Source organism: Panicum virgatum, chromosome 5N (genome assembly GCF_016808335.1).
Source record: "Panicum virgatum strain AP13 chromosome 5N, P.virgatum_v5, whole genome shotgun sequence".
Classification (NCBI taxonomy): Eukaryota; Viridiplantae; Streptophyta; class Magnoliopsida; order Poales; family Poaceae; genus Panicum; species Panicum virgatum.
In genome coordinates this window covers 14,429,338-14,494,045 of record NC_053149.1, presented here as the reverse complement: position 1 = coordinate 14,494,045, position 64,708 = coordinate 14,429,338, and the positions used below count along the sequence as shown (strand labels likewise).

Sequence of the window (64,708 nt, the reverse complement as noted above, 5' to 3'; positions counted from 1 at the left end):
TTGGTATCTAGAGTTGCCTTCTTCTGGTTGAGGGCCTTGCACTTTTGAGCAATGTCAGCTTTCAGAGAAGCTTGAGAGCGACATGCTTCTATTCTTTGTTGTGCTTTATTCACTTCTACCGGAAGAATGGAAGATTGCTAGCTGGCCAAAGCTTGATTTGCAGTGGCTTCGAGAGTTGGGATTCTATTTGCTCGAAGATGGTCTTTATTTCACTGGAATCGCCAACTAGAGCAGTGAGTGGAGCAGATAGCAGATCCTTGATGAGATGAACCTGATGTGCCAAATTAGCTGATTGCTGCAAAGATGGTGTTTTTGCTCCAGGGGCAGTCAGACCCATTGATACCGGGTCGAAGGAAAGCAAGCTTGAAATGTCAAAGCCCTATGGATATATCTGGAGTTAGAGCAAGATGCATTTATGAAGCTATCGGCTGGTTCAGGATTGGTTCTTGTAATGTTACCTGTTCTGAAGAAGAAGCGTTGGGCGGTTCAAGAGCGATCGTCATAATAGAGCTTGTGTCGTCAAGAACATTGACTGCGTCAGTTTGCCATTCGTTTGCCTCTATTAGTATATTGGGATTTGCAGTCATCTCATGTTGTACTGGGCTTTCTGCATTGGAGATGTCTTCAGCCATGTCCTGAAAATAGAATTACAGTCAACCAGAGTATGTGTGTATGCAATAAAGAAGAAGTTTAAGAAAAGATGAATTACCTGGTTGGTGTTGGATTCTGATGGACTTGGGGAAGCTGGTGCTGGTTTCTTGATAACGCGCCTCGTGATCCTCTTCCTTTTCTTGGTTAAGACTCGGGGGGCAACACTTGCAGAAGTTTGTCTTCGTTTGGAAGCCGACTGAAGTGAGTCTGGCTGAATAGTCATTATCACTTTCTTCATTGATGGTGATCCTTTGCAGAAGAGTACATCAGGAGCAGCTGGAAGAAAGTGGAATGGCTCCCCGTTGTTGGTCATAAGCTCTGGACCATCTTGTTGCTGCAAACAGGGTGAGTAAGATTGGATAAGTGGAAGGATGGATGATCTAGAAAGAGTAAGGTGCATAAATTCAATACCTCTTCCTCAGGGATTACATATTCAATATCAATTTGCTGCAGTCGAGGACCCAGAGCTTTCCTGAATACATGTGTTTTCCACATTCCCCACCATGTGCTGAAGTCGATTGATGAGGAGGTGAAGGACAGATCGGCTGGTATTGGGATGTGGAGGTCATCAAACATGCTGTAGCATCTTGAACTGGTGAGACCGTCAGGTAGATCGGCTCTGCTCTCCACCAAGTGGTGAATATGGAAGTGGGGAGGGACCTGTCCTAAGCCAAATTGTCGAGCTGCTATGGCTGGTTGGTAAGATTCATAACCTGGCTTGATAATTCTATTAGAGGTGCTGATGCCAACAGGGAGGAAGCCGGGTCGAATCATTAAAGAGTATAAATGCCGAGTGCTGTCATCATTGGCAAAGTTATCTAATCTGAAGGCAGTTGGATTCTCAAAGGATTCAGATTCAGTAAATGGGAAATAGAGTGGATTATCTAGTCCTTTGTAGAAGATTCTGAACCAATTTGTTGCATCTGCTGAATTCAGCTTACTGCCGGGAAGACTAAATAAAGCTTGGCCATAGCTGGTACATTTGATTGGTTTGCCACTTTCGTCAGGAAAAGAGTTCTTGGTCAGGCCTTGGAAGTTTGGGATATGGTGCTGAAAGTACAGTTGTGCCCACAACTGAATAAACCACCAAGGGCCTCCAGTTCTCAGTTTCTTTTGGTTAAGCAAGTTAGATGTCATTAAATGGAGATATCTGTAGGTTTCTCCAAGGAAAAGTTTACCGAGGCTGGTGCGATTGCCATGGGCCAGGTGATAGGCCAAGGGAAGATAATTCTTAGTTGGAGCTAAAGAAGGACCACAGAAGATGAAGTGTTCTAGCCAAAGATTTAAGAAGGCTGTGTGTTCCTTTTCAGTCACTGGACCTTTTGTTTTCATGTGTTGACTCATGTAAGTGCCCCAGTTTGTGCAGTTAACCTTGGATGAAAGTTTGAAGGGAACTTCTGCCATTTTGTGGGCAGTAGAATTAGGAGATCCAATGTCTAGGCCAGTTATCATGGTAACATCTAGCAGAGTAATGGACATGGGTCCATGGCCGAAGAGAAAACAGTTCAGGGCATCAGACCAAAAATAGCCGATGGTTTTCAGAAGGTTTTCATCTTTATCAAGAGGTGATAATGATAAGCTAAGTGCATCAGCTATGTTCAAATCTTGCCATAAGGGCATATAAGTTTTTGCTACTCTGCTGTACCATGTAATCCAACTTTCAGGGGGGTTAGGCCAGGCTCTTAAGCAGTCGGCCCAGAGGTTCAGATCGATGTTTTGACTCACAAAAGGAATCCTATTTGCTTCACAAGAGATTAAATCTATGGGATTTTCATAGGTTCGTGGGCCAAGACAGAAAGATTTTGGCTTGGAAGGATGCGGCAGGAGGATGTCTGACACCTGAAGTTCAGAAATTTAGAAGTATGCATACGACGTTAGGTTTCAGGATTTAAAGTTTCAGGGGCTTAGTAAGCTGAAGAAAACTAAAGGATTAGGCCGAATATTACCTTCAGGCCGCAGATTGCCGCATCATCGATTGCAGAGCTTGTCGACTGAGCTGCAGAATCTGCCATGGTCCAAATCCGTTGACTTAGGGTTTGTTTGCTGTGGGTTCTGATTCGAATTCCGGATGCTTGGAGAGTTCTTGCTCGAATTTGTAGAGCTTGGTTTTCGAATTCTGCTCGGATTCAGGAGTTCGGTTCAAGGTGGAAGTGTTACTCTACTCTTGTGCGGGTTGCTTCTAGTTTGAATTCTGTCGGCTCTTGGATATTTATGGAAGCCTGATGCGTTGCCATCGGCTTTTTGGACAGTAGGTGAATATACACGAAATTGAAGGAAATTCGATTTCATTAAAAGGAAAGATCATTACAAGGAAAGCCGATTTTACGAAGGAATTAGTCCTTCGGCTTTGTGATCCTACTCCTACGATGCTACCTACATCTACCAGTCGTAGGTATCTGAATGCCTACGGCGCTTCGGGCTTCGTGACGGTACGTCTCCGCCGTCGTCGTCGTACTCGCCGTCGTCGCTGCTGCTGTTGCCGTCATCCTCGGCACTGCTGCTGCTTCGCCCGCCGCTGCCGCTGCTTCCTTCTTCGCTTCCCTCCGTGGGGGCATTGAGGAATTGGTGGGGGTTTCCTCCTGCCGCCGTATCGTCGTTGGAAGAGGAGTCGATCTCTTCGAGGGAGTCGGCTCCCTCCCAAGAGAAGACGTCGTCTTCACTGCTCTCCAGTTTCTCTTGGAACAGGAACAGGAGGTCTTCCTCTCCTTCGGTCTCGAGCTCGTCTTCCTCAGAGACGGCCCCGAAATCGAACTCCTCTGCATCCCAATGCAGAGGAGCCAGTGCTTCGTACACTGCTATCAGGTCCCATTCGGGGGTCGGCTCTCGGCTCTCTGGGATAGAGTCGATGGAGGAAGCGGAGAGGAAAGAAGAAGGAGGAGTTGAGGAGGAGGAAGAAGAGGAATCTCCAAAAGAGTTGCAGCCAGAGGAAGAAGAGATGGCCATGGCTGGTGAAGGATTGGGGTTTTCTGCGCTACTGGCTTTGGGAGGAAGAAGGAGTTCGCTGTGAAGAAGAGCCGATTCGGGGTAAGATTAAATAGTGAGAAGATGGAAGACAGATCGGCAGTTTCACGTTCTACGAGGAGCCAGTTGCAGAGACGTTGCATCTTCCTTGGTGGTTGCATTATGTTTAATGAGCATTAACGGGAAGATGAAGCGACAGATTGGTTTTGGAACTATCATTGCCAAAACCAGGGGGCATGTGTTATCGCTGTAAATTAACAGGATTAATTTATGGGCCGAAAGCAAGATGGGTTTAAAGCAGAAGATTGAAGAAGGCTTGTAAATCGGCTCCTGCGTGAGCATCTGGGCCACATGGGCCATGTACCTTAGATTTAGATTAGAGATAGAGTCCGATCAGGACAAGATTAGTTTAGATTGTTTCCCAAGTCTCCGGACTATAAATATGTACCCTATGTTATTCATGAAAAGAAGAACGTCATCACGTCTCGCAAACAACAATCTCGACGCATCGCCACCCCTAATCCTAGCGTTTCATCCAAGTAAGCGCCATGCTGCCCTGATCGCTTCTCGCGATCAGGGCAGCGTTGTTCTTGCTTTTACCTTGGTATTACTCGTACTGAAGCATTTTTTATGGCAAGTAATGCTAGTTATCTTGATGTTCGTAGTATGGCTTTTAGTAGATCTATCGTGCATTGTTGTTTATCATCTACGAATATCATGTTGTCTCTGTGCAGTCACGTTTCAATCTTATGCTAGTTCTTGTCATATAGGATTAGTTGCACAGAGACGACACCCTGCTTCTTTTATGTTTAGTAGATCTGATCTGTCACGGTTTGCTCTTATTCTCAAGAGTTGGCGTAATATCTGCTAGGTTAGGCCTTGCAAACGGGTTGGATGATCCAGTGGTGTTTTAGATGCTTTATCTTAGCTTTAACAGGGAATTGATCCGGGAATCGGCTCTTGCTAGTTCTTAGGCCTCTGTTTTTTTGTTATGGTTTAGTTATCTGTTACGTTCATTAGGCCCAGTTACGTGTAGGATGTTCCGATCTAGCAGTGAAGCTTTTACCGTTGTAGATTAGATAAATTAGATTTAATTGAAGCAGTTTTATAGTTATTTGCTTTATCTGTCAACATCCGGATGCAACAGATCCCATCTGACACCGGGACTCGATCGGCTCTTTAAAGCCGATGCAAGAGTCGTCCCGGGGTGCCGACTACGGCTCGGACTTACGTTTCCACGTGTTTGTGTATGCAGGTCAATCATCGCAAGCATGTCCGCACCTTCCTGATCGGGTATAGGTCAGGTGGCACGCCCTGCGTCTTCACAAGCCGCGGCGCGTTGCTGGAATTGCGGGCCGTCGACGAGGGAGCAGTGCCTGCCAGCGCCCCGGCGACCTCCCGGCTCTTCGTGTTGCCTGTCGCTGCTCGTCGGTGGGTTTCGACCGACAACACATAGTAACAAGATGAAACTCATAGTAAGATTTGCAAAATCTTGGTCGAACCGTAGAATGAAGGACCTCCCTGCCTGTACAACCGTAACAAAAGGATCAAGGGGCGATGATACAACCGCCCCTTCCTTTCCCTTCACAAGGAACGACAACAGTGGTTAACGAGGTGGAAAAATAAGTACAATAAGCATGGATGAACCTAAAATCTCCTCACCATCCCGAGTTTAGCTGAACCAACCGTCCAAACATGACCCCCTCCAACAGGACACGGAGCATCACCCATTCCAGAGCTAGAAGAAGATCCAACTATCTTGGAGGCGTGCAACTCGCATTCCAAAGTAAGACCTGATCCAACCCTTGAAGAACTCCCAATCTAACAAGATAACATAAGACAACGGTAACCGAGTCCACATTACACTAATTTCATAAACAAAGTGTACTACTCAGCAGACAACTCAGAAAATGGTCAAACACAACAAAGAAAATGGCCCGGGCTCGGATCCATTACCTCCGACGATGCCACACCCTTTATCCCTGACGACACCAAGGCTTTTGACTTGGGAAATGAACACGGAGATGATGACGCATCTTGGTCGCCAGCAACAACATACTGCTTCTTGAAGATGTCCCCTTCACCACCACAAGTACGAGGCCCCATGGCGCTCAAGACTGCATCCTGACCGCCATGCCAAGGCGACCCCAAAGACAAAGCTCCACCCTGGGTAGCGCTCTTCCGCTTACCCAGAGGGGAACCATGAACTCGGTCCGCCGGCGGAACTCCAAGATCCTCAGGAAGAAGATACGGCCGGGTCGGATCCATAGAACAGAAGGCAAACAAAGAACCAGATCTACGAGACTTTTGCACCAAATTTTCAAAAAACATCAAGAGAAGAAGCAAAGAAGGAGAGAAGGAGGAAGAAACAGTACCTGGGGAAGAATAGTAGCCGCAAAAGGGAGATATTTCCCACCGACGCGGTGAACCTCCGCCCCCTACAAATAGCTCAGCCCCTACAGGCTTCAACATATAAAGCCGAACCGTGGGTCTAGAGGAGCTACGATTTACCGAACACTGCTGAACCCGCGGAACCTTCTAGCATGATCGCGTGGATGAAAATGAGTTGCACCAAAAGTTACAAGACAATTACTAAAGTACACATAGCACACAACCTAATTTACTACAACAACCGCATGGCAACATGTCCAACTACCACAGGCAATAAGGAGTTTTCCATCCACACAAAAGAACGCACATTCCAAACTAAAACCAGCACAATAAATACATGCATGACGAACGCGAGAACTTGAACTTGATGGCTTCGGTTAGAAGAGATGACGAATTTAAAATTGCTGCTCCAGCTACAGGGGCTCTCTGTCCGCCGAGCTTGACCTGCTTTTACAGTAATTCTCCGTGCACAGTAAGGCGGTGGAACATGTTACTATAAAAACAAGCAGGAGACACCTTGAAGACCGATATAATGAAAAAATAATCTCACTTTGACAACTCCACAACTGCAACCAGCTTGCATGATTAAGAACCGACTGCAGCATACATGAAGACCACGGCATCAAGATGCGCCTTACCCTCAGCAACTATTAAACAGGGCAAACAAATAGGCAAAAAGAGCCTAGAAACATAAGAACATCGCAAAACAGGCTCATCGTGACAATTAAACAAGTGCAAGATGCATATAGAACAAGGAAGCAGCATGACAGATTTGTCATCAACAATACTGAAGTTTACACAATACGTATGAAATTAACTATACATAAACAAAACAAGAATAAAGTATTAGTCATTTTTTACAAATACAATGCATGCACTTTTATCTCTGTGCAACCAATATTATGAAGAGTACAAAACTAACGTGTCGTCGAAACAGGTGAAAATATGTGGATTATTGATCACTACAGTCGAGAAGGAACGATAAACAGGTTTCAGCATGTACGATGGCACTGGAACATTAACATGCAGGATCTGGTACGCTCCCGCATTTTGAACCAATATAGACAGCACTTGAAACCTTACAAGACCATGAATAGAAGGTTGTCACAAAAGATAATACTCTACCATTTTGTTTCTACAGGCCCACTACGAAAGACAACAAAACAGAAATGTGGAAAGCAGAGTAAGAAGCCTTCATACCCTAAAATTGAAAGGCCATCTATATGGGTTGATTTGAAGCACATCTTGAATTAAACCCATCTTTTTAGCAGAAGAGCACAAAGTTAAAATTATGGACATCCAGAAATAGAATAATCCTCCATTACAATCATCAAAGCCACCTCAACAGGTAACTAACATGTTACACTACCTCTGCACAGACCCTATGTGTACTACAACGTATACGGAACCCTTTGCTCCACAGCAGATGGCATTAACCTATGTACTCCGCATAGCAGGTATGATCCTTGAACAAGTTAGTATGCAGAACCACAAATTATTGCGTATTTGAATTTATATTCATACATCCAAATAAATTAGATAAACAAAATAAATAACAAACTACATTCCGATGACCAGTAAGGTCATGAACCACAAGGAAATTACTTTGCACTACCTTATTGTCATCACGGAGCACCTGGAACAAAAAAAAGGTCTTGAAACAGAAAAAGAAGGTACACCAACGGTGAACTCACGATTGGAGGCACAAAACCAAGAAATAGTATCTATTCTATCACAGACCAAAAATAGGTAAGACATTATAACAATCCAACAACTCCCACGTACATACAGAACTACACACGTATTGCATAAGAGCACATTTATTGTGTCCAGCATGAAAACTAAAATAAACGTACTTTGTGGGACAGGACCAGTAAAGAAGGAGCTTCTTATAAACACATCCAACAGACCATACTTGTCGCCCCCACAACTCTAAGGTACTGTAACAGCCCTTACATCAGTAAAGATTGATCTAACCTTGTTCAACCATTAATACTGCAGGGAGGCACTGCAAGAGCTAATCAATGACTACACTATCTACAACACAACAGACTACCAGCACTACAAGCTAGCAGAGTAGTAATGAAGTTCGTGAAACAAAGAGCGTGCTCGGAGTATGAATAATGAACGATCAGAATATATGTCCTGGTACTACTAATAAATGTAGGAACAAAGTCATTGTAATACCATATTAGAAATGTAACAGTGCAAACATGACAGCACAAATAACACAGAAAACAATTGCTTACAAACACTAGAAAAATGCCGACCATAAAGGCACCAATAAATTTTGATCATACAAAAAAGAACACCGGCGCCCTGCCGCCCTGCACAACGACATGCGGATGCAGCGCCGCCTAAGGCACCGGCCAGCACGCTATGGAGCGGCTGTTGTGAATTTATAGAAATAAGCGACATGCTTCTACCAGAAATGATATTTGATAAATTTATTCCATAAATAACAAGCATGCTACTCAGATTGCAGCCATGTTTAAAAAACATATACATGAACAGGAGCATTTGTAAGGTCTGTAAACTAAGAATAAAAATACTGATGATCATGTACCCATTAAACATAGAAAGTAGATGAAACAGGCAGATTAAAAACAAAAACATGATTGTTTTTCTATATTTGCTCTCAAATTAGCGGGTTACTGCTCTAGGCAGCCTTCTAGCGCCCAAAAGTGATCATAGATCCTTAACAACGTGACAATCCTACTCAAAAGGGTTCAGTTCAATTCTTTCCTTTTCACCCAGGAACAAGCTATATTACCAACGACAAGGTGCTTGAACTTTGAATAGTAAAGATCAGAAGTAGCAGATGAAATATGCTCACATAAATAACACTAGAGTTGTAGGCAAAAGAATCAGCAAAGCTACAACATATGAATTAAAGAGTATTAAACCCTCAGACTGTCACGTTCTTATCTCACTACACCGCTTATCATCACATAGCAATTTAATCCGCCAAAAACGTGCAATCACACCCAAGCCAAAACTAGCAGATTGCAAAAAAAGTATAATGTAAATCGAAAAGAGGCAACGGGTAACTCACAGCACGTAGATTGCCTACATCTTCCACAAGCTCAGCGAACACAAGTTTCTGTCCCAGAAAACCAATTCCGCTGCTCACGTCCGAGCCTCAACCAGCGGGAGGTTGACGGAGATACTAGAGCCGATGTTGGTGCTGAGGGGAACGTCCACAACAACAACCCTGAGAAGCAGAGGAACACCGCGCAGCAAGGGGCCCAATAACCAGGCCATGGTCCACAGCAATTAGAACAGGGCTACACTGCACCACACAGGCGCAAGAACAGCAGCAGTGAGACACAGGAGCACCCTCCAATTGCACACGCACGTGTGTGCGTCGCAGAATCACCACCACTAGGTACCGGCGAACCACGCCGGTACCAGGCGGAACTTCTCCGGAGATGTGGACAACAGAGAGGAGGGGAGTAATCTATGTTGCTTGCCTGCAAGAGTGCTGGATTTTGATCCGATTTATAGTCCGAGAGAGGGAGCTGCGGCGCCGCGCGATGCGTGCGCCCAACGGTCGGACGTGCCGCCTAGGGTGAGCACGCAGTTGGCCCCGCCACTAGGAGCCCCGTCCGTTCCGCCTCCCTTCTCTTTCCGTCACCTCTAGTAGACCGAGCAAGGAGATGGATAAGGCATGTAGAGGCCACCCGTGGGCTGCTGGGTTGCCTACTCTATTTGGACCCCGTATTGGCCCATCAAGCTATCTCCCCTTATCTCTTTTCTTTTTTCCTTTTGTGTTTCCATTCTTTTATTTTTCCAATTAGGAAATAAAGGGAAAAATCCCCTAATGCACAACAGCGATGGCCGCTGCAGGCACCAAGCGACCGGCGTACGCGTCACCGTACGCCGCCGACGCCTCCCCCGCCTCGGAGGACACCGCCTACCGCCGCGTGTGAAAAGGGCGAAAAACAGTACCAAAATAATTAAACACCAAAAATAGTAGACACGACTTGACCAAGGCACCTGTTGGGCCTCTGTAAGGCCCATCTAAAATCATACACCCGAACGAAGGTAACACACCCACATAAAACCGAAAACAAACAAAACAAAAAAAACACCAACCAAGCTTGGAACATACTTGGACACTCTAGAAACACCCAGACAAAAATGCATACTCCACCGTTGACTCCAATGCACCACCGACTTACTTCCCTAGGACCGAGAAGTCCACAGTCGTACAATTGCAGTGAGGTTGCTCCCTTGGTGCAGCGATGGTCGTCCAGGAGGCACGATCCTGCAATACGAAAGGTGTTAGTTTGATTTTGTCTTGGAATTGTTAGTTGGTTTCAATGGAATTTCTGCAGCTAAGATAATGTAGGTTTGGAGTGGATACTCTTGCAGTGCTATTCGGTTCTTCACTTTCCTGATTTGGTGCCATGGTTGAATCATCATGTGCCCCCTTTTATCACCTCTGCTAGCGTCAGTGGACTTCTCGGTCCTAGGGAAGTAAGTCGGTGGTGCACTGGGGGTCAACGGTGGAGTATGTATTTTTGTCTGGGTGTTTCTAGAGTGTCCAGGTATGTTCCAAGCTTGGTTGGTGTTTTTTTTGTTTGTTTTCGGTTTTATGTGGGTGTGTTACCTTCGTTCGGGTGTATGATTTTAGATGGGCCTTACAGAGGCCCAACAGGTGCCTTGGTCAAGTCGCGTCTACTATTTTTGGTGTTTAATTATTTTGGTACTGTTTTTCGCTCTTTTCAGACGCGGCGGTAGGTGGTGTCCTCCGAGGCGGGGGAGGCGTCGGCGGCGTACGGTGACGCGTACTACGGTCGCTTGGTGCCTGCAGCGGCCGTCGCTGTTGTGCATTAGGGGATTTTCCCTTTATTTTCTAATTGGAAAAATAAAGGAATGGAAACACAAAAGGAAAAAGAAAAGAGATAAGGGGAGATAGCTTGATGGGCCAATACGGGGTCCAAATAGAGTAAGCAACCCAGCAGCCCACGGGTGGCCTCTACATGCCTTATCCATCTCCTTGCTCGGTCTACCAGAGGTGACGGAAAGAGAAGGGAGGCGGAGCGGACGGGGCTCCTAGTGGCGGGGGCCAACTACGTGCTCACCCTAGGCGGCACGTCCGGCCGTTGGGCGCACGCATCGCGCGGCGCCGCAGCTCCCTCTCTCGGACTATAAATCGGATCAAAATCCCGCACTCTTGCAGGCAAGCAACATAGATTACTCCCCTCCTCTCTGTTGTCCACATCTCCGGCGAAGTTCCGCCTGGTTTCGGCGTGGTTCGCCGGTACCTGGTGGTGGTGATTCTGCGACGCACACACGTGCGTGTGCAGTTGGAGGGTGCTCATGTGTCTCGCTGCTGCTGTTCTTGCGCCTGTGTGGTGCAGTGCAGCCCTGTTCTAATTGCTGTGGACCGTGGCCTGGTTATTGGGCCCCTTGCTGCGCGGTGTTCCTCTGCTTCTCAGGGTTGTTGTTGTGGACGTTCCCCTCAGCACCAACATCAGCTCCAGTATCTCCGTCAACCTCCCGCTGGTTGAGGCTCGGACGTGAGCAGCGAAATTGGTTTTCTGGGACAGAAACTTGTGTTCGCTGAGCTTGTGGAAGATGTAGGCAATCTACGTGCTGTGAGTTACCCGTTGCCTCTTTTCGATTTACATTATACTTTTTTTGCAATCTGCTAGTTTTGGCATGGGTGTGATTGCACGTTTTTGGCGGATTAAATTGCTCTGTGATGATAAGTGGTGTAGTGAGACAAGAACGTGACAGTCTGAGGGTTTAATACTCTTTAATTCATATGTTGCAGCTTTGCTGATTCTTTTGCCTACAACTCTAGTGTTATTTATGTGAGCATATTTCATCTGCTACTTCTGATCTTTACTATTCAAAGTTCAAGCACCTTGTCATTGGTAATATAGCTTGTTCCTGGGTGAAAAGGAAAGAATTGAACTGAACCCTTTTGAGTAGGATTGTCACGTTGTCAAGGATCTATGATCACTTTTGGGCGCTAGAAGGCTGCCTAGAGCAGTAACCCGCTAATTTGAGAGCAAATATAGAAAAACAATCATGTTTTTGTTTTTAATCTGCCTGTTTCATCTACTTTCTATGTTTAATGGGTACATGATCATCAGTATTTTTATTCTCAGTTTACAGACCTTACAAATGCTCCTATTCATGTATATCTTTTTTAAACATGGCTGCAATCTGAGTAGCATGCTTGTTATTTATGGAATAAATTTATCAAATATCATTTCTGGTAGAAGCATGTCGCTTATTTCTATAAATTCACAACAGCCGCTCCATAGCGTGCTGGCCGGTGCCTTAGGCGGCGCTGCATCCACATGTCGTTGTGCAGGGCGGCAGGGCGCCAGTGTTCTTTTTTGTATGATCAAAATTTATTGGTGCCTTTATGGTCGGCATTTTTCTAGTGTTTGTAAGCAATTGTTTTCTGTGTTATTTGTGCTGTCATGTCTGCACTGTTACATTTCTAATAGGGTATTACAATGACTTTGTTCCTACATTTATTAGTAGTACCAGGACATATATTCTGATCGTTCATTATTCATACTCCGAGCACGCTCTTTGTTTCACGAACTTCATTACTACTCTGCTAGCTTGTAGTGCTGGTAGTCTGTTGTGTTGTAGATAGTGTAGTCATTGATTAGCTCTTGCAGTGCCTCCCTGCAGTATTAATGGTTGAACAAGGTTAGATCAATCTTTACTGATGTAAGTGCGAGTTTGTAAATAAGTTGCAAATCGCTGTTACAGTACCTTAGAGTTGTAGGGGCGACATGTATGGTCTGTTGGATGTGTGTAAGGATCACCGGGGTGTCCGACCCTAGAGGGGGAGGGGGTGAATAGGGTCGCTAATCGCTTTTTGTCCTAGGGCTCAAACTACTTGCATAAGATAAACCTAACACGTCCTACACATGCTAGTTATGACTAAGGTTTATCTATGCTACTCTCTACTTACCCCTAAAAACTTAACCTATAGCCAATCCTAATCAAATTAACTATGAAAGTAAAGGCATGCAAGATAGAGTAAATGCGGAAACGTAATACGGTAAGTAAAGAGGTAAGTGCAAGAGGGATGCAAACTCCCGAGTAGACACTGTCATGTAACGTGGTTCGGCACAAACACCTACGTCCACGGGACACCGAGGCTCTTCCGATCACCGTCTTGCACTACGCCACCAAGGCGATGCCGGCAAGCAAAGGCAAGTGCCCACAAGACACTGAGTCTCGTGCACCGCCACCGTCTCTCTCGGTCACCCGGCCGAAATCCACTACGGAGCTTCTCCACCAAGGAGGGGGCCTCCTCTTCCCCCGCACAAAGTGTCGTTGCCACTCCACACCAAGCCGGAGGGTCACACGACGGATCACAAGGATTGCTTGCCGCAGCAAGGCTTCTCTCAAGGGAGCTCTCACAAGAACTAATCCCTATTACAAGCACTAAGCACTCGCACAAGTGTGCTTAAGCCTATATGATGTTCAATGAAGTTCTAAGGTGGTTGGAGATGATCTTTGGCTCTTGTATGCTTCCTTGGTCTCCAGCACATTCAAATGAGCCGTGGGGTGGCATATTTATAGCCCTCACACCCCAAACTATCCGTTGGAAAAAGGCTGACAAAAAGTGCTATCACCGGTTAAACCGATGCTCTTGTTTTTGTCATCACCGGTTTAACCGGCGAGTGCATTTTCCAACTAGTCGTTATACTTCAACGGCTACTTCAATCGACCGACGTAATCAACCGATGCAGCGTCGGTATAACTGGTGAGTGTAGTTGCTGAAAAACTAACTCTCTGGACAACTGCATCGACGTTCACCAATATCTAATCGTCGGTTTAACCGGTGTATAGAATTTCCTCTGTCTTCATCTGTCAATGCACCGACGTATGCAGTTTCTTTAGCGTCGGTTCAACCGGTGTAAAACCCTAGCCTGGTGTACTCCAAGTCAATGCACCGACGAGTGTAAAACACCCAACGTCGGTTAATCCGGTGCCAAGTTCATTGCACCGATGAGTACAAATTTGCTCATCATCGGTTTAACTGGTGATAGCAAATTTGCTTCGTCTTGATCTTTTCGACTTGGTTTTCTTCACGGTCTCTTCAATTCTTCGGGCCTAGCTACGCCCATCTTCTCTTTGTCATCACTTGAACCTAAAAGCTTGAGAATGGTCATCTTAACAATCACATTAGTCCAAGTGTTGTGTGTGTCATCAATCGCCAAAACATTATATTGAAATATGGCATGAGAGGCCATTTTCGCTACAATCTCCCCCCTTTTTGGTGATTGATGACAACACAACCAAAGCAAGCAAGATGAATTGCAAGGATATGAAATTGATACCAATTTGAAAAGTTAGAAACTACTTAGCTTGCTTGGATGACATTTCAATGCTCATTTTAAAAGCCCTTGATACCAATTGTAGAAAAAATTGTAGAACAATGGCTTGCGTGTGGTTTGAACCATATGAGCAATGATTTTTTTGTACCTTAGTCCATGGGATCATCAAATCGCACTTCTCCCCCACATTGACTAAGTACCTCCCCCTTTCACCATGCATCCTTTTGCATTGCATTTTTCATTCCTCCCCCTTGCTAATGGCATCATTTGCTTGCTTTTAGGGTACGTTGCTCCCCCTTTGTCATCAAACACCTAAAAGCTTCATAACCACTAGCAACAAAGAGTATTAGTAGCAAAAGAAATTTACTGGTGATAGAGTGTTTTACCTAGCCATGCCTCCCTATATCATTTATCTCTTTAACCTTTGGGAGTTATGGCTTGGTTTTTTTCCTTTGTCCAATCTTTCTTGATCCATTGATACCAAATGTAAGGTTAATTGCAATGTGCATTATCTTGATATCGAAGGATTGAGTGTATTACCCTATGGACAAAAGGAGTGTGACTACAACAAATATCACTTTGAAAGCATGTTAGTCACAAAAACACAAGCTATAGAGTTAGCTCCCCCTAAATGTGTGCAATAGTGTTTGAATCACTTAATCAAATGTATGCACTTGTAATTCACATAATGAGGATCAAACTCTATAACTTGAATAACATGACACCAAATGAATACCAAAAATAGGATTGATACCAATTGTAGACTTTGGTATTTTCTTTCGAAAATATGTGTCATGGTGAAGCAACGGTTTTCGCCCATGTAGGTTGCACTAGATAAGAAGTTAGTACTAAAACAACCTACCATATGATAGTCTAGGAAGGCATGTCAAAAGAAGGATACCAATAGTAAATACCAAAAGTAAAGATAAGATCATGCAATCCTAGAGAGGCATTGAGCTACAATGATGCATGAAGGATATCAAATGAAATTTAGATCATCCTTTTACCTTGCTCATTACCTCGTATGTAGGGGAGGGTAATTTGGGTCACTAATCTTTAATCCACAACTTGGCTTTAATTCAAAAACTTTGCATGATGCATCCCTACTCATGCATCCAAACCTTGTCAAGCCTCCAAATTCCCCGTGGCTTGAATGCTTACTACCATCCAATGATGGCTTGGCCTCCCCCTAAAACCATGATACCCTCTTTGATTCTCCCTCATGACTTGATTCACTTAGGTATTTCTCCCTCTTTGGGATATGCTTCCTCTCCTTGAGAAAATACCTTGCTTTGATCCACATTTCTCCCTCTTTGGAATCAAATCACTTAAAAGGTCTTGCTTCTAAAAAGGTCTTGCAAAACAATATAGCTCAAAAGAAGATTAGTATCCTAGAGAGTTAGTTCCATGACTCATGATCCAATTGTATGATATCAATGAAGATACCAATTGAGAATTTTACTATGGTGGATCACAAAATCACGAAACTAGCATGACATGAGCTAAGCTTTCCACAAGTATGTGCACAAAATGATAATGTGAAAAACAAGTGCACAACTAGATGTTATAACTAGAAAGCTTAGATCATATCATGCACGGAGGTAGCTCTAAAAAGGATAAGAAATTGACAATTATACCAATTGAATGAGTTTAGAACCTAGCATTCCTCCGGGGGGAAGAACTTAGTTTACCTTGTATGTACCAAATTGAAAGTGACCTGCAACCAATTGAAAGTCTTTGAAAGAAGAGTACTTGGTACACCAAGGTTAAGCAAATGTATGAGCACATAGCCTATGAACTTAGATATGAGCATTTAAGTTCAATAAAGCATGGCTCAATATGCATGAAAGCACAAATTATCTAATCACTCTTATAGAGTTGTTTGTTCACATTGATCGTGAATAACATTCTCTTAGAGTGTTAACTCCACGTGAGACTACAAAAGATAAACTAGCAAACACATTAGTCTCAAAATCACAAGCTATAAAGTGAACTCCCCCTAAATGTGTGCATTTAGTGTTTGAATCACCAAGCAAATGTATGCACATTGATTTTGACACAATTGGGAAGTTTACCCTATAGCTTGTGTTCATGGTACACATATGAAATACATACCTCATGAAGTCCATGTACCATGAAAGGTAACCTTGTGTAGCTTTCTACACACTTATCAAACCATGTAGGTTGCTCATGGGTTAGAGTCATGGCACAAGCAACCCACCATATATAACACTAAGAGATGCAAAACAAGCAAACATCCTAGCAAAAGCAAATGGAGCTACATGATGCTTGAATTGAAAACTAGCTACCATTATCTTATGGGGGACTTGGGCAACAAATGTCCAAGTTGTGAGCTTAGCTTGTTTTGGCTTGAACCTTCACTTTAACTTGTAAGCAAAGCATCCAAATCCCCCGTTGCACTTGTTTGGTGCCTAAGTCTTAGGAACCCAAACCTTTTGAGAGCCATCCATGGTATGAATAATATCCTTGGGCACCCAAATAGGTCGGTTCCATCCATATGTTCTCCACCCCATGACATGAGCCACCACCTTGCCATTCTTCTTCTTTTCAAGTATGTAGTGGTTACTCTTTTGTTTGTTCTTGTGGGTGGGCTTGGTGTACATGTATGACGTCTTCAAGTATGGAGATGAGTTTTTCTTGATCTCCTTAGCCTTCTTGTTCTTGTTCAAGTTCTTGGGCTTGCTATTATCTTTGCCCTTTGCTTTGCCCTCTTTCTCCTTGCATTGGTAGGACTTGTGGCCTTCTTTGTGACACTTGAAGCAAGTCACGGTTTCTCCCTTCTCAAGCTTCTTCACGCCCGTGGAGGTGTTATCTTGAGAAGGTTGGACTTGCTCTTGAGTGTACTTTCCTTTGAGCCACCTCAAGTCCGTCATTAGCCTTTCTACCTCTTGTTTAAGTTCATCATTTTCCTTAGCAATGAGATCATCACATGTTTCTACAATCACATTCTCATTGCAAGGGGTTAGATCACAAGAGGTAGACGCATCTACCTTGTCAATAGAGATAGCACAAGGAATATTGCAAGGAAAAGACTTATCCGATGATGATTCACTTTTAGATTCAAGACTCTCATATTTCATTTTAAGTTCTTTATGCTCATTGTCTAACAAATTGAATTTGTTTAGCAAGTTTTCATATCTTGAGACAAATGAAGCATGAAGTTTTTCTTTAGCCTTGAGAGTTTTGATTTCTTCATTTTGTTTAGTGAGATATTCTTGTTGATTATGGAGAAGTGTCATCATCTCACTAATTTCATCGGTTTCAACATCGGATTCATCATTGGAGGAGGAGTCATCACTTACATCGTTATTACCTAGTGCCATAAGACACATGGGTGGTGGTGATAATCTCCGAGGGCGATGAGTGGTGGAGCTCTTGGAATTTTTCTTGTGACTTGAGCTTTCACCACTTTTCTTGGGCTTGTAGATGGCGGAGAGAGCTTGGGGTCTTGACTTGTTCTTTTTCTTCGCCATCTTCTCCATTCCAACTGCACTCCCTCTAATGAGAGTTTTGTACCCAAGCTCATAGAGCTCATGTACGTGCTCGGCAATCTTGCGGGGATGGTATAGCACGGCTCTTGGATATTCTTGATCACTTGAACTTGAAAGCCTGAGAATGGTCATCTTAATAATCACATTAGTCCAAGTGTTGTGTGTGTCATCAATCGCCAAAACATTATATTGAAATATGGCATGAGAGGCCATTTTCGCTACAATGTGTTTATAAGAAGCTCCTTCTTTACTGGTCCTGTCCCACAAAGTACGTTTGTTTTAGTTTTCATGCTGGACACAATAAATGTGCTCTTATGCAATACATGTGTAGTTCTGTATGTACGTGGCAGTTGTTGGACTGTTATAATGGCTTACCTGTTTTTGGTCTGTGATAGAATAGATACTATTTCTTGCTTTTGTGGCTCCAGTCGTGAGTTCGCCGTTGTTGTACCTTCTTTTTCTATTTTAGGACCTTCTTTTTTTTGTTCCAGGTGCTCCGCGATGACAGTAAGGTAGTGCAAAGTACTTTCGTTGTGGTTCCTGACCTTACTGGTCATCGGAATGTAGTTTGTTATTTATTTTTTCTATCTAATTTATTTGGATGTATGAATATAAATTCAAATACGCAATATTTTGTGGTTCTGCATACTAACTTGTTCAAGGATCATACCTGCTATGCGGAGTACATAGGTTAATGCCATATGCTATGGAGCAAAGAGTTCCGTATATGTTGTAGTACACATAGGGTCTGTGCAGAAGTAGTGTAACATGTTAGTTACCTGTTGAGGTGGCTTTGATGGTTGTAATGGAGGATTATTCTATTTCTGGATGTCCATAATTTTAACTTTGTGCTCTTCTGCTAAAAAGATGGGTTTAATTCAAGATGTGCTTCAAATCAACCCATATAGACGGCCTTTCAATTTCAGGGTATGAAGGCTTCTTACTCTGCTTTCCACATTTTTGTTTTGTTGTCTTTCGTAGTGGGCCTGTAGAAACAAAATGGTAGAGTATTATCTTTTGTGACAACCTTCTATTCATGGTCTTGTAAGGTTTCAAGTGCTGTCTATATTAGTTCAAAATGTGGGAGCGTACCAGATCCTGCATGTTAATGTTCCAGTGCCATCGTACATGCTGAAACCTGTGTATCGTTCCTTCTCGACTGTAGTGATCAATAATCCACATATTTTCACCTGTTTCGACGACACGTTAGTTTTGTACTCTTCATAATATTGGTTGCACAGAGATAAAAGTGCATGCATTGTATTTGTAAAAAATGGCTAATACTTTATTCTTGTTTTGTTTATGTATAGTTAATTTCATACGTATTGTGTAAACTTCGGCATTGTTGATGACGAATCTGCCGTGCTGCTTCCTTGTTCTATATGCATCTTGCACTTGTTTAATTGTCATGATGAGCCTGTTTTGCGATGTTCTTATGTTTCTAGGCTCTTTTTGCTTATTTGTTTGCCCTGTTTAATAGTTGCTGAGGGGTAGGCACATCCTGATGACGTGGTCTTCATGTATGCTACAGTCGGTTCTTAATCATGCAAGCTGGTTGCAGTTGTGGAGTTGTCAAAGTGAGATTATGTTTTCATTATATCGGTCTTCAAGGTGTCTCCTGCTTGTTTTTATAGTAACATGTTCCACCGCCTTACTGTGCACGGAGAATTACTGTAAAAGAAGGTCAAGCTCGGCGGACAGAGAGTCCCTGTAGCTGGAGCGGCAATTTCAAATTCGTCATCTCTTCTAGCCGAAGCCATCGAGTTCAAGTTCCCGCGTTCGTCATGCATGTATTTATTGCGCTGGTTTTAGTTTGGAATGTGCGTTCTTTTGTGTGGATGGAAAACTCCTTATTGCCTGTGGTAGTTGGACATGTTGCCATGTGGTTGTTGTAGTAAATTAGGTTGTGTGCTATGGGTACTTTAGTAATTGTCTTGTAACTTTTGGTACAACTCATTTTCATCCACGCGATCATGCTAGAAGGTTCCGCGGGTTCAGCAGTGTTCGGTAAATAGTAGCTCCTCTAGACCCACGGTTCGTCTTTATATGTTGGAGCCTGCAGGGGCTGAGCGATTTGTAGGGAGCGGAGGGTCACCGCGTCGGTGGGAAATATCTCCCTTTTGCGGCTACTATTCTTCCCCAGGTACTGTTTCTTCCTCCTCTCCTTCTTTGCTTCTTCTCTTGATGTTTTTTGAAAATTTGGTGCAAAAGTCTCGTAGATCTGGTTCTTTGTTTGCCTTCTGTTCTATGGATCCGACCCAGCCGTATCTTCTTCCTAAGGATCTTGGAGTTCCGCAGGTGGACCGAGTTCATGGTTCCCCTCTGGGTAAGCGGAAGAGCGCTACCCAGGGTGGAGCTTTGTCTCTGGGGTCGCCTCGGCATGGCGGTCGGGATGCAGTCTTGAGCGCCATGGGGCCTCGTACTTGTGGTGGTGAAGGGGACATCTTCAAGAAGCAGTATGTTGTTGCTGGTAGCCAAGATGCGTCATCATCTCCGTGTTCATTTCCCAAGTCAAAAGCCTTGGTGTCGTCAGGGATAAAGGGTGCGGCATCGTCGTAGGTAATGGATCCGAGCCCGGGCCATTTTCTTTGTTGTGTTTGACCATTTTCTGAGTTGTCTGCTAAGTAGTACACTTTGTTTATGAAATTAGTGTAATGTGGACTCGGTTACCGTTGTCTTATGTTATGTTGTTAGATTGGGAGTTCTTCAAGGGTTGGATCAGGTCTTACTTTGGAATGCGAGTTGCACGCCTCCAAGATAGTTGGATCTTCTTCTAGCTCTGGAATGGGTGATGCTCCGTGTCCTGTTGGAGGGGGTCATGTTTGGACGGTTGGTTCAGCTAAACTCAGGATGGAGAGGAGATTTTAGGTTCATCCATGCTTATTGTACTTATTTTTCCACCTCGTTAACCACTGTTGTCGTTCCTTGTGAAGGGAAAGGAAGGGGCGACTGTATCATCGCCCCTTGATCCTTTTCTTACGGTTGTACAGCTAGGGAGGTCCTTCATTCTACGGTTCGACCAAGATTTTGCAAATCTTACTATGAGTTTCATCTTGTTACTATGCTCACATTTAGATTTGTTAGTGATTCATACTCTTGTTTGACAATATGTATCATATAGTAATTCGTACTTGATTTATAATCATTGTACGTCACATTGGGCATTGCAGGTTGTTTATATCAGATTTATAGTTTGTTATGTGCATTTTAGTTCTGTGATTTTCATTGAATTGTAGGTTCTTCCTGCCGATGTTGTGCACCGATTTCATCATGACATAATGCCATATGTTATGATGCATGGTTCAAGAATTGTGCCATATAAAGTTAATGTTCTGGAAGCCCGGGGTGCATTTGTTTTTGGAGATGGTTGGTACCATTTTGTTGGAGTCGAGAGAATTGTGCCTGGAGATATTAGTCTCTTTGCAGTGATAGGGAAAATCATATGGTTATGCATTTGTATTCAGCTGATGGAGTTTACAAGCCTTTCTTTGAGCGGCCGACCACCAATGATGTTCCTCAGTTGGTTCCTGCTGCATCATCTCGTGGTACTGATGGACGAGTTCCTTCTTTTCCTACTGTTGCCGGTGATGTGGTTGCTCCAGATTCTACTGTGATTGCTCCTGCTTGTAATGCTGCTTTGGGTCCTGCTCCTACAGTCGGAACGGTTCGTGTTGATCCTGATCTGGCTCTGGTTGTTTCTACCTATGGCTCTTCTGCTCCGGTGGATGCTGCTGGTCGTGGTCCTACTCTCGCTGTGGCATCTGCTGTTGTGACACATGTTGCTCCTGCTTCTGCTGTTGTTGTGCCACTTGCTGCTGCTGGTCCTGCTGCCATTGTGGCACCTGCTGCTCCAATTCCTGCTCCTGTTGTGGCACCTGCTGCTCCAATTCATGCTCCCGTTATGCCACCTACTGTTGAAGCCATTGATTTGGGTATAGATATTGAGGGTCCTGTTGCTCCTCCTCCTCCAGGTTTTCTTCCTGTACAGCTCAATGAGTTACCAATTTCACAACACAATGTGCATGGTACGTTTACGGTTGTCTTCATTCTTTTTGTAGCTGTTCATATATTTGCTTGGCCATTTGTATATATTACTGATATTAATTGTATTATGTTGTTTTTTGTACACATTTGTATGCACAGTTCCTGCTCAAGTTCTTGGAATGAGGTATGAGTTGGGGTTAAAGGTGTCAATGTTTCCGAGTCTTATGCAGTACATGACGAATGTTTGGAATGATCGGCCCACCGCGACGAATGTTTGGAATGATCGGCCCACCGCGATCCCCCTTCATGTTGTGAAGCTCAATTTCAGTCAGGCATTTCTAGTGTCTATGTGAGTAACTATCTGTTTCTTCATGCCTTATGATGACAACTATGTTATTCATTGTTTTGGTGCATACTAATGTATGTGTCCTTAAATGTTGTGCAGTATTTCAATGTCCAGTTCTCAAGGAACTTCACCGATGGAATAATGCCCTGTAGGTTGTTTGTTGGGAATAGCCCTTTCTATCACAGTGCGTACATGAAGAAAGAGAATGGATGAGCCCTATTGCAGGCTCCAACATATGAAGCCGAACCGTGGACCCAGAGGAGCTACTATTTACCGAACACTGTTGAACCCGCGGAACCTTCTAGCATGATCGCGTGGATGAAAATAAGCTGTACCAAAAGTTATAGGACAATTACTAAAGTACCCATAGCACACAACCTAATTTACTACAACAACCGCATGGCAACATGTCCAACTACCGCAGGCAATACGGAGTTTTCTGTCCACACAAAAGAACGCACATTCCAAACTAAAACCAGTGCAATAAATACAGGCATGACGAACGTGGGAACTTGAACTCGATGGCTTCGACCAGAAGAGATGACGAATTTGAAATTGCTGCTCCAGCTATAGGGACTCTCTGTCCGCCGAGCTTGACCTGCTTTTACAGTAACTCTCCGTGCACAGTAAGGCGGTGGAACATGTTACTATAAAAACAAGCAGGAGACACCTTGAAGACCGATATAATGAAAATATAATCTCATTTGGATAACTCCACAACTGCAATCAGCTTGCATGATTCAGAACAGACTTCAGCATACATGAAGACCACGGCATCAGAATGCGCCTTACCCTCTGCAACTATTAAACAGGGCAAACAAATAGGCAAAAAGAGCCTAGAAACATAAGAACATAGCAAAACAGGCTCACCGTAACAATTAAACAAGTGCAAGATGCATATAGAACAAGGAAGCAGCACGACAGATTCGTCATCAACAATACTGAAGTTTACACAGTAAGTATAAAATTAACCATAAATAAAAAACAAGAATAAAGTATTAGGAATTTTTACAAATACAATGCATGCACTTTTATATCTGTGCAACCAACATTACGAACAATCAAAACATGTGAAAATCTGTGGATTATTGATCAATATAGTCGAGAAGGAACAATACACAGATTTCAGCATGTACGATGGCGCTAGAACATTAACATGCAGGATCTGGTATGCTCCCACGTTTTGAACCAATATAGACAACACTTGAAACCTTACAAGACCATGTATAGAAGGTTGTCACAGAAGGTACTACTCTACCATTTTGTTTATACAGGCCCACTACGAAAGACAACAAAACAAAAATGTGGAAAGCAAAGTAAGAAGCCTTCATACCCTGAAATTGAAAGGCCGTCTATATGGGTTGATTTGAAGCACATCTTGAATTAAACCCATCTTTTTAGCAGAAGAGCACAAAGTTAAAATTATGGACATCCAGAAATAGAATAATCCTCCATTACAACCATCAAAGCCACCTCAACAGGTAACTAACATGTTACACTACTTCTGCACAGACCCTATGTGTACTACAACATATACGGAACTCTTTGCTCCACAGCATATGGCGTTAACCTATGTACTCCGCATAGCAGGTATGATCCTTGAACAAGTTAGTATGTAGAACCACAAAATATTGCGTATTTGAATTTATATTCATACATCCAAATAAATTAGATAAACAAAATAAATAACAAACTACATTCCGATGATCAGTAAGGTCAGGAACCACAACGAAAGTACTTTGCACTACCTTACTGTCATCCCGGAGCACCTGAAACAAAAAAAGAAGGTCCTAAAATAGAAAAAGAAGGTACAACAACGGCGAACTCACGACTGGAGCCACAAAAGCAAGAAATAGTATCTATTCTATCACAGACCAAAAACAGGTAAGCCATTATAATAGTCCAACAACTGCCACGTACATACAGAACTACACACGTATTGCATAAGAGCACATTTATTTTGTCCTGCATGAAAATTAAAACAAACATACTTTGTGGGACAGGACAAGTAAAGAAGGAGCTTCTTATAAACACATCCAACAGACCATACATGTTGCCCCTACAACTCTAAGGTACTATAACAGCGGTTTGCAACTTATTTACAAACTCGCACTTACATTAGTAAAGATTGATCTAACCTTGTTCAACCATTAATCCTGTGGGGAGGCAATGGAAGAGCTAATCAATGACTGCACTATCTACAACACAACAGACTACCAGCACTACAAGTAGCAGAGTAGTAATGAAGTTCGTGAAACAAAGAGCGTGCTCGGAGTACGAATAATGAACGATCAGAATATATGTCCTAGTACTACTAATACATGTAGGAACAAAGTCGTTGTAATACCATATTAGAAATGTAACAGTGCAAACATGACAACACAAATAACACAGAAAACAATTGCTTACAAACACTAGAAAAATGCCGACCATAAAGGCACCAATAAATTTTGATCATACAAATAAAAACACCAGCGCCCTGCCGCCCTGCACAACGACATGCGGATGCCGCGCCGCCTAAGGCACCAGCCAGCGCGCTATGGAGCGGCTGTTGTGAATTAATAGAAATAAGGGACATGCTTCTACTAGAAATGATATTCAATAAATTTATTCCATAAATAACAAGCATGCTACTCAGATTGCAGCCATGTTTAAAAAATATATACATGAACAGGAGCATTTGTAAGGTCCGTAAACTGAGAACAAAAATACTAATGATTATGTACCCATTAAACATAGGAAGTAGATGAAACAGGCAGATTAAAAACAAAAACATGATTGTTTTTCTATATTTTCTCTCAAATTAGCGGGTTACTGCTCTAGGCAGCCTTCCAGCACCCAAAAGTGATCACATATCCTTGACAACGTGACAGTCCTACATAAAAGGGTTCAGTTCAATTCTTTCCTTTTCACCCAGGAACAAGCTATATTACCAATGACAAGGTTCTTGAACTCTAAATAGCAAAGATCAGAAGTAGCAGAGGAAATATGCTTATAGAAATAACACTGGAGTTGCAGGCAAAAGAATCAGCAAAGCTGCAACATATGAATTAAAGAGTACTAAACCCTCAGACTGTCACGTTCTTGTTTCACTACACCGCTTATCATCACAGAGCAATTTAATCCGCCAAAAATTTGCAATCACACCCAAGCCAAAACTAGCAAATTGCACAAAAAGTTTAATACAAACCGAAAAGAGGCAACGGGTGACTCACAGCATGTTGATTGCCTACATCTTCCACAAGCTCAGCGAACACAAGGTTCTGTCCCAGAAAACCAATTCCGCCGCTCACGTCCAAGCCTCAACCAGCGGGAGGTTGACGGAGATACTGGAGCTGATGTTGGTGCCGAGGGGAACGTCCACAACAACAACCCTGAGAAGAAGAGGGACACCATGCAGCAAAGGTCCCAATAACCAGGCCACGGTCCACAGCAATCAGAACAGGGCTGCACTGCTCTAGACAAGCATAAGAACAGCAGCATCGAGACACACAGGAGAGCCCTCCAACTGCACACGCACGTGTGTGTGTAGCAGAATCACCACCACCAGGTACCGGCGAACCATGCCGGAACCAGGCAGAACTTCACCGGAGATGTGGACAACAGAGAGGAGGGGAGTAGTCTATGTTGCTTGCCTGCGAGAGTGCGAGATTTTGATCTGATTTATAGGCCGAAAGAGGGAGCTGCGTAGGGCAAGGATGTGCCGCCTAGGGCGGGCACGCAGTTGGCCGCCGCCGCCATGAGCCTCGTCTGCTCCGCCTCCCTTCTCTCCGTCACCTCTGGTTGACCGAGCAAGGAGATGGATAAGGCATGAAGAGGCCACCCGTGGGCTGCTGGGTTGCCCACTCCATTTGGACCCCGTAGGGGGGTGTCTACTCATCGCTCATCCAATCGCAGAGAGCCGACAGCCGAGCACCCCCGCCCGCCCCCACCGTCGAGCGCCTCCCCCGGCTCCGGCGGCCTCTACCGCCTCCGCCGCCGCCCTCCACCACCACCACGCTAACCAATGTCGCCGCCACGCCGTCCGTCCAGCACCGCTGCCTCCTTCTCCCGCCCCCTCCACCGGCCACCACCCACCGGTTGTCCGGCCTCGGCCGGCCGGCGGCGCTCCCGCGCCCTCCGGCAGCCGAACTGCCGCCGCCGCCGGGCCGCCCCCCGGCCCTCTCTTCTAGGTCCGGCGACCATGGAGCCCGCCCCACCCCCAGCAACCCGAAACCTAAAGCTCCGCCACCTCCCGCCACCACCCCGGCCGCCGGCGACCTCGCCGGCGGCCGCCCCGCCCACGTCCCACCCCTCGCCGGCCACCCCCCTCCCCCACCCCTAGCTCGCCGGCGGCCCCAACCACCATCGCGAGCTCAAGGTTGAAGATGCACAGTGCGCGAGCCCACCTACAGCGCCTCTTCTGCGATGTGTTGCATCACACTCGCGCGCGCGATGAATAGCCTCCACGCCCCGTAGTGGCCCATCAAGCTATCTCCCCTTATCTCTTTTCTTTGTTCCTTTTGTGTTTCCATTCCTTTACTTTTCCAATTAGGAAATAAAGGGAAAAATCCCCCAAATGCACAACAGCGGCCGCCGCCGCACGCACCAAGCGACCGGCGTACGTGTTGGAGGACACCACCTACCGCCGCGTCTGAAAATGGCGAAAAACAGTACCAAAATAATTAAACGCCAAAATAGTAGACGTGACTTGACCTAGGCACCTGTTGGGCCTCTGTAAGGCTCATCCAAAATTATACACCTGAACGAAGGTAACACACCCACATAAAACCGAAAACAAACAAAACAAAAAAAACACCAACCAAGCTTGGAACATACCTGGACATTCTAGAAACACCCAGACAAAAATGCATACTCCACCGTAGACCCAGTGCACCACCGACTTACTTCCCTAGGACCTAGCAGTCCACATGACGCTAGTAGAGGTGATAAAAGGGGGCACATGACGATTCAACCATGGCAACACATCAGGAAATTGAAGAACTGAATAGCACTGCAAGAGTATCCACTCCAAACGTACATTATCTTAGCTGCAAAAATCCCATTGAAACCAACTAACAATTTCAAGACAAAATCAAACTAATACCTTTCGTATTGCAGGATCGTGCCTCCTGGACGACCATTGCTGCACCAAGGGAGCTACCTCACTGCAATTGTTCGATTGCAAAGGTACATCATCTAAAAACTACAAAACCAATTCATTCCAAACAAACAGATCCAAGATGACAGCAACTGATTCCATGAGAACTGCAGGGTCCTCCCTCCTGGACACCCCTACCTGCGGCAACAAAGCAACATAAGTCTAAACAATTTAAAATCAGCATCCAATTTACAGCAGGTAAGAATCATTGGACATAACATTATATTTGCAATCACATACCAACAGTACATATAGGGTTTAGGGCTGTAACTGGCACCCTAAAAAATTGCAGTAACAACAATGGACACAACTCTATAAACAGCACACAGTACGCAATTAGAATTCAAAGTTTGCAACATGTTGACGCTCCTTAGCGCCCCCGATTTATATACCGCAAGCGCACGGTTTCGTGTAGCTTTTCCCTCAGAGTATTCCCCCAAGGTTTATCAATCCACGGAACCAAAGAGATAAGAAACAATCTACTAGCATAGAGATTCCTTTGTGTGAGATGGTGAAAACGAATCTAATCTACTAAAAACACGACAAACACCAAAGGTAGCAAGAGAAAGTTAGAGATAACCAATCTAGATCACCTAGATCATGCATATGTTGTAGTTCCAGCTAGATAAAGTGAAGTAAGATAGATGTGAATCTCAATGAAAAGCCTCTTTAAACTCAAAATCTCCAATTCGATCCCTCGATACCCAACCTACTCTGTGGAGACGGCCTGTCACGACGCCCCCCTTTTCAACGGGATACCCTGAAGCAAGTCGAACTCACTTTGGTAGTTCCGCCATGAACCTCTAGCCACCATGACTACAAGATCATGCTAAGTGATCTATCTCGATAATAGATCTAAGATGAAGCGAACCCAAAGAAAAGAACGAAATCGAAAGAGGAGAACATGGTCGCTAAACATTCGGAAACACAAATAACTTCACCATGAATGATAGTACATCACAAGATCACAACCGGGGCCCTACCTTGATCTTGATGATCCTAGCTCCAGAACTCCGACGTGGTCTTCCTTGCAATGTTCCCACGTCGGCTAGGGCAAACCCTAGACAACTAGCACGACCCTCGGCTCTCCGAGAGGTGTCCCTCTATCTTCTCTGCTCCTTGGCGTCGTCTCCCGAATTGCTCTCTGCGTGAACCTTGGGGAGGGGTCTTTAAATAGCCTCAGGGAACCCTCGGTCAAAGGGGAGGTCGAACCGACCTAAAAAAGGCCTGGGCCGGCCGGCCCAATGAGCCTAGGCCGGCCGGCCTAGCACTTTCCTTCGCCGGCTCGCGCTCAACTTTCTCCCCAAGCCTCCTGGAATCTTCTAGAGTTTATGTCTTTCACGATTGCACCCCTTTAGACGTCGTTATCTTCGAGATTTCTTCGAGGAGAAGGATAGGATGGAAAATCCTTCCTTAAATATCTCTTTGCTTTGCTTAGCTCCGAAGTATCTCAATCTTATCTTGTGGGCTTTGTCTTTTGGGCTTCATTGGAGGGTGGATGTGCATGAATGGGCCTCCAATCATCATGGCCTTCGACCCTTTGTTCGGGCTTTGGCCTTCGTCATTCTTCGTGTCATCGCGTGATCGTGGGCTTCGCCATTTCATGCTCCAAAATTGGTCAAAAACCTACAAAAACGAAGTACCTCCAAAATATATGTGCAAACGTGAAAACGACCAATAATTGGGCCGAGGTTAGGATGGTTAGTGATTTTGATATTAAATTCATGCCATTATCAAAGTTAAACAGGGGATAAAATGGATACTTAAGGAGCGCCAACACAACATATGACGAACCTTCACGACATGATCATTTTAAACATATTATTTCAACCATGAAATCCAGCATAGTTATAGTAGTTAACTCATTCGAAACATAGAATTTGATGTTTTATTTACACCAACCTGCACTTAGCAATCACTAACTCCCCATATTCAATTCAGGCATCCATTCACGACGAAGCAACAACAACATCACGTTCAGACCAAAGAAGTTATCGTAGAAAATCATGGATAATTTAGTCAACAACATGAACCTGTCCCTCATATGCACTCCTATAGGACCAATGACCTTAAAACCAACCATTGAAGACATATATGTGGCTCTACGAAACATATGCCCAATGGATTGCATGCCTTCCGACATATATGAAGACCCCCCTAACTACATTATGAAATTCACATCACCAAATCACAAAAATGCAATAGAAGCACATAAAGCAATAATAACACCAAGGTACACACTTTCCCTCACTAATGGACTCCTCACTACAAGAACCGAGCTCTCCCATGGAGTACACAAGTGCTGATACACATTGCAGGCCTACCACCAGATGAGTGCAGTTTTGACCTTCTAAGACCCCTACTATCATCATACTGTGATGTCCGAAGCTACAACATTGAGAGACAAACCCAACAAATTGTAGTCACAGCATTTACATCAACCGTGGAAGCTATACTAGTAAAAGGAATAATAGCTACAAGCAAAACCACAACCTCATTTACCTAGCCACAGCTAAAAGAGGTCTCAATGCAAGCAAACATAAAACAAATCATTCCAGATGATGAGAAGACATTCCAAGAGTACGAAGCACAAGGATACCACCGAAACATTATCCGCACAGGTAAAACAAATAAGACATCATCACACATTTAGAACTAATAATTTCCAGTTCTGACACCTGCATGTAACATGTTACAGCAATAGAAAATGGAGTCGACATTGATCTACTACATGAAGTCTACATCAACCAGGCATGTGGTAAGCACTTAACGCCTGCAGCAATCATAATCTGACCACATCAGTTATACGTTCTTCATTACATATATGGGACTGAGGAAGACAAAATGAACGGCATCGAAAGAGAATCAAACAAATCCAGCCCTGGAAACACATCTGACATGGACTACGACTGTAAGTTAACATTCACTAGTTACATACATCTAATTTCTATATACATGACCTCTTCTTCAGGAAAACAAACTATCAACCAAAATTCCCCTAATTGTAATTTCAAATGCAGTGTACTACAGATGCATGCATAGAGAGTCTTCATCGGACAGCGACAAACTATATGACAGGGAACCTGCTTGCTGGAAACAAGGCAATGATGGTTAGTTGAAAATTAACCATGACACATATGAACAACCATAACTAACAAATATTCTACATGTACCATATGGATCACTACAGCTACCAGTAGCCTTTCTCTATGTATCCCACCACATTACAAAATATAAGGACTAATCGGCAGTAATGCAGTTCGACATAAGTTTAGTGCTCCCCATATGCAAATCGTGCACCCAAATCAACCCTCCACCTGAATTCAAACACTGTAATGACTCTGATCACAAGCCGTATTTGCAGCAGCTCGACGCTTCTACTCACTGACTACAGCTACGCAGAAACCCAGTACTACATACATGACTCATAAACAAAATAAACAACAACTACCAAGGACCATAATACAATGCCATTCACTAATTGAAATAAACCCAATTTCACCTACAAGCTTCCTTTTCCATGACATCGATTACTGCATACACCCTCCTACAGATATGGACCTGAATATTTACAACAAGCAACAACACATTGAACACTCCATGATCTGCATTCATGCTCAACAAAACAACTGCAGTTTCCCCCAAACAGTTACATCCGTAACCCCATACATCAACAAATCTACAATCACCATCATTGCGATTTAAATAGTAATGAAGGATTACACATACCTAGAGTAACCCATCGAAAAAACATGACAAAAATAGGCGGAGTCTAGCACATGACCGCAGTACAGAGATCAACAAGATTCGCACCAAAACCGAACCCAAGCTACCTATTTGAAATTAAATCAGTAATCTAAAATCCCCCCCCAACATAGCACCACAAATCGACAGTCAGTCCGAGAGGCAAACCAAAACTCATCCAAGAAAACAAAAACTAAATAACAACCGCATGCAAACATTAAGAACACTCCCTACCAGATCTCCGCATTCGTCGCAAAAAGGGGGCTTACCAGCATAGACGGAATCCCTGGTACAATAGATACGCCAAACAAACTAGTTACCTCCACTTGACCATGATAACATCACCATAGAAGCTCCTTCACCTAATCGCCTCCAGCACCAAGAACTCCCCCGCAGACCCCCACATCCATCTCCCTCTTCCTCATGACCCGCATCTGTCCACCCAAAATGGATAAGAACAACCTTACACATAAGCCCCTAACAAAACTATAAATCCAACATAAGCCACCCAAACCGACTCCATCACCATGGGAACAAGTGTGAACATCCATTTTCCCTAATTCCCTCTTTACCTGACAGACCCGATCAGCGCACAGTACAACTGACATTAAACCACCGAGCACCAAGATTCATGTTCCCCATCCAATGGGCGAAAGAAGCTATGGGTACGAGCCCATAGGTTGAGCAGATCGTTAGCGTGTTCGAGTGCGGATTTAATGTTTGTACCGGTACGTACCCATAGGGAATCGATGGTAGGAGCGGCATGATGCTTTAGGATTCATGCTGTTAATAATGGCAGTAATAACCCCTGACACGATCGTAATTATAGAGTCCACGCGGACAGGACATGGCAAGTCAAAGGCGGCTGTGAATAGTAGCGTTGCATAATATCAGAATGTTGGTGCGACTTGGGGTCCGCTGCATGGGCGACCGTTCATATAAACTGCGGCGGCCATGGTTTCGGAGAGCATTTCCTGTGTTGGTGTAAAGTGAGTTCACACCGTTTCAAAGAAGTATATAGGTGGTGCATGGAAACGACTACTGCAACGACGGAGACAGAGGCCATACATGCAAATCTGACGAACAAGAGCGCATGAATACAACATGTCGCGATTGAATAAGGTAAAAGTAATTACACTGAGTTGTTGCATTACGAATTCGCAGTAACAACCACAGCTATCTAGGTGAGTACAGGCACACACAATGACAGCATAGGAGCGCAAATCGATAATAGTAATTCAATTGGACCAGAATGCGGAGCAATCATGACATCAGTTTCTTCAGACTGAGGTAAAGTGGAATGAAACCTTTACCATAAGCGGTTTTGAAAGATCTACCATATTCTCTATTTCTATATACCACTTCTTGCTCCTCAGCCGGCCACGTCATCCTTTAATATCGTCCGTCCGATCTGCCATCCGATGTCTCATATCGCTTCCAACGGATTCCGTCAGCAGCGACTTCTCGCTCCGAATCCGTCGGGACGGCTTCTTGCGGACTTTTTTGGCCTTCCTCTGCTTCTGCTCCTCAGTCGTACACTGAAATATCTTCCCAGCTTCTTTCCTCTCCCCCTCTGCGCGACTCCGGCCGATCCCTCCGCCTCCCTTTCTTTCCCCTACCTCCAGCGGGGGCTCCGCCCAAACCCGCCGCCCCCTTCGCGTCGCCCTGCACCAGCGATGCGCGGTCCCGGGCGCCATGGCCTCCCCAGCACGGGCGGCACCGGGTACCACGGCGGCACCACCGCCCCAGTACGGCCGATGCCGGCCGCCCCGGCGGTGCGGCCGCGTTAGCACGAGCAGCCCCGTGGGCCTTGCGGGAGCCCTTGCAAGGGCGCCGCCAGGCCAGGCAGTCGCCGTAGCACGGGCGCCCCCCTGCGCGTCGGCCTCAACGACCGGCCCTGCCTGGTCGTGTCTTCCTCTTCCCCGGCTGCTGCTCCGCTCGGCAGGTGGCCTTTGCCAAGGCGCGTCACCTCAGCGACCGGATCTGGTGAGACCTCACCCTCTTCTTCTCCTCTATTCCATAGCTGCTCCCCCAGGTCCTCCATCCCTCCGCGTTCGCCTTCGTGCAGGTGAGTGGCCGCTGCGGCAGCATGTGCTACCTCCCCTCTACACGCCGGTTGCATCCACCGCCTCCGTGGCTGCCGTTTTCGTCGTTGGTCTTCCTCTTCACCTCCGCCAACCCCCGTGCTTTACGTTTTCAATCCCCCTACGAACGGTAAGGCCCCAGGTGCTGTTCCCTCTTCGCTTCCTGTTCTGTGGCCTTCAAATCTTCATATATTTTCCTGTGCATCGTGTAAGTTATCCAGTGTATCCCATGAACTAATTTGGCCTTTTGTTTTGCAGCAAGTTAGGCTTAGCGGTACCGAGGGAGGTCTAGCAGTTCCACCTCCACCATGGATTCTTTGATCAGGACTAATATTTTTCAGCACACGGCTAAATAGAGTTAAGGCTTCAAGAGTCTTCTCTCCTTTCTTGATTGCTGTCCACATCTTCTTTGCCTTCCATTCCATAAGACATGGAGTACTATCACTTTCATAGTGTTTTTTATTTTTTATTTTGGCAGAACCTGTGTTCCAATCACCCACGAACTGCACTTCGCAGGTCAGGTAGCACAGAAAAAACAGAGAGGTGAGTATCCATTCAAAGAGGCATTCCCCTATCTGAAATATGTTAGCAGAAGTACAAACAAATTCTTGATATTTAATTAAAATCATTCGATACGAAGACAATCAAGCAATTGAAGTGCCATGAATCAAAATATCAGTCAAATGGGATCATCTCCCCTCAATTTATTTTTGAAAGAGACATTCCCCTATTTGAAATATATTAGCAGAAGTACAAACAAATTCTTGGTATTTAAATAAAATGATTCGATAGGAAGACAATCAGGCAGATGATGTGCCATGAATCAAAGTATCAGTCAAATGGGATTATCTCCCCTCTATTTATTTGGAGCAAATAATGTACGTTGTTATGACATATAACACATTTCAGTTCCAATGTCCTAAAAAAAAGCAAAGGCACTATGAGGAAATAAATATGTAGCTTCAGTAACGACATTGATATTTTAATCAATGCAGGCAGCATAGGACCAGAAGAGAATTGAAAACTGAAGCCCATGTTGAGATCATTGCCATAATTGGGTGGCACTCCATGTAGCAGACTATCAACCTTGGAGCAAAACATTATGCCTGAACACCACATAGTAACAGGTACAGCACACCCATTTTCACTCCATCATTCAGTAAAAGCACTTCTTTATTTTCTTCTTACAAATCATAATTTGCACTACCCTTTTATCACCTTCCTACACCATATAGTTACATGGTATGTTATTGCTATAAGTCCCTGTGCTTCATAAGCCATAATGGTATGTCATATGTTTAGTTTATTGGTTTGCTTCAAAAGGACAGCAGTACCCAAGAGATTTTGTATGCTTGCATTTACATTCCGTATTACTATAACAATGCACCTTTAAAAAGGTACCACATAGATCAGATGTGTGGACAGCGGCAGCCCAGCCTGCTAATGATAGGTCCCTACAAATGCAAAAAAAGGAGCAACAGATGCATAAAAAAAAAAATTCTGCTTCTTGCCCCAGCTGTTACATTGCCACTGCTTTACCCAATTCTTCAGGTCTCTATATCCAGATATGGAACACCTGCTTTTTCTATGACCACTAAAATATTCTTCCTATAATTGGTAGGATGCTTTCTCTATGATCAGTAAAATTCATCCACCTATACCTGCCCAAACTATGTTTGACATCTTACTGACAAGTCTCTGTTCTTTGCCTGCAACACACTGGGATATATATCCACTCAGGCTTATTTTGTTTTTGGTTCCAGGAGAGGCACTGCAGGTGAGATCAATATGGTGGATCTGTTGATTATGTCAGCTGTATTCTTCTCTATTCTTTTTGAATGGTTGGATTGTGGATGTGTTGTTGCAAATGCATGTATTTTATTGGTGCCCTTTGTGTTGTTTCCTCCTGTTGAGATTCGATAAGCACTTCCTTGGCTAAATCATCTTGCTCTCCCCCCACTGTGGTTGGACTGACAACCTTTTTAGGAATTAGAGGTAAACTGCATCTCCATGAATCAAGCCAAGTAGTACTTTCTCTTTAATATTCACAGACATCGCTCACCGTTCTTGCTCCTTTGTTCAGAAACATGGACCTTTGGTGTATAGGTTCCTGCTAATATTGAGAGGAGAGATCCAAATGTTTCTTCATCTACCTTTGTTGCTTGGAATGTTTGGCATCATCATATATTTGTAAATTAGCTTTCGACGCATATCCAGTTTCTTAGATCTTAAAACATTTCATATCAGGTAGCTTATTTCATTGGGTGAATAGGGGAAGAAACAGCTGCTCTAATGGTCTACATTTCTATGTGCATGTCCTGATTAGAGGCCTGCACAAAGTTTCTCATGAACTGTGATTCATTGCAATTTCTATGAGACCTACCTATCTCCATATTTCTGCCCACCTTTTGGTTCTTAGGTTCAATTGTTTCATGCTATCTTTCGGACTTCCTGCCCTGTGCGAAGCACGGGGGTACCCGCTAGTTATCTATATCATGCTCTCTTCACGACTGAGGTAAAGTGGAATGAAACCTTTACCATAAACTTCTTCTAGATTATCTATATCATCTGTTTTACATTTTAATCTACTACACAAAGTAAGTGGCTTAGAGTCTTGTTTAACTAGATGGATATTTTGTCTCTTCTGATGAGGCTTTTAGATATTTCCATTTTTTTTAAATTTATTGTTTTACTAGATGCAACTATCCCTGATGAATCTAATATAATTTCTTTATTACTTTGATTTATGTCATGTTTTTCAAGAACTTTTACTAGCAATTGGATAATTGTATTATTTTGTCTTATTGTAACACTAGAGTCTTCTTTAGGTGTATCGTAGTTAGAAAAACCTACGGGTGGAGAAAGATGATTTGCAGCCTCTTTTAAAGCTTGGCTATATTCAGTCATATAATTAAGAGAGAACAAGAGTTTTTGCTTCTTCTACTAATTTCTTAGTCTCAAGCACAACTTGAGTTACATATGATCTTCTTGATTTAATACTAAGTTATTCTTTTGCGGAAGAAAATCTAAATCTTTTTAAATAAAAATGTTTCTTTTTTGATATAATCACTATTTTTAGATATCTTATTTTGATGCAATTTTATTTGTTTCTAGAGATTGCAGACTTAAATTAATTTTATTATCTAATTCTGAGATTTTATTATTAGTTCTTTGGTATTCTTTATTTAAAGTTTCAAACTTCTGATCTAATTCGTCTTGTCTCTTTCCCCAACTTATGTAAGAATTATTTATTAGATCAACAATTAAATTTAACTGATTATGCGACGTATGCCAAGTAGGTCTGTAGTATTTACTCTACACCTTATATTAATATGGTCACTTGTATCAACAATGTTCCTTGTATTCACTTCAAGATTAGGATATTTTAATCTTTCAATATTGAACCGGCTCCGACACCAGATAGATATAAAATAAACACTGATATATATAATCTGATTGAGATGTTTGGCTTATATGCTTAAGAGTATTCAGATTTAAATATGCGGCCTGATAAAATATGCGGCTCTCTTTTATATGCGTAGGATTATTTTTTTGTGAATTTTGAAGATTTTGTTTTATATGCTCAGAAGTTTATTGGTTTTATATTCGCAGAATCGTACCAGGTTGGCGAGACCAACATTACAGCCAGTGTGCTTTAATTTGGTGTAATATCCTACTATGTACCCACCATATTTACCGCAAGTTTGTATTTAATAAATAGTCTTTCTTCCCGAGATATCTATGGTCGTGACTATGCGGTCTAAAATCTTGTCATCTCCCCAGGTAGTTCCACCCGAAGGGAATACTTCTCTACGCCTACGTCGTTCTTTCAACTGCCACACTCGGCTTCAAACGAGAACTACCGTAAAGGTTTCTCCTATAGGATCCTTAGCACAGAGACTTAAAGCGCACAACCAGACCAGCAGATACAAGAAAATTAAAGGAGAACTACTTTATTAAACAAACAAGTTTACATATGGTTTTTCCTTTCGAAAAACCCCCAAACTTCTAAAACAAAGAAGGGATTTACAATGGACTTGGTGCTATTTTATAGGGATGGTACAGAGAATTTTATTGGGTTCAGGTGGTCTCGCAGAGACTTTGCTCTTGGAGGCTCTGGCTTCTCCTACTGATGCCTCCGTCCTGGGAAGCACGAACTCCTTATATAGTGCTGCGAACAGCGCTGAGGCCTTCGCTGCTTCTTATCCAGATTATCAAGTCTATTTTCGCATGGCGCAGACTTCATTGGTATGGCGATAACTTGCATGGCGTTGGCTTGCACGGCGCTTTAACTTATATGGCACATGTCTTTGCTTCTTCTTGCATGGTGCTTGTACGGTGCATCATCTTTGCTTCTTTAGTTTTCTGGAACAAGTTCCCATGTAGAATCTTCCAAATAATTGAGTGTAGGCATATCCATGCAATGCTTCTGCGGTGCTTCTTATATCGTAATCTGAGAGATTAGTATTATTATTATTATTTTTATATGTATTTTGGATTTTGCAAAAATTATTAGAATTTTTTAGGATATGTCTTCCACGCCTAAAGATTTGATAGTACGTACCACTATCAATTTAAGGAAATGAGAATTTATTAGCGCTGAGAGAGAGAGAGAGGAGGTGTCTTCGAATCTCCGTGCATTCGCCTCATCAGTTTAAAATGGACGAAATAATAATCCCAACTTTGTTCGTTTGTTTTTTAGGGTAATTAAATCCCAGGTTCGTTGGGCTGCTGCCCATTATGCATGTCCAGCCCAAGGCCTGCCAGCTCGGCAGCTGTCTCTCCGGGCCATGTAGAAGCTCAAGCCCTGGTGCTGTCGTGTGCCGAAGAATCGTGTCCTCTTATTCGCCGTCGCCGTTGCTCCGAAAACGGCATTATCTATCCATTAGAGGTAAGCATACTCCAATAACTTGAGGCCGTAGCAACAACTAACGGGATAAGGAATTGCTGCTGAGCACTGACGTCTGACGATAACGACCACGCTGATTGCAAGCTGCTGTGCCCCTCACTGCTATCTGCTCGATCGTCATGGGCCTAACCATGTAACGTTTCTTGCAACCAATGAGGCCGTCGGTTCAGCTCCAGACGCAGCCACTTGGGCGCACGGCCATTGTTAACCGATTTTAGTGGTGAGTGGTCTAGCTAGATCTGCTGCGATTTATGAAATGGATTGGAGGAAGAAGGTGACCAGAGGAGAGAAAAAAAAGGAAGGAGATGCTATGTATGTGTCATGTGTGGGCGGTGCATAATCTATGGTTGCGATTGGTGAAGCGTGGGGACCGGAGCGACGGGTGGTGGCGTGTCTGCTCGCATGTTGCTTCGCTTGGGGAGCATAAATTGGTGATCTTTAGATGCAACTTCAATTCTTTTTAGTTCAAATATTTGTACTGTTTCTTTAAAATAAGATTCCAGTACTACTTCTTTAAATTAAGATTCTATTTTGGAGAAATAGCATAAATATTTGAACTAAAGAACGTTGAAGGTGCACCTAAGGTTCATCAATTTGCACCCCTAGGTTCCTCTGCTCACCTTCTTCTTTCCTCTGCACAAACGGCACTACCGGAAACCCCATATATGTCGTGTGCCATGGGGTTTAACGAGTGCCAGAACTCGGGCACTTGGCAAAGAGAGCGTTTGCCGAGTGCCGACCCTGAGACACTCGGCGAATCTGGCTTCTTTGCCGAGTGCCAGAATCGCAGCACTCGGCGAAGTGGCGTCCTTTGCCGAGTGGTAGACTCTGGCACTCGGCGAAACCGCCGTCACCGTAACTTTCGCCGGTCGTGGATCCTTATTTTGCCGTGTGAGATTTGGCTCTCGGTGAACTCTTTGCCGAGTGCTTGAGAAAAGGCACTCGGCAAAGTCGTCTTTGCCGTTACTTTGTTCGCCAAGGGTGCTTGCCGAGTGCATAACGGCTTTTGCCGGTGTTTCTGGCACTCGGCAAAGTTCTCGGATCCTGTAGTGCGGCCAGACGCAGGTGCGAGGCCCGGGGTGGCTCTCGGTTCAAAAGTGCGCCATGCCGAGAGGAAGCTGGTGTCTGCTGGGTGGACCGACGGCAAGCGCTTAGCTAGAGCAACTCTAGATGACACTCTAAACAGCTTTTTAATCTCAAATTTAGGGGGTTAAGCTAAAAAGTATACTCCCGCAATCCTCTACTATATCCTCTATTTAGGAAGAGATCTCTAAATGCCCTCCTTCATCCTCAATTTCTAAGGGTCTCTCAATGGAGTCATCTATTATAAGTTAAAACTGAAAACAATTGCTAATGTTGGAGCAAATTTAGGGATTTCTGAAAAATAGTGGCAACCCACACTTAGCTTTTAGAGGATCTGATTTAAAAGCTGCTGCTGGAGTAACTCTTAGGCTGGAGGTCGCCGGCGCCATCTACGCCAGAATCCGTAGACTTTGTGTCACATTCAATAGTACAATTTTTTAAAAGAATGGTAGGGATTAGCATAACAATGCATTCTGGCCAAGTAATCTTTGCGAATCTCAGGTTTGCACATGCAAACATACAGTATTCATGAACGAACGACCCTGGAATGCTTGTTCTTAGCTTTGAACAAAATCGTTGACTAAATATGTAAAAATAATGAGGCTACGCTAGCTGTACTGCTGCACAGTAGTTCCGCTCGATCTTATCATGAATTGTCTAGTAGTGCCGTACTTAGAGCGAGTTCACTTAAACATTATTTCAAGAGGAAGATAAAGATCTATATAATCTCGGTAATATTATATTTGATTCTTTATGAAGTTAATTACTCTCTTGATCTTGTGTCCAATCAGGTAGGATGCCAGATGCAGGAAGCTTCTCTGGTCGGTGGCATTGCATTGCAGATTCGTGTGTAACAAGTTTTACGATTTGATGATCGACATGCAGAGCTTTGCAGAATGCAGATAGATGATATGAGCTTGAGGTTATTAGCTTGATGCATCAACTTGCACGCAGGCTGAACAGGTGAGACCTGCAGGCCCTGGCTTCAAGCCTCTCAAGCTGCCATTCAGGAACGACGACGGCGACGGGCTCCAAGGCGCATTATTCTACATACGTGCTGCTACATCTCCCGGACGGCGAGAGGCTCTGAAAATCACTGGTGGTCTCTTTGATCGACAAGGCCATCTGATCGACCATCTCAACGGCCGGGGTTCATGCCCGACCACACGCCGCCGCCGGCCACATTCTTGTAATCGCGTACGTATATAGCATTCCATTTTATAAAAATTAAAACTATTAAAATTTAAACTAAAAAAATTATAAGTAATTCATTTTAAATCAAAAAATACAAAATGAGTATCTAAATTTTCCTAAAAAGTCACCTTTCTATTGGAACTGTACTTGTCACATTTATTCGAATCCATTTTTTTATGTTTATAGTTTTGGTTGCTTGTAGTACGCTGCAGTTGGCAGGCGATTAGGGTGTGGGCCTGCTCGGTATGGGATTTCGTTGCTGCATGCCCGTTGGAATGAGAAGGATGTGCGCATAGGCGAGGGCGGCGTGAACGCGTGCGCGGGGTCTGAAATTAGCATTTCCCTAAAAAATCAAAACTAGGCTGAACTGCTGAAGTCGAAAGAAAAAGAAAAACTCCTGAGGTGATTCATCAATTCAGATTGTACTACAACCAAACAAATTAAAATACAAACAACGCTACGGATAAACAGAACGCTAAAGTTGAAATGTTTGATTCATTTTGCTATGGAGTCTCACTTATTTCAATCCCTTCTCGACCTGTTGTTGGATCGTTCCTCCCGGCCTTCCCATGGGCTAATAGTAGTCGTCGTCGTCGCTGTCGCAGCAGCCGTCATTGAACCTTTCCCCCAGATAGCTAGCTCCTCCTGCAAGCGCCAACCCGCCTAGCATCCCGGCCGCCGCACCCACCGCCAGACTTGTTCCCATCCCCATCTTGTTGCCCTTCTGTGGAGCAGCGACCGTGGCCGCAGGGGCAACAACCACCGGCGGCGCGGCCGCATACGCTGGAGCAGAAGGAGCGTACGCCGGGTACCCCACCGACGGCGCGGCCTGCGGTGGCTGGCCGTAGTAGGCCGGCGGGGGCGGGGCGGCGTGGTAGGGGTCGCGAGAGCCGCTGCCGGCGGGCGTCGGGTACGGGCTCGGATCGTGGTACCGCGCGGCTTCGCGGATGGCGACGCGGACGTCGACCCGCCCCTGCGGCCGGCCCGAAGGCCTCTTCAGGCGGAGCGTGCGGGAGGCCTTCTTGCTCCCGATCCCGACCTCGTCGATGACGTCGCGGAGCGGGAGGCGCGCGGACCCCACCAGCGGTTTGGTCCCCGCGGCGGCGTTGGCGTGGACGACGTCGATGTGGAGGACGGCGTCCTCGGGGCGGGTGGTGGAGGGTGGCAGCCGGACGACGAGCTTGTCGTCCCGCCAGTCGGGGTTCTCGCCGTCGTGGTGGTCGACGCCGGTGGAGCACTTGGGGCCGTCGTCGACCCAGAGCACGACGTAGGGTTTGAGGTCGCCGTTGCGCCAGTTGACGTTCTTGAGGTCCTGCCCCGAGCCCACGGTAACCTCCACCTCGTAGCGGGAACCCATGGGTGCTTTGCTGCTAGAATCCTTTTGGAATTGGAACAAACCCTTGCGAACTCACACGGCTTTCTTTCGTTTGCTTCTGGGGATCGTGACCAGAGAGAGTGGGAGAGGTTAAATAGGCGCGTGATGAGGATGTTGCGTGTGTACGCAAACTTGTTATTTTATGCTTTACAAAGATTTATTTAAGCTTCTGACTTTCTACCTTTTATTTAGTAGTGATAGTGCAGCTAGGATAGCATATTCTCAGGTTTTTCATATCACTACCGGAAAACTGATAGTTGCCGAGTGTCTGGGTCTTTGCCGAGTGCTAGACCACGGGCACTCGGCAAAGATGTGGTTTGCCGAGTGCCAGGCCGCGGACACTCGGCAAAAATCTGGCACACGGCATGCCCGGGCGTTGACGAATGCAGGCCCTCGGCAAATCAAGGCACTCGACGACGTGGCTCCTTTGCCGAGTGCTGGTCGGGCGGCACTCAGCAAAGCCCGAGCACGTGCCCAGCACGCGCGCCTGCCGTGCGCCGCCCGTCAGGGGGGCTGACGGTGTCAACTTTTTGCCAAGTGCCTCCAGCTGGCACTCGGCAAAGGTGAAATATTGCCGAGTGTCTCCAGCTGGCACTCGGCAAAGTAGAAATGTTGCCGAGTGCGCTTGTGTGGCTCTCGGCAAAGCTTCTTTTGCCGAGTGTTGGTGCCCAGGCACTCGGCAAACTTGGTTAAAAAATTTTTTTTGGGCCTTTAAATTTTTTTGGTCTCCACTTAAATTTGATAATGTAATTCCTAGTAACATAAAATAATTTTATTGATTGGTTTACTATTTTCCTTTAATTTTTTTGTTTGCGGGGAATAATCCGTCGAAGTAAATTTAAAATTAGAAGTGGGTCCAAATTTCAAAATCAATGAATGGAAATTTGATATTTATGTACCTGAATCAAAACTGATGCGTATGCGCGAAAGAACTTAAAAGTTGAAGCATCTTTATCAAGAAACTTGATCACAAGCGTGTGCACGGACGTTCGGGAAAAAAAAACCAAAAATAGCATGCAATGTCTGAAAATCATGGGAATTGTGCAAATCTATTGGTTTCATGCGAGGATAGAGTAGAAAAAATTGACAGCGTTTCGGACACGTGACAATGTACGCCACTTATAAGCCGGAGAATCTCCGAAGAAGTTTCGGAGAGATGTGTAGCATCCGGTTGGATTTGTGGTTGAAATGAAAGTCGCATATGATTTTCAATGTGAAACTTTTTATATAGAGAAATAACTACAAAACATGTGTCTTGTGAAAATTTGGTTAATTTTTGAATTTGTTATCTATATATTAAATTATTTTTGGCACACATTGAAAATCATTATATTTAGTTTTAAGCTGATCTTTAAACACATGAAATAATAGGTTTTTTCGCATGAAATCATGAACCATAATTTGTTCCTTTATTTTGGCAAATTATTTAGTTGGTAGTCACTAAATTTTTTATACATACCTCATCAAAACGAATTTGTTGATATAAATTCAATTCGACTTTAGAAACACATGAAATAATAGGTTTTCTTGCATAAAATCTTGAAACTTGAAATAAAAATTATTTTAGTTTGAGTTTGAAATAATTATGCTTGAAATAATGTTTTTTTTAATTCATATCTTATTTATTTTGGTTTTGCAAATAGTGGTAAAAAATATATTTGACGAGTGCCAGGCACTCGACGAACCCAGACTTTGCCGAGTGCCAGCCGATCTGGCACTCGGCAAAGAGCTGAGTAAAAATTTTTTAATTCTTTGCCGAGTGCTGGATCGTGTGGCACTCGGCAAAGCCGATCCGGCACTCGGCAAAGAACGCATCCGTAGACTTATGCACGCGGCCCCGCAGTCGACTCTCTCTCACTCGCATTTCTTCCCCGCGCGCACCACCGCTGCTCGCGCTGCCGCCGCCGGCGCCCGCTGCCGCCCTCCTGCACGCCGCCGCCTCACGTGCCGCCTCACTGCGCGCCTCCCCGTGCGTCCCATCGCCGCCTCGTCTCGCCGCCTCCCCGCGCCCCCCGTCGCCGCCGGCAGTCCTCCTTGCCGCCTTCCCGCCGCCTCCCGCCGCCCGCGTCGAGTGCGGCTGCTCCGCGCCGCCCGGCGGCCGAGGGGCGCGGCCTCCGCGCCTCCACGCCGCCCGGCATCTCCACGCCGCCCACGGCCTCCGGGCCTGCCACTCCTTGGCGCCCGAGGGCGCGCCATTGAGCGCCGGCGGCTCCCTCCCCGCAGCCGTTGAGCCTCCCCGTCGCCGTTAAGGTATTTTTTTATTTTTTAAGTAAATTATTAAGTTGAATTTGTTCTTGTATATTAGAATAGGATTATATTCTTTAGGTAGATTTTTAGGTAGATATAGTTTTTAGATAGATATAGATATTGTTTCTTTAGCTTATTTAGAATGATTTAGTTTATTTAATTTAGGTAGATATAGATTTTTAGGTAGATATGTATATTGTTTATTTAGTTTATTTAGAATGATTTAGTTTATTTAGTATAGGTAGATATAAATTTAGAGATTAATTGTTTATTTAGTTTATTTAGACTTGTTTAGTTTAGGTACATATTAATTGTAAATTGTTTATTTCATTTATTTTGTAAGACCGGTTTAGTTTTTTTATAACAAAATGCAAATCAACGTACACTAGTTAGGCGTCTCCCGTTCGAAAAAGATACGGTTGCAAATATGCAGATATTTGTATATTGATGGCCGTATCTGTTTCGAATTGTCCACATTTTTGGACAGCCCGAGGATGCATAGATGGGGTTAGTTTATATGGTCCACTCCGATCCGAGATAGAGTTTTGGCATCATCTCCCTGGTGTTCTTCGGATACATAATCTCCCTTTCGGGACGTGTATCTGGAGAACAGCGGGGTGGTGCTGCCGAAATTCTGTCTTGGATAGGAGTGGATCATATAAACTGACCTCATCTACGCATGGTCTTGTGGGATTAGGACCTATCTTTACCTACTAGAGTCTAATCCGAACATCTACATGTATTTAAATTTGATAATAGTCGCTGACATCTTGGAAAATGGATGACCGTGAGTAGATGTACACCGGCCGGGTAACTCGAGCTAGCATGACCAATGAATGGATTGAGAAGACTAACGAGTTCTTGGAAGGGGCATGGGCGCAAGCTGAAGGGTTGAGGTTCATGTGGTGTCCCTACAAGAGTTGTGGAAACCAGAAACGAAAGACAAAGAAGGTCATGGGCGAACATCTTGTCAATTATGGATTTACGCCAGACTATACCCGGTGGATCTTTCACGGTGAAGCCCATCGTATGAGGGATGAGGTCGTGAGGCAATGCATCAATGAATGTGATGCTGCTGGTGGGATTGGAGACATGTTAGACGACTATGAGGAGTCACATTTCGGTGAAGGACCGCAGGAGGAGGAGCCAGAGGCAAGCACAAAGGCGTTTTACGAGATGTTGGAGGCGGCACAGAAACCTCTTCACGGCCAAACAAAGGTTTCTCAGCTGGACAGCATTGGACGCCTTATGGCCTTAAAGTCCTAGTTTGGCCTGAGCCGAGACGCCTTTGATAGTATGTTGACCGTTTTTGGGAGCATGCTTCCGGAAGATCACATTCTGGCCAAGACAATGTATCAGGCGACGAAAATCCTTAGTGCACTGAAGATGCCATATGAGCAGATACATTCTTGTCCTAATGGGTGCATCTTATTTAGGAAAGAGCACGAGGCTGAAACTTACTGTCCAAAATGCAAAGCCTCAAGATTCCTGGAGGTGGATGCTGGTGACGGTCAGCCTAAGAGGCAGCTCACGATTCCTGTGAAAATCGTACGTTACCTTCCGTTCATTCAGAGGATCCAAAGACTCTATATGACCGAGGAAACCGCGAAACTGATGACATGGCACGAAAAGGTGTTCGATACAACCCAGATAAGATGGTGCATCCCTCCGACGGTGAGTCATGGACTCATTTTGATGAGATTCATCATGAGAAAGCTAAAGAAGCTCGTAATGGACGTGTTGCGCTGGCAACCGATGGGTTCAATCCTTATGGTATGATGGCCGCATCGTACTCATGTTGGCCCGTGTTCGTTATTCCCTTGAATCTCCCCCCCCCCCCGGCGTTCTCTTTCAACGACAAACCATATTTGTGTCGTTGATTATTCCTGAGCACCCAGGGAATAAAATGAGTGTTTACATGGAGCCTCTAATCGATGAGTTGATCAAAGCATGGGAGGAGGGGGTGTGGACGTACGACCGAGCGACAAAGACAAACTTCAGAATGTATGTGTGGTACCACTACTCTCTGCATGACCTCCCAGCGTATGGCATTTTTCTGCTGGTGGTGTACTCATGGAAAGTTCCCATGCCCAACATGCAAGGCAACTCTGCAGTTCATTTGGTTGAGAAAGGGGGGCAAGTATTCGTCGTTTGACAAACATCGACAATTCCTTCCTACTGACCATCCATTTAGAAGAGACATTAAGAACTTCACGAAAGGTGTCGTAGTTACACAATCTGCACCACAGATGCTGACGGGTGCCGTGCTTCATGCTCAGATAGATGCTCTCCAGGTCAATGATGCAGGTGGTTTTGTGGGATATGGCGAAGAATATTTCTGGACTCAGGTCTCTGGCTTGTGGAGGCTTCCCTATATTAATGATCTCCTCCTTCCACACAATATTGATGCCATGCACACTGAAAAGAATTGGGGTGAGACTCTTTTTGGAACTGTCATGTACATTCCTGATAAGACGAAGGACAACGTCAAGGCTCAAGTGGATCTGGCAACATTGTGCGATAGACCAAGATACGAAATGAAGACTCCGAGACCAGGGAGACAATGGAGGAAGACTCCGGCGGATTTCGTCCTAACGAGGCCCCAAAAAAAGGAAGCACTAGAGTGGATCCAAAAGTTACAATTTCTAGATGAGTATGCAGCAAATCTGAGGAGGGGAGTTAATTTGACTACGATGCGAATCAACGGGCTGAAGAGTCATGACTACCACATATGGATTGAGCGGCTTCTTCCTGTGATGGTTCGAGGCTATCTCCCTGATAATATATGGCGAGTGTTGGTAGAGTCGAGCAATTTCTTCTGCCAGCTGTGTGCTAAGGAGTTATCTCGGGTCATCATTTCGGACATGGAAAAAGTGGCCCCTGTGTTGCTATGTAAGCTGGAGAACATCTTTCCACCCGCCTTCTTCAATCCGATGCAGCATTTGCTTCTACATCTTCCGTACAAGGCACGGATGGGGGGGCCTGTGCAGTACCGTTGGTGCTATCCAATTGAGAGATGTCAGAAGGTCCTTCGAACGAAATGCAAAAATAAATGTAAAATTGAAGCTTCTATTGCAGAGTCATATATTCTGGAGGAGGTGTCAAACATCACAACCAAATACTATGGTGACATTCTTCCCGGCGTGCATAATCCACCCCCTCGTTACAATGCTGGCGATAATGAATCGAGTCTCAGCATCTTCCGAGGACAACTTGGAAGTGCAAGTGATGCGAGGTACAAGACCTTGAACGAGTGGCGCCGTATCATGCTATACGTGTTGACCAACCTTTCCGAGGTGGAGCCGTATATTGCGTAAGTACTCAACATTGTGCCCAATTCATGAGTTTCCGTTTCACAAGTTTCCACTACTTAGCATCCAACCCCCTTTGTCATTTTTGATACAGGGAATTTCAACAACTATTTTGGTGTCGCTCAAGGGCTCCAACCCCGATGGAAATGGAGAGTCTTCTTAAAAATGGACTTTCAACAATTATTTTTGATACTTGTGATGTGATGGACTTGTATTCGGACTCTATCTATGTGATGGACTTTCAGACTCATTTTATGTGATGTGATGGACATTATCTTGTATTATTTGTATCGATGCTATTGTCGCAATTGACAATTATATATTTGTCGTTATAACTGCCTGTAATAACCCCTGCATTTATATATATATTTGTTGTATTTGTATCGAAAAACAGAGAAAAAAGAAGCAAAAAAAAAATAGGCCACTTTGCCGAGTGTTTAAGCCAATACACTCGGCAAAGTGGCCTTCCACAGGACATCACGACAGTACTTTGCCGAGTGCTAAAACCCTGGCACTCGGCAAAGTTTCAAACGTTTGCCGAGTGCCAGGATCCAGCACTCGGCAAAGTGGCCACGTGGCGCCACCCTGGGCCGGCACTTTGCCGAGTGTCAGACGCCGACACTCGGCAAAGTTTGAAACTTTGCTGAGTGTCCGCCGTTAGGCACTCGGCAAAGTGCCGGCCCAGGGTGGCGCCACGTGGCTGCTTTGCAGAGTGCCAAGGCTCTCGGCAAAGTCTTTGCCGAGTGCCCGAAATCCGACACTCGGTAAAGATCCCTTTGTCGTGGGAGACTTTGCCGAGTGGCGTTTGCCGAGTGTAACACTCGGCAAAGAGTTTGCCGAGTGCAAACTGGCCTTTGCTGAGTGTAACCGGCACTTGGCAAAGCCAGTGAATCCGGTAGTGTATGCTTGGTCGCAACAAGAGAACTTAGGCGCTAAGCTTCCTACCATGCATATATATACAAACATATCTTTAGGGTTATGGAACCCTAATCGCCATTACAATTTACAAATAGATGAACCATGTCCGTTAGTTCTTTTCAGTATAGGTGTCCGTCTTCGTGCATATACAAAGAGTAAAAAAGTTTAGAAAAATTCCAAATCTAGTAGGATTTCCAAACATAATATGGATTTGCGCTTATATCTGGGTTGGTCGTTAAATATATTATCATAATACAATATGCTGCCTTGCTCAATTTTTTTCTGAATATATTACTGTAGTAAATAGTGTTGTGATTCTCAGAATTTGTTTCCTGCAGTTTGTATGACTTTGCACGGCATGCCAAATTCTGTAATAAACCAAAGGTTAAAGAATTGGCTGAAAAATTGAAGAATGGCCGATAGATTATGATTTATGAACTACAACCTCTGAATGTTTCAAATTTGTAAGGCCGTTTCTCTTTGTTTTCTCACACTTTTTTTATACCCTAACATATGTATGGTTTTGCAGTTTCTAATGCCATGATACAATCTACAAACTTTATGCTAGTTTAGCTCAACCATAAGAACAAATAAAGACTTACCTAGCTAGATTGACTCAAAAGCTACTTCGGATTGGTGTAAAGACACGTCATACAAGAAGTATATATGTGTGTGCAATCCTAAATAATATTACCCAAAGTATTTTAGTGACATAAGCGAACTTGACCCTTTGACCCTAAGATGGGTTGAGAATATTTTTGCATGTCTAGCTAAATGTACGGATGTTATCGCAGAGAACAATTAGGGATAACTTAATTTGAATCACCATAAAATAAATATCTATGATTTTATAAAACAATAGTTGATAGTTAATTTTGACACATGTATTTCACCATAAAATAAAGTACTAATATATATTATTTTATAAAATAATAGTTGATAGTTAATCTTGACACATGTATTTAATTGGCTACCTCGTTCTATGATACATGTCGGTGGGAATAGTGTTGAAGGCACGCCACTCTGTAAATTGAATATGATACTTTGTTCTAAGGTCATATATATGATTTCCATGACATAATACTTCCCATCACATATGAAATATATATCATATATACCAAACTTAGCAAAATATGGCCAAACATTGTGGTAGAGTTTCGTGATCAATGTATTGTCATCCGAAGTGAATGCATATTGGAAACTATTTCATGCAAACGTTAAATAATACCTTAGCCACATCACAAGCAAGATATAAAATGTACTTGCTTGGGTTTGGATACCAAGGTGTACCTTAGTGTATTTATTGCTCGTGCTTATAACTATTATTTGAAAGTTGATTTTTGTGGGTTATTTTGCTAAGATCAACAACATGTTGCCCATGCTTAGTGTATTGCATTGAACATATTTTTTTCGCTCGTACAAATGCACAGGCATAAACTTTGTATGAGTTACAAATATTTAAGATATGCAAATTACATACTCTCTCAATGGAGAAACATAGGCATTTTTTGTTTGTATTAATAAGTCAAACATTTTTAGCTTTGAATATTAATTAAGCAAAAAAGATTTGCAATATAAAAATAATGTTACTAGATTCATCATAGCTCTTTCTGCTTGTAATATTTTATTTTTATACATATTTACTGATCAAAATAGCATATTGGAGACTGCTTCGATGCCCTAAAATGCTTACATTTGTGGATGGGGGGAGTATGCATGTCTAATGTTTGCCCTTTAGTTCAAAACTACCCTCACTATATCCTTTGGAAAAAGTGCCAAATAGTTGATGGATGCATGGTTGCTTAGGTTAGGTGCAGCCCACTTGAAGAAAGACATGCAGGCGATAATAAGTTAGTAGTTAATGATGATGATGATACTAATGAAGGTGAAGAAGGCAACGATGGATTAAAATTGCCTAGACGTAGTTTTAGATAAACAATGCATAGAAGTTATAGAATAGCATATATTTTGAAGATAATGGAATCATATGTTAAAATATGTATTTTGAACTTGGGGAGAATAGTCTTTCATGCATTTTACTAATCTATCCAAAATTATTAATTCCAGACCTTAATGTAGATTAGGCAATATATGCACTCATGTGAGAAGTTTGAACTTTGATTTTTGTGCACTGTGATCTAGATACCATCGATCAAACGTGCCACAGATCTGATGGCACGTGCATGCATTTACACATTGAGATTTGAAATTTTCTAGTACTATTTATCAAAAATGAGATGCTTCTAGCTTGCTGATGCACATGAATCGGATAGATGTACCAGTTTTCTTAATCATTCATTGGTTTCTTAATGAACCCTATTGTATATACAATAATGTGTGCACCACCTTGTCTGTCCAGCATGTGCCTATTGTATAAATGGTTTACCTTCTCCGTCCAACTTGTGCTACATACCACGCATCCATTTATCCCATTACGCGTCTTGAAGTAGAGTCCTTCTCATCTATGGTCCGATCATCTTTCGTGCTACTCCCTTCGGTCAACTTTATATGATGTTTCTCGACCAGACGAAGTGTCGTGGCCTCACGGCTCGCTGAGTCCAGCACGCTAATGTTGCCACCCAAGTTTTCCCCATCGGAGTCCCCGCCATCGTCGCTGGACGGGGCCGCCATGGCGAAAGGGAGTCGGGTCTCTCATGAGCCGAGGTCCTCATATTGCTTTATTACTCTTTTCTCTATAGATTTGCTTAAATTTAGACTACTTCATATATTTCAGGACAAAGGGAGTAAGATTTATTCGCTAATCCCATGACACGTGAGTCATTAGATGGCAAATGAGGCAATTAGCTTGGCGGCAAGCAAAGTTTTAGCTAAAAAGTTCCCAGAATGTCCTGCCCATTAGACGGGAGCCCCCATCCTAATAAGTCCCATTGAGCTTTGTCTTTTGTAATTTTCATACGCATTACCGCTGTGAGCGTGTGTTGTGAGCCCGCTACAGAATAATTGCAACTCAGTTTGGTGCATTTGTACTTCTATTTTTAGTGCGCCAGGGATGGATATTTTGCTGAATGATATACTCCTACCATATTTGCATGCCATAGAAGTGCCTCTCGCGTGATGTCTCATACACAAGTCTCTAGTTGCGAAAATAGATTGTTCAATGCAGAGGTGGAGTAAATTGTATCAACTTTAGAAGATATATTATGTAATCAATTATTTCCATGAATTTTTTGTTGTACTGGCTACTAGTGGCTTCTTGTAGGTAGGAAGTTAAATGGAAAATATTTGTATTTAGATGGAATCTCTATATCTTAAATATTTACTTTAGGAAGCTAAAGAATTCATCTATAAGTATGGGAAATATTTTTAAATATAGTATGACATATATACATTTGTCACACCAGGTTTATGAGGGAAACCGAATGCATTCTCATATGTGCGCCAGGATCAGTTTACACACATACGATAGACAATAAAGCGAATATCATAACAATATCATAACGAAAGAGAGTATTAAAGACTTTATTACATAACCGAATGTCTTAATCTTAAGCGAATAAATAGCGTCTCAGAGTAACAGCGAAATCTTCAAGCACAGGCAGTCGACTGGGAGACATACGCCTAGTAATCTTCAGTCTTCTAGATACTCCGGGCAATCGTTATGTTGGTCTGAACAGCGTTATGCAAGGGTGATTACACTTATGGTTGGTACTCAACAAGTGGCAAAGAAACAACTATATATTACATGCATGGCTGAAACAAAGAATAGCTAACATGGTTTAACTGCGACGAGCACTTTTAATGGATCAAGTTTTATTAAACAAGCATTAACTAGGTGTAAGTTTATACCATTAACCCATAAATAAACATATAAAGTAACCATAATCAACATCATAAATAAAGCATCGATTTAGATCATCTTCAAGTTTAATTATCATGTGAGGGTCCAAGCCGGTCTTGACCGTGAGCACGGCTAACCAGTTAGTTTTAACTCTGCAGATGTTGTACACTTTCCCCACAATTCGCGTAAAAGTCCCGAAGAACTTTGAACCCAACCACGCATGTGTTGATCAGACACAATACCACACTTCCGAGGTATGGTTGCATAGGGACACTACGAGGCCTTTACAAAGATTCCCTAACAAATGACAGCCCGCTAAGGTTTCAAGTCAAAGCAGAGCATAACCCTCCCTAATGGTCAGCTCCTTAGCAAAGGCCGCTGCCCCAAGAGGACCGGGCTATACCCCATCGATGCATCCCCTCTTGCCCTTTCGGTAAGACCGTCACAAGCTAGAGTTTCTAATTAACCAGCCAGGACCAGAGCCATGTAGTATTGTGGTTGTACTGTTTTCCTGGGTGGTTCTCCATGTTCCAATTAAATCATATGATCTTACTTAACAACATTAACCATAGAACATGAAGTAACATGTGTAACATTTGTATCAAGTATTCTCTAACCATGATCTATGTATAAGCAACTAGCAATACTACACAACTTAATTAAAGTACCTGGGTTGATCAAGGCATGGATAAACAATCTAGGTAAAATCCTTAATTGGGTTCCCATCATATTATAGACACATGCATATAATAAAGTAAATGTGAATAATTATGAATTATTTGGGACCAAAGTATGATCAAGGGGCCACTTGACTTCCTCGAACTGCTGCTGCTAACCAGCGTCTTCAAATTCTTGCTCTTGCTGACCCTCGAACATCGCGTCGTCTACGCATCACACGAGCACATACAAGCAAACAAATGCAACAAATAAGAAATAGTACACCAAACAGTATAAACAGTACAAAACGAGGGTATAAAACTATTCTACACATTGCAAGGATCGCGTGAGCACAAGATTCGTCGAAAACGGATTTTAAACGATGAAGTTATGGCTAAAACAAGGTCCTAAGGGCTTATTTTTGAAAAACAGAAAGAAACCGAGGACCTAGATGTAATTTTGTATAAAAACTTAGGGGCTAGGGTGTAAAAAGAACTCCTAGGATGGCAGGTTAGATTTTAGAAAAGACCAGGGGCTAAAACATAAATAAAAGGACTCTTTTGGAAATATTTTCCTACTGGCTTGGACCATGGGTTGATTTATAAAAACTTAAGGGGCTTTTTTGCAAAAAGGCCAAGGTTGACCGGTACCTGGGTTTTGACTTGGGTTTTAGATCTAATCTAGGCCGTTGGATCTAGATCTAGCGGCGGCAGTGATTTGGGTGGAGCGAGTGGCGGCGTGAAGTCGCCGGCGGCGAGGCTGGGCGTTGGCTGCTCGCCGGCATACCGCGTAAACGCGATTTCCGGCCCCGATTCAACTCGGGTGTGGGTCGGGGAGCGAGTATGCGAGGCCGCGAACTCGTTTAGGGGCTTGGACAGGATGCGGAGGCGGCGGTGAGCTCGCGCGGCGGCGAGGCGACTCGGTGGAGCTCCGGTGAGCAAATCCGCGCGCGGGAGAGAAAGAGAGAGAGAGGGGGGGGGGCAACGGTCTTCAAGTCTTCTCACCACCCGGCGAAGCTTCTGCGGCGGTCGTGAGCGGCGGAGCGACAGCGGAACGACGACGCGATGGCGGAGCTCGAGCTTCCGAGCTATGGCGGCGCGAGCTAGGGTTTACATCCTTTGAAATGTACATAAATTACTCACTCAGCTATTATAAAACCACATAAAGTAGCTCTTAAAAATGCATCTAGATTATCTACATCTACATTATAATATCCCAAATTACTCTTAAATATGCTTCTAAATTACCCACTTCTAGTATTTTTAATATAGAAAAAAGGTAAAATAGGCTTTTGTGTCCCTCAAACTTTACCCCGAGGATCAAGTTTGTCCATCAACTTTTTAACTTAGCAAATCTAGTCCCTTATCTTTTATTTTTTTTATCAAACTCGTCCTTATCCTGATGTGTCTCTATATTAGCATGAGAATAATGCGAAATATCCCTTTTACAACTGCCTTCTTCCTACCCTCCTTATCACCACATAGTTTACTTGGACCTCTAGTTCCCCAGTCAATGGAGTAACTTGAGCCACTGATTTTTATAACTTAAATTCTAGTATTGAAATTTTAAATTAGATAATCTAATTATGAATTCTAGCACTTTGCAGAGGTACACCGGTACAAGGGTGGGTTTGATCCAAAATGAATGTTGAGGAATTAGATTGGCCGATTTAATAGTTTAGGGATGAACTTGACCCACGGGGCAAATTTGAAGGACTAAATACATATTTTACCTAGAAAAATTAACTCAAGGTTTACATGCAAGATTTGTGTCGCCATAAAGACCTGGTGTCCATGAGAAGGGGAGGACGAAAGAACTGACCTGCCCTGTGTCGCCATAAAGACCTTGTGTCCATGTGAAGGGGAAACGAAAGAACTGACCTCCCGAAAGATCAGAAACCGTAGGACCCTAGTTCAGTAGTTTGTATAAGCTGCAAGTCAGTCGGCGTGTAGCCTGGAGGTGCAAATCGATTTGTGCGGATTATATTAATCTGTGTTGTCTTACGGCCGGCGGTAAGTAATATCCAAGGTGGATCGACGTGGCGATGTGTATGTTAGCTATATGTTGGGTCTTTATCCCGTATCAATAATCAGCGTCGAATTGAGTTGCTTGCGAGATCACCAAGTTCTTGTAGTCGGCAAATCATAAGCTAGAACATGAGAAACCTGGTCAGTCCATCTAGTATCAAACTGGAACAAGCCATCTGCCACAGCCCACACCACAGGTCATAATCCCATTATATAGGTCTCCCAAGAACAATGACATCCTACTTGATACATCAGCTTAAACATAATTAGAATAGCCTAAAGCTTTGATAGAAAAAAAAAGCAAGAAGTTTAACAACAGCATGCTACAGAACAATGCATTCATAAACAAACAATAGAACCAAAATGTATCTGGCGTCATGCTCATTCATGTGTCAGGGGCTTCAATAAAATGGGTATGTGTAGATTGTTTGGAGCAACAATAGCTGTAGGCTAAAAGACAACCGTGTCAAGCATGGTTCCTAGGGTCTGAACTATGTTTGACGACATCAAATTCGACACATGCTCTTCCAAATGCTTCTTTGCATCCTGCCGACCCACATTCGCTATGGCAAGTTTCTCAGGTGGCAACTCATCCTCCTCTTGCACTGCCTTGTTGTACTTGATGGCTAGGTTCAGCATTTCCTGGACGAGAGGCGACATTGTGGATAATAAGTAACCAAAAAAATTATAATCACGTCTGAAGCACCAACAGAAGAAAATGTCTCCATACAACTGATGGAAGCTGCTTTACACACCTGGACAGTCTGCTCGTTGGTTTTCGAGTGTGTGTCAAACCTCTTCAAAATTAGTCCATCAGTCCATTTCTTTTTGTGCAAGTTCAACAACATTTTCTCCTCAAGCTCGTTTTTCCTGTAATTGATTGCAATTGAGTAGTAGTGTCTGTTCAGCCCATGGATAAGAGCCTGAAAAAAAACACAAATGTGATCAAATTATTTATAAGAAAGGAACAAATCAAATTCATAATAACCCTATATTGTTTATATTTACCTGGATAGATGGCTTATTTAGGTGCCCAACATTTGATGTCGTCTGCCGTGGCTCCTGGCCAAGCATCATGGTCTGAGGATTAATGAGGCGGAATGCATCAATAACCACCTTCCCCTTCACGCTCTGGATGGGATCTATCACAACAGCAACAGCCCTGGGATTCAAAGCTTCAAAACTCTGCACATTTATATGGAAAATTTTAGGCACTGAGTACTTTGGTGCGAGTGAAATTGCAAAGTGTTCAGCACTATGCAAACTTATCATATCATTGCCTATGAATTCCTATCTCCAGATCATGGAGATGGAATAAGATATAAACAAAGTATGCAAGAAGTACAAAAGGTAGTTAATAGAAGAAAAACTCGAGTTGAGATCACATTAGCCCATGCCCCAGTTTTTCCTTTTAAAAAAAATGTATAGCACACAGAGAATGCTACTTAGTGACAACAGGGTCCTGTGACAACTTTCGAAGAGATATGGAACCTTCACAATGAAAGTAGTGAAATTGAACGATAAGAAAATAAAAGCAAAAGAAAAGCTACTACCTCCTCCAGTTGATCAATTAGTTTATTATATCTATATTTAGTCAAGAACACAATCTATCAGTATTTAATGAAATGGCATAAAGTTGAGTGGGACTACAGCAGTTATCTCATTTTGAGTATAAGCGAAAAGCCCCCCCGCACTCCCCGCTGCATAGGAGAAAAGTGGCATATGCATAGACCTGTTGAGTATTGATATCAACTCCAGAGAGCCAGCAACCGAAGCCAGGATGTGAGTGATACCAGCCTACAACCATTTCTGGTCTGTAAAAGGTAAAAAGAAAATGTCAACATAATTGTTTCCTACAGAACAAAAAGCAACAATATTGAGTAAATTGACCAGAGAAAACAAAAAGCAAGATATGGCCAGCATTGTCATTCAAAATTTATGATATATAAGATGTTGGACCTATATGGCTCTATGTGCGACAACACCCTCCCCCAGTTTGCGTAATTAAAAAGTTAGGTGTGCAATTGATGTATCAAGAAAGTCGGTGAGAAATTTAGCTGGTTATAATAATTCTAAAACTCAAGCAGGTTACAACATAACAGACTTTCCATTTAAAAGTTACAAAGTAAGCCATGGGTGAGATGCCAACTTCCAAAAATTATTAGCAAATAACTTCCTTTAGGCCCATATGTGCAAGCAACTTTGAATGAACAAAAAGATCTGTTATGTTTACACAGTATTTTTCTGATTATTTCATAAATCTATCTATGCATCTTAACAACATATGGGGAAAAAAACTAAATGTCTGACCACAAATAATGTGTACCAAGAAAAGCACTGCAGGGGTATAAATTTTAACAAAATTATGAAACACATTAACACAATGGCTAAATCCATTCAGGCCATTGCAATTTCAGTTAATTAATCCCTAACAAACGCACAGCTGAAGGCTGCAAAATAAATTCATGTTGCACATAGAAGCAACATTGTGTATTTCATAACCCATTAACTCTAGTGAAGCTCTGGGGTGAAGATTTTGAAGGATTATGATCAGATAAAAAATCGAATTCTACAACGCAACTATCTCTGAATCATTTATTCAGAAGCAATTTTCAGTTAACCAATCCTTAACAAACGCACAGCTGAAGGCTGCAAAATGAATTCATGTTGCACATAGAAGCAACAGTGTATATTTCATAACCCATTAACTCTAGTGAAGCTCTGGGGTGAAGATTTTGAAGGATTATGGTCAGATAAAAAATTGAATTCTACAACGCTAACTATCTCTGAATCATTTATTCAGAAGGTCAATCACGATTGAAACCATAGAATTTGTAGGCATCATCATTGTTAAATAGCCTGGTAGGATGAGCTTGTAATGAACAAAATTACATGGTTAAACAAGACATCAAGATATATACATCATCTACACTATATTTACATCAGAAACAAATGATTTCAGTAAGTTTGTACGAGTATTCCCATTGTGCTAAGCAACAATCAAAGTAAAATCATTTCTTATTATCAAAAAAGTAAAATCATTCATTTTGGGCCTATTTAGTATGAGGATTTACTGCTGCCTAAAGAATTCCGTAACTTGTACTTGCCAAACAACTATGAATAATGGCACTGCCCATGCCAATTGTTATCCAGAAAATTTTCCTACCCCCCTTATAATCCTTATAAGGAGCTGCAATACAGGTGATACTTTCAAAACAATTAATGCACTACCAGCAAAACAACCTCACATTAATCCAGATAGACGCATATCTGAACCTTGGTGCAGTCCAAGAGCATGGTCCTACCCAATTTTATCGACTAATTTAAGCAAATCATACACTGCGGATCCATTTAGAAAATCATCAGGAGTGCCGTACCTGCCGGTCTGCTTGAGCATGTCAAGCATGTTCGTCTGGAAGACGTGGTCAACGGCCTCGACGCTGACCCCAGTCCCGCTCTGCGGCATGGCGAAGACGTCGACGACCCTGACGGTGTAGTCGTCGACAAACTCGCCGAGCATGAGACCCATGACCTCCATGGGCACGCCCGCCCTCCCTGCGACCGGAACCCCGCGTCAGGCACCAGAGGGGGGGGGGGCGGTACGGAGACGAATCTTAACCCTAGGCAGCAGGGAGGTTGGGGGTAGGAGGGAGGAGGCCCACGCACCGTGCTTGAGCATCTTGAGGAGCGCGAGGGAGGAGATGTAGACCTGCTCGGAGGAGTCGAGCAGCGGCGAGTCCGTCGGCGGCGGCCCCATCCCGGAGGCGCCGAAGATCCGCTGCAGCCGCTCCATCGCCGGTTCCGCCGCCGCCTCGACTCGCCTCGCTCTGCGCTCTCTCTTCGGCTGGGTTCGTTCGCTCGATCTGCTAGCGACTAGTGAGAAAATCTACGGGTTCTCTTGCGGTCGCGGCCGCCGCTTTTAATTTCTTTCTTCGACCGCACGGCTTGTGCCCGGGACCGGATCGGCGCGGCTGGGCCAGTTTAGGGGTCGGGTGGGCTGGATTCAATTGGAAGCAGATAATCCGGGCTGCCCTACAATTTGGGGTTTGGGCTCACATTTGCCCGGCCGCGGAACAAGAAGCCTTTGTGGGCCGTTTTTACTTTTGTCTCTCGTTTGTTTTGGGCTGGGCTCACTACTAGGCAATATATATGGGTGCTGACCCTGCCCATGAAAGAAAGAATTCGACAGTGCCCATACAGTTGTTACTTATTTTGTATAGCAGCTGAGGATGACCAAATGAAATATTCAATTGAACCAAATGAAATATTCAATTGAATTGTATGTCATATAAGTACATGGCTTGCCCAAGTGGTTCGTTATTCAAAATGTTAGAGCACATGCTAATCGTGCAGCGGCACTCCAGCCTGTTAACATAGCAGTACTGCTTATTATGACAGTAGCGCTTGCAGACCGCTTCTGTATTCAGGCCTTGTCTCTTTATCGCCGTCGTCTGCACATGTAACCACCCACAATCCAGTTTGTTAGCCAGTTTGTTAGCGCACACGGCATAAATCAAACACGCATGACTGCTCTGATGAGACGATGAATTTGAAGTCTGAATATTATTGCAGCGTAGCACAGCAGTAGTGCTACACGCATTCCTACCGGCGCAGGTGGACGTGGTGAGCACAGAGGACACGATCACCGCGAGAGCAACAAAAGCCGCAGCATCCATCCATCTGGTAGCGAACGAGCTTATTGTACTGTTATTCAACAGATGAACAGTAGTGCGATTCATTTGCTGACTGCTAGTGATGAAGGGTACCATTATAGAACGAAGCAGGTAATGTTAGCTCAGTCAACCAATTAATCGTAGCACTATTGTATCATATAGTCATTTTTTTATATAAGCAGCTGGTGACGTCCTACCTAACCAGTTAATCCTATGTACTATGTTATCCTAACCACTCCATTTTTTATTTTCAACAAAATCATCATCTTATTGGGGCCAGGCTAGTAAGTCAACACACATTGTTTCGTTCTGGTTTCTTGTCGCATCTTCGGTTGGGGAGGAAGGGGTTGATCCTCTCCTCTCCTCTCCTCTCCTTCTCTAAGCCGTGCCACCAAGTTAAGAATCGACCAGCTCGATCACCGTCGGCATCCATCTCCTGTGCTCCTTTGTATGCAGTGTTTTGCGTGATCACGGAGTTTATATCTTTCATCCCTTCATCAGGCCCTCTCAAGGTCGGTCTTCCTTTAATTTAACTCCATCCGGTTCATTGATTTCTCCTTAGTTTTAGGAAGTAAAAAGGTATGTACATGGCAGCTAGTGTGGTTATGCTCCATGCTCACTGGTAGCTTCAGGATAGCCAATTATAAACCCAATCACTCTATACTAAATACTCAGATCAAAACGTTTACACCAAGCACGCAGTTGATGTTGCTCTACATATTTCGCCACTTCTTTTTAGAATTACCTGATTATCTCTACAAGTTGTGTAGTCTGCTTTCTTTACATTAGAATAATGTCACTTATTAACCGATCTTTTTTTTGTTGAAAGAATTTACCTCGTATATATGATTTTCTTATGTAGTATATTTAGGTAACAAAAATGGAGATGGAGAACGGGCTACAACATCAAACTTCGACACCAAAGAAAATGAAGCTTGGGTATCTAAGAAGAAGCACGGAACAATTCTCTGATACACTATTAATTGACAGGGGTGGATCGGATTTGGAGCAGTTTACATGGTATGCCATTCTTTACACATTTTGAGACACTTATTACAACAAATGTGCAAGACGAAATAAATCTTTATCGCGAGAATGAAACAGGGCAAGAAAGACAATGAAGAACTTGTTGCAGCGAAGAAGCTTGATAATATAGCAGTAAGGGGAATGGATGATAAGCAGTTCTTGAATGAGTTTATACATGTTATGGACATTTCTCATCCTAATATAGTAAGGCTCGAAGGCTATTGTTACCATGTAGATGGGGAAGTAATTAAACACGAAGGAAACCAAGTTTTAGTGGATAACGTGTCCAGCTTGACGTAACATCCAACCTCGCGGACAGTCCACTCGGGAGCGGCGGACGATCCGCCCAGGCAACACCCAGATATTTATCGGGATGTAGGACCCGCCTATCATTTCATTCTTTTTCCTCCTCACGACGACCAGAGACGAGCGGAGCTCATTCGCTCGCGCCGTCGTTGCCTCCTTCCGTCGAACTCCCTCCTCCGGCCACCATACCTCGATTCCTTGCGCGAGCATCTTCCCCAACACCTCCTCCACCTTCCCCGACCCCTAGCCCAGCTTCTCCCGGCCGGAATTGCCCCTGCCACCGCCGGTCATCATTGGAGCCCGCTTGAAGCTTTGCTCCACCGTCGATCCGCTTCTCCGTTCATCCTCCGCCCGAACCAACCGTGGGAAGGGATCCGTGATGAGTCACTTGAGCTCCCGGGCCTTTTCCCCCTCCTATTGTGCGTTGTCGGCGCCGGAGAACCGCTGCCATCGCCGCCGCCGCGCTTGCTGCCGCCTGTCGCGCGGTGTCAAAAGAGATGAACTGCGGACGGTCCGCCTAGGAGGGCCGGACAGTCCGCAGGTCAGGTTAAAAGTTGTCCAGAGACGTTGTTGTCTCTGATGGTTTCGCAGAATTGAACTGCGGACGGTCTGTTATTGGAGAGCGGAGAGTCCGCAGTGGAGTCGAGATTTGTCCAGAGACGATGTTGTCTCTGGTGAGTTTCGTAGGATTGAACTGCGGACGATCCGCTATTGGAGGGCGGACAGTCCGCCGTAGAGTCTAGGATTTTGTCCAGAGATGTTGTCGTCTCTGGTGGATTGATAGAGTGAACTGCGGACGGTCCGCCAAGGTGGGCCGGACGGTCCGTAGTAGGGTTTAAAATTTGTCCAGAGGCGTCGTTGCCTCTGGTGGTTTTGCAGAGTTAAACTGCGGACAGTTCGTTGTTTGAGAGCGGACAGTCCGCCATATAGATTTGGGATTTGTCCAAAGAGGTAGTTGGTTCTGGTGGGTCTGCAGAGTTGTACTGCGGACGGCCCGCCACTTGGGCGCGGACAGTCCGCAGGGCACTCCAGTTGAAGTGGGGCGGTTCTGTAGTTCGAGGCGGGGAGGGGAATGGTTGGCTCGTATCGTCCGACGGGGCAAATGCGCGTTGTGTTGGTTATGTCCACCTTGCAAGGTTAAAACGAATCGATTCTCCGTGTCTCACGGATATGAGGGCCTCGACCTCTTTGTCGCCTCGTAGATTAAGAATTAGAAATGTTAGTGATAAATGATGGAACTATTTTTAATCATTATTGTAATGGTCCAACATGATTGTTGTAGATATGCCAACATTAGATGAGAGTCTTTCTATATAGAACATGTGGCTAAAACATTGAAAGTAAGGATTCAACTATAGGTGCTTTTCTGCAAAACAACCCGCTAGCCAGAAAGCCGTGCATGTCTAGTTTGGGGCTATGTATACCCCTGGTCGGGTAAGCCTTGCTGAGTATTAGTATACTCAGGGTTTGTTGCCACCATTATTTCAGGACACCCGGACGTTGACTTCTTTCCCTGCTGCGTTAAGTTCATCTGTCGGGACGCAGCGGGATGGGAGGTTGTGGAGCCCGATGCCTAGTTAGGGGACTGCAAATGTAGGCCTTTTAATTTGACGGTTCCGTCACAGTTGATCTGCTCCGAGTATATGCCTAATGGAAACCTCGAGAAGTACCTTAGTAAAGGTATGACAGTGCTGTGTGCTGACAAGTAGTCTTCGTCCTTTATCTTCTTATTTCGTCTTGTTTTGATGTCTACATTTTTTTATGTCTGTGTGCACTATAATTGTTTTGTTATTGTTTTACCAAGAGTAGCATGGCATTGTGGAAAATAAAGCTGGAATGCCAATTTCCATGTATCAACGTAAAGGAGCTGAATCAAACTCTATGCATTCCACTGATCACTCCAAAGAAAAATCTGGCGTATTAGACTGGAATGAGCGCTACAAGATAATTGTGGGTATTTGCAAGGGTTTACGTCATCTTCATGAGGGTCGAGGCAGTGCACGCACATATTCTTCCTTTGGATCTAAAACCTGCCAATGTATTGCTGGATAACGACATGACACCCAAGATTGCAGACTTTGGCCAGTCAAGGCTGTTCGGTGAAGGACAAACTCACACTGCAAATGTAGTAGGGACACTGAGAGAAAAAAACTCTTAAGATATCTATTTCTCTAATTTTCTCTATTACACCGCATTATGTTTGTATTCCGTCCATTTCATATTATAGTGCATTCTAGCCTCATCAAAATGTCCAAATTGCAGTGCATTCTAGCCACCGAATGAACATTGTACCTTACTAGAATTCTGGGCCATAACTCAATAATTCTTTTTACCAACACATATAATCCAAGCTATGAGATTGAGCAACAAGACCCGGAGGCCACCCGCTTGTTCACACAATCCAAGTCATGTATTTTTCCTTCGTGTGTGCGGTTTCCAAGCTTCAAATCCATGACCTCTCCCGTCACCTGATAATACCATCCCACCTATACAGGAGACTTACATTACTTTTGGCTTTTATGTTGTCTAAAATTTTGATTAGCGAAATCTTCAATTATAGAATTTATCTCCATCTGAGTCTGTAATTCTAAAAAGTTATAAAATTTCTGAACCTTATCTATGCTGGCTCATAGTAGGAGCAGGCATGGATGACCTATATGTGCGGGCTTTAATTATATTGACATGGATGAATGTTTTTCTAGAAGTGACATCGGCTCCATTTGTTTCAGCTTTTTGCCGATTTTGAAGGCTCGATTTTGAGAAATCCGAAAGTCAGATGACTCCCAGAATCCAGAATCGAGACTCCATAATCAGCTGGATTCTCGATTGTAAGAGTCATCTGACTTTTAGATTTCCCAAATCGAGCCTTTAAAATCAGCCATAAGGTGAAACAAATAGGGCCATCAAATTGCAACTTAGGCACTCATACTATCATGCAGTGGATACATGGCACCCGAGTACATCCATAGAGGCAAGTTCACAAAAGGGACATACATATACAGTCTGGGCGTCATGATAATGGAGATAGTAGCGGGAGGAAAGAAATACCCTGAAGATGATCCTCTGCAATTTAACGAGGCTGTAAGGCTTCACAATTGAAGTCTCGTCTGATGGATTAACCATTTTACCTTATGTGTATTTTATTTCACTCTTTCCATAAATGCAATAATAGGTACATGTATAATGGAAGAGAAGGTTGGAGGCAACATTGAGAAGGGAAAAATACGAACAAGTAGAAAAATGCATCGAAATAGCGCTGAAGTGCATTTAGGAAGATCCGGAGAAAAAACCCGACATAAACCAAATAATCAAGATTCTTGGTATAAGTGAAGATATGAATCATCGTCCAGTTGGAATTGAGGAGCACCGGTTAGCTTGTTCTTATTCCCGTGTCTTTTGCTATGTATATGTTTTGTGTTGTTTATTCTTTTTTCGCTTTGCTTTCCAAAAATTGAGCACCGAAGAATTACAGCACCAATCGAACTTCACTTGAAAACTAGATAGCAAAACATCAGCACATGGCATTTTGTTATGTTATTCCCTTTTTACTTATTCTATTATTGCTTTTCTTAATTTTTCATAGTGCCGTAAACACCAACTCCGGTGAGGAGGAGGAAGAAGAAGTAGGAGGAGGAGTTGGAATCTTGGAAAAATATCTATACTATAAAAGTTGAAACAATTAAAACTCTTTCTCACCAAGATTAGGCCTATCGTACCCCTCACGGAGGTCCCACTTGTTAGGCCAAAAGGTTTGACGAAAGGGAGGGGGAGATTGATTTCGTCAATGTTTTCCACCAAAATTATATTACTTTCTACACCAGTAATTTCCTATACCCACATCTTGCACCCACATATTACTTATTTTAGCACACACATACTTTCCTTTGCATATTCATTGACCCATCAGCAATTTCCTATACCCACATCTTGTACCAACATATTACTTTCCTTTGCATATTCATTGACCCATAATTTACGTTATTTTTTTCTTTTGGAAGGATAACAATTGACATCATTGTTTATGGAAGAAAAAGAAAGACGTG

General features: G+C 43.7%; 3 protein-coding genes and 3 long non-coding RNA genes across 21 annotated transcripts; 3 read left to right on the top strand and 3 right to left on the bottom strand.

Moving 5' to 3' along the window:
• The first annotated feature begins 20,815 nt into the window (after positions 1 to 20,815).
• Positions 20,816 to 22,549, top strand: LOC120676314 (lysine-rich arabinogalactan protein 19-like). The gene is made up of 3 exons (XM_039957550.1): positions 20,816 to 21,867; positions 21,986 to 22,175; positions 22,272 to 22,549. Exons 1-3 carry the CDS (start codon positions 21,285 to 21,287, stop codon positions 22,312 to 22,314), a joined length of 816 nt encoding a protein of 271 aa, XP_039813484.1. The 5' UTR covers positions 20,816 to 21,284; the 3' UTR covers positions 22,315 to 22,549.
• A 4,572-nt stretch (positions 22,550 to 27,121) lies between these two features.
• On the bottom strand, positions 27,122 to 31,494 carry LOC120672041. Of its 2 annotated transcripts, none has more exons than XR_005673940.1 (2): positions 31,377 to 31,494; positions 27,122 to 27,450 (listed from the first exon to the last, which is right to left on the bottom strand). It is a non-coding gene; the product is annotated as an uncharacterized LOC120672041 (long non-coding RNA). The 2 variants fall into 2 exon arrangements; XR_005673939.1 differs by having other exon boundaries at positions 31,326 to 31,471.
• A 1,123-nt stretch (positions 31,495 to 32,617) lies between these two features.
• On the top strand, positions 32,618 to 39,938 carry LOC120672503. 13 transcript variants are annotated; one of them, XR_005674147.1, is made up of 8 exons: positions 32,618 to 33,270; positions 33,399 to 33,683; positions 34,136 to 34,267; positions 34,904 to 35,135; positions 35,224 to 36,803; positions 36,924 to 37,388; positions 37,843 to 38,031; positions 39,924 to 39,938. It is a non-coding gene; the product is annotated as an uncharacterized LOC120672503 (long non-coding RNA). The 13 variants fall into 13 exon arrangements; XR_005674156.1 differs by lacking the exons at positions 37,843 to 38,031; positions 39,924 to 39,938 and having other exon boundaries at positions 32,619 to 33,042; positions 33,125 to 33,270; positions 36,924 to 37,579; XR_005674149.1 differs by lacking the exons at positions 37,843 to 38,031; positions 39,924 to 39,938 and having other exon boundaries at positions 32,619 to 33,270; positions 36,924 to 37,010; positions 37,195 to 37,457.
• Positions 39,939 to 40,702: 764 nt separating this feature from the next.
• On the bottom strand, positions 40,703 to 41,748 carry LOC120672502 (protein SRC2-like). The gene has a single exon (XM_039952928.1). The coding sequence runs from the start codon at positions 41,681 to 41,683 to the stop codon at positions 40,901 to 40,903; it is 783 nt and encodes a 260-aa protein (XP_039808862.1). The 5' UTR covers positions 41,684 to 41,748; the 3' UTR covers positions 40,703 to 40,900.
• A 13,089-nt stretch (positions 41,749 to 54,837) lies between these two features.
• LOC120673631 (26S proteasome non-ATPase regulatory subunit 14 homolog) lies at positions 54,838 to 58,563 on the bottom strand. Its single transcript, XM_039954575.1, has 6 exons — positions 58,327 to 58,563; positions 58,038 to 58,215; positions 56,393 to 56,474; positions 55,669 to 55,845; positions 55,416 to 55,583; positions 54,838 to 55,302 (listed from the first exon to the last, which is right to left on the bottom strand). The coding sequence occupies exons 1-6, from the start codon at positions 58,451 to 58,453 to the stop codon at positions 55,111 to 55,113; spliced, it is 924 nt and encodes a 307-aa protein (XP_039810509.1). The 5' UTR covers positions 58,454 to 58,563; the 3' UTR covers positions 54,838 to 55,110.
• Positions 58,564 to 59,542: 979 nt separating this feature from the next.
• LOC120673630 lies at positions 59,543 to 62,847 on the top strand. 3 transcript variants are annotated; one of them, XR_005674708.1, is made up of 3 exons: positions 59,543 to 59,845; positions 60,196 to 60,353; positions 62,154 to 62,847. It is a non-coding gene; the product is annotated as an uncharacterized LOC120673630 (long non-coding RNA). The 3 variants fall into 3 exon arrangements; XR_005674707.1 differs by lacking the exon at positions 62,154 to 62,847 and adding an exon at positions 60,438 to 60,589 and having other exon boundaries at positions 59,553 to 59,845; XR_005674706.1 differs by lacking the exon at positions 62,154 to 62,847 and having other exon boundaries at positions 59,544 to 59,845; positions 60,196 to 60,589.
• Positions 62,848 to 64,708: the final 1,861 nt, after the last annotated feature.

Coding starts and splice junctions, on each gene's coding strand:
- LOC120676314 (XM_039957550.1), top strand. CDS start 21,285: ATGGTTATGCATTTGTATTCAGCTGATGGAGTTTACAAGCCTTTCTTT. Junction 21,868..21,985: donor TTCACAACACAATGTGCATG/GTACGTTTACGG, acceptor TTGTATGCACAG/TTCCTGCTCAAGTTCTTGGA. Junction 22,176..22,271: donor CAGGCATTTCTAGTGTCTAT/GTGAGTAACTAT, acceptor AATGTTGTGCAG/TATTTCAATGTCCAGTTCTC.
- LOC120672502 (XM_039952928.1), bottom strand. CDS start 41,683: ATGGGTTCCCGCTACGAGGTGGAGGTTACCGTGGGCTCGGGGCAGGAC.
- LOC120673631 (XM_039954575.1), bottom strand. CDS start 58,453: ATGGAGCGGCTGCAGCGGATCTTCGGCGCCTCCGGGATGGGGCCGCCG. Junction 55,584..55,668: donor TAAATAAGCCATCTATCCAG/GTAAATATAAAC, acceptor GTTTTTTTTCAG/GCTCTTATCCATGGGCTGAA. Junction 55,303..55,415: donor CCAACGAGCAGACTGTCCAG/GTGTGTAAAGCA, acceptor CCTCTCGTCCAG/GAAATGCTGAACCTAGCCAT.